The 72,089-nt window shown below is 43.2% G+C and overlaps 2 protein-coding genes and 1 pseudogene across 2 annotated transcripts in view; 2 read left to right on the top strand and 1 right to left on the bottom strand.

Annotated features, from left to right (window-relative positions):
• Window positions 1-16,052, top strand: part of RBP1 (retinol binding protein 1) — a 24,576-nt gene extending 8,524 nt beyond the window's left edge. The window contains 2 exon segments of the mRNA XM_012451089.3: window positions 14,975-15,076; window positions 15,810-16,052. Of these exon segments, the coding sequence (XP_012306512.1) occupies window positions 14,975-15,076; window positions 15,810-15,863 (156 nt within the window). The 3' untranslated portion in view covers window positions 15,864-16,052.
• A 19,977-nt stretch (window positions 16,053-36,029) lies between these two features.
• Window positions 36,030-36,870, bottom strand: LOC105716532 (heterogeneous nuclear ribonucleoproteins C1/C2-like; annotated as a pseudogene).
• A 9,213-nt stretch (window positions 36,871-46,083) lies between these two features.
• Window positions 46,084-67,925, top strand: RBP2 (retinol binding protein 2). The gene is made up of 4 exons (XM_012451249.2): window positions 46,084-46,213; window positions 58,593-58,771; window positions 65,999-66,100; window positions 67,666-67,925. Exons 1-4 carry the CDS (start codon window positions 46,141-46,143, stop codon window positions 67,714-67,716), a joined length of 405 nt encoding a protein of 134 aa, XP_012306672.1. The 5' UTR covers window positions 46,084-46,140; the 3' UTR covers window positions 67,717-67,925.
• Window positions 67,926-72,089: the final 4,164 nt, after the last annotated feature.

Raw genomic sequence — 72,089 nt, 5'->3', positions numbered from 1 at the left:
TGGTTCCACCATCCAGCTGTTCCCTTGGCAAGGGTACTTTATCCCTCTGAGCTTCAATGTCCTCGTTTGTAAAAGGAGCTAAGATGAATACCCACCTAATGGAGTTATGTGAGAATTAAATGTGGTAATGAATTATTTCTGTTTTCTATTGCTGTGCAACCAACTACTCTGAAACTTGGCACCCTAAAGCAATAATATTTATTTTGTTTACAAATCTGCAATTTGAACAGGGCTCAGAGGGGATGCCTTGTCCCTGCTGCTTGCCCTGCCAGTGAGGATGTAGAGGATCCACTTTCCAGATGGCTAACTTACACTCACACTCTGCTTGCTGCTTGCGCTTCCTCACAACATGGCTGCTAGTTTCCAAAAATGAGAGTCTCAAGAGAACAAAGCAAGGCATTTTTTATGAGTTGCCTAGTCTTTTGAAGTCACATAGCAGAAAGTCTGCCATACTCTGTTGGTCAAAGCAGTCTTACAGGACCAATCTTCCAGGGAGGGGACACAGACTCCATGTCTTAATAAGCATACAGCAAAGTTCTAGAAGAGCACATAGGGTGCCAGACACTTTAGCAAAGTTCAGTGTATTATATGCATGTGAGGCTGTTACCACAGCGCCTGGCACACAGTGCACACTCAGTGGGTGTTGGAACACTAGTCTTTGGCTAACCTTTAAGGCTCTGTCAGGACTGGGCTGTTTGTTTCTGACTAATCTGCAGGGGTGAGAGAGTGGGAGAGTAGTAGTCAGTGGTTCCTGGAGCCAGGCCTTTGTAATTGGGGCAAGAACTCCTCACCTCCCTAGGCCCAGGATGGGAGGCTGGAAGGGAAAAGGGGAGTCCTGTAGAAAGGTCTGTAAGTGCTGGCGTGGCCCAGGACTTCACCTTCAGCCCTGCACCCCATTCCAAGTCCCAAAGAGATGTATCTGAACAGTAGCTTGAAACCACTTTCTGAACTCAAGCTCAGTGTGAGAGCCTCCTTTGCTCTGGTCTACTATTCCTGGCTTAGAATCTCTGGCCCTCGCCATCAACCTTGGCCCACTGGTGCCATGAGACTAGAACCAGAAGACGTGAGTGGTCCAGAAGCCTTCTGGGCATCCAGGGGATGTTCACTGATGACTGCTGCTAGGGTCCCCTTTGTTGGAAGAGAAAAGGGGGTTGAGGGAGTTTATGCCTTTCCCTAGACAGCCCACCCTCAGGGTGAGTAGTCCTCTAGAAACCAGCTGTGGCAGCCCAGGTCCTTTGCAGACTTCTCACTTGGACTCAGGGGTTTATTTGTATTTTTGACTTAAAGATGATCAAAAACTCCCTTGAAGCCAAGGACTATGCACGATTCACCGTTGGTTTCTCCCTGGGAACCTTTGTAGCTCTGTCATATAATGTGAGCTGTCCTAGAGTACACACATGTACACACACAACACGCACGTACACTCACTGACCCTTGTCCTCCAGAGAAAAACCCCAGGTCTATATCATACTGTCTGAAATTCTGCTATTAGAGTGCATTTATTTTAGTTAAATATTCAGTGACTTCATTAGGTATTTCCTTTAATATGCAAACACCTTAGGATGCTAGCTACCTTTAATACAGGGGTTAATGAGTTCTTCCTTTTTTCCTTCCTTTTCCCACCCTTCCCTCTTCCTTCCCTCTTTCATTCTTTAACTGAGGGTCCAAGGATAGCATAGGAATACTCTGGGAAATAACAGTATAAACAAGATGGGTGTGAAGGTGGGGATGGCAGGAAACCCAGGCTCCACAACCTACCTTTGCCAGCTTTACAGTGGAATTGGCCCTGCACTTAGGAAATTTAAAAAAATAATCTTCTCACAATGTGCAGTAAATCAGAAAATCATCTTACTCTTTGACTGAGGGATCCCACTTGTGGGATTATATTTCAGGAAAATCATTCTGTTTGTACAAAGGTATCTGTTAGTCACTCTGTGATAATAATTCTCGACAACCCACATAAGCATAATTACTGTCTCAGGCCCTATTATGTGGCAGGGCCTGCCCTGTCACTTTATGTTTATTTAATCTCCTACAATCCTGGATAGGAGGTGCTACTCTCGCATTTTACAGACGGGGAGACAAAGGACCTGCCCAGGTTCACATTACTGGTTAATCATAGACCTGTGATCTGACTTCAGATGTCTCTGATTCCCTACTTTGTTTGGTTTATAGAATAGGCTGTCTCCTGCTGGTATTCCTAAATATCAAATAACTGTGGGTGTTTAGAAAGACTGTGGCTTTTTAATTCCATAGACCACTACGTAGCCATGTAAATGATTACTACGAAGATAAATGAAAAGTTTTTATAGGTGTTCAGTCACCAAGTTCCATGGATTCTGCTTCTTAACATCTTTCCTGTTTTACCTCATTCCCACTGCTCTGAACATCTCGTGCCGGTAATAATAATAACAATTAACATCTTTCGTGCTTACTGTGTGCCAGGCTCAGCAGTTTCCATGGATTATTTCATTTAATTACTGCAGTATCTTCACGTTGATCTCCGTTTTACCATGCTCAACACTTCAGCCCATCCCCCCCTTTATAAAAAAGGGAATCTGATCATGCTACTCCCCAACTCAAAATTCCCAAGGGCTCCCCAGTGCCGATAGGAAAAAGCCAGGCGGCACTCAGGCTCTTCAGGTCATGACCTTGCCTGTCTCTTCAGCCCTATTCCCTCCCTCACCTCTTATGCTTGCCCCATCCTGCCATTTGTCGGTGCCTTCACTTGCCATCCTCTTTGCATCCCTCTACTCACTTCCCTATGATGTTTCCTTGCCTCTTCCTCTGGGAGGAGAATTACCCACTGATCAAGACCCAACCCAGGCTTGACTACTGTTGATCCCGTCCTGATTCCCCATTCCACCACCATGCCCTTCATTTGCCTTGCAGCCTCTCCCTTTAGCTGCTGCTTTTAGGGCACCTGTGATGCTAGTTAATGTGTGTGAGAGTCTACACAGCAGCATCCACACCACCATGAGCTCAGTGAGCTCCAGTGCGTTTATTAAATGAACGTTAAGTGAACCTCAGAAATGCAAATGGTAGTCATTGACCGTATCACTGCAAGATGCAATTGCCATTTAATAATAGCTCGTGTTTGCTAGGTATTCCATGTGCCAAAAATTCTTCTAAGCCCTTTCCATGCGTTAATTCTTTTAATCCTCACAATAATTCTATTATGAAGATGCCAAAATTCTTCCTATATTATACATGAAGAAAATGACTCAGTCTGACTGAATTGTAACTGGTTCAGCTCCAGAGCTAGACCAGCTGGACCAGCCAGACTGTCATCTTTGGGATCTCATTTCTGCCCCTTACAAAGTGGGTGGCCTTATGCAGCTTACTTCACTTCTCTGTGCCTTTGCTTGTCTGTGAAATGGGGATAATTATGAAGTAAGGGATACATGCTTCTTGGTGAGGATTAGATAAACAGTGTATGGGAAAATCTACAGTGCGACTGCTCTGTCAATGTGAGCTTTTATTATTAATCCGCTCACACTGACCCATGACTTCCAGAAGACAAATTCTGGGGATAGTCACATGTATGAAGGGATACCTGGCAAACCAGAGAAGAGCTAGCAGGATGATGAGAGTGGAGGCTGGCCTGAAAAGGCACGTGCCTCTCCGCACCCACAGGGACCAGGTTGGGCTAGGCCAAGAGCAGAGGGGGACTATTGCTTACTGTGCCTTTTGTGTATTTTGCACTGAAATAGGTCCTTGAAACCCCTTATTTCATTTCTTTTTTTGAGACGGGAGTTTCACTCTTGTTGCCCAGGCTGGAGTGCAATGGCGCCATCTCGGCTCACTGCAACCTCTGCCTCCTGGGTTCAAGCGATTCTCCTACCACAGCCTCCCGAGTAGCTGGGATTACAGGCATGTGCCACCATGCCTGACCAATTTTTTGTATTTTTAGCAGAGACTGGGTTTCTCCATGTTGGTTATGCTGGTCTCAAACTCCCAACCTCAGGTGATCTGCCAGCCTTGGCCTCACAAAGTGCTGGGATTGCAGGTGTAAGCCACCGCCCCTGGCCTCCCTTGTTTCATTTCATCCTGATGGCTCTGCTCTGTGACAGGGCTTACTAGCCCCATTTTGCAGATGAGTAAGTGGAGGCTCAGAGAGGTAGAGTAAGCTGCTTTGGTCACCCAACAAGAAAGAAGTAGGGACAGACTGCAGTTCAGATCTACCTCTACCCAAGGCTATCACTGGGTCCCTCTTGAATGCCCAGCTTGGCAGACAGGCCACTGTCCCATGGCTGGGACAGACCAGGCCTGCGGCCAACCAGGTGATATTCAGGGGCCACAGTATTCATGCCAGCAAAATGTTCATGTGGGAACAGTAGGTAGACCATGGGCCCAGAGCTGGGCAGAGGGGATTTACACCATGTCTTACACTATTCCTAGTTGCATTCCTTTGAGTATAGAGCCTAAGCACTCTGAGCCTTAGACACTCAGGGTCAAATCACTCCAATAGCTAATCCCTTTCTATAAGGCTTATCTGTGAGGAATAAACAGCCACATTGCCTGGAGAAAGCAGGGTGTTCATTGCAAGAGTGCCACTAGAATGTTTTCTGCTATTCATCCATTCAACAAATGGTAATGCACATTTTCTCTGCCAGGGATTCTAACATGGGGGCTGGTATCCTGCAGTGAATATAAGGATCCCAGACCCCAAGTTGTTTATCAAGAGATCCTGACATGCTCACTCTTCCTTGGTTACCTGGTTACTGATCTAGCATCTCTTATCTTCTGGGACCCATTTATTTCTATTTGCCTTGAAATATGTATGTATATAAAATAGAGGCCAGTGATTCCCATGGAAGGGATGAGGCCTTCAGTGCCCCTCCTAAGCACTCTTTAACAGGATGTCCCCTTTCTTATTCTTATTCTCCCAACCTACCCCCCAGTCCCACTCCCCTGCCTGTGCTGGTGGAACTGATAACACACCAATTCCTTTTACTGGCCCCAGGTAGCAACTCCAGCACTGCCTGCAAATGAGCAGCATCTGGGTTTTCCATGGCACCAGGTTTGGCCAGCTGGAGCACGAAGACATGCAGCGAGGAAGAGCGGCTATGAGCAATCTCCCCAGTAAATTCTGTGTCAGAGGTACAGGGTCAGCCTTCATGCAAAGGGTCAACCAACAGAGTTAAGCTGGGCAAAACCTTTGCAACTGCCTGTGCTGTTCCCTTTGCCTTTGACTGAGACTCCCTTGTTCTTCTTCCTCTTTCCACTCTTTTTTTTTTTTTTGAGACAGAGTTTCACTCTTGTTGCCCAGGCTGGAATGCAATTGTGTGATCTTGGGTCACTGCAACCTCCGCCTCCTGGGTTCAAGTGATTCTCCTGCCTCAGCCTCCCAAATAACTGGGATACAGGCACAGGCACATGCCACCATGCCTGGCTAATTTTGTATTTTTAGTAGAAACGGGGTTTCACTATGTTGGTCAGGCTGGTCTCAAAACTCCTGACCTCAGGTGATCCTCCCGCTTTGACCTCCTAAAGTGCTGGGATTACAGGCAGGAGCCCCTGCACCCGGCCCCTCTTTCCACTCTTTACGCTAACTCCCGTGGTGTTTTCTGGTATCACTCCCAGCATTACTTCTAGCCTTACCTCTTCCAGGAAGCCTTCCCTGATGGGCCTCTTTCTCCGCCATAGAGGCTATCAAAGTGCCTTTTGAATTCCGTAAACTCCAGCACCTGTCTACCAGCACTTACCATTCTGCTGGCATTTTCTGTCTTCTTACCTTCTTCTCAGATGGTCTGTGAGCCCTCAAGAACAGGCCACTCGCCTTACCGCCCTCTCTCCAGCACCTACAGCTGGTGCGTAAGAGGCTTGACACCTGTGTTGGCCTCGATCACTCCAGTGGTTTAAATTGACTCTAGGAAGCTTCTGAATTGTTTAAGGAAAAATAACGCGTCAAGATTATTAGTCTTAACATTTTCTCATTTTGTTTGTCTTAAGAATTGTGTTATCATCTGCTGTTAGCTTTCTCATAGTATTCAAATTGCATTCTTTCATGCTCACAAAGGCCTTGTTGTGGCTATACTATTTATAGTGCTTGTTTTGAACATCTATTATGTCTCTAATTATTTATTCACATTTTAAGGCCTTGTTAATTTAGTTTTAATCTGCTGTTAGAGTGAAACTGGCTTTTTCTCTTGAATGTGCTGACTTTAGATAATTCTCTGGTCCCGTTAATGTACTAGAGAAGAGGAGCCACTACCCACCCACTCACTAGCCTGGCCTTAGGAGCAGCTCATGGACTTTTTAGCTAGAGAGAACTGGGTTCAAGTATGGCTCAAGCCCTAACCCCTAGGTGATGGGCTGTTACTTATAGAAGCCTAATTTTTATCAGCTCTAAAGCTTGAAGATTGGCCAGACGCGGTGGCTCATGCCTGTAATCTCAGCACTTTGGTAGACCGAGGAGGGTGGATCATGAGGTCAGAACTTCAAGACCAGCCTGGCCAAGACGGTGAAACCCTGTCTCTACTAAAAATATACAAATTAGCCAGGCACAGTGGTACGAGCCTGTAATCCCAGCTACTTGGGAGGCTGAGGCAGGAGAATTGCTTGAACCCGAGAGGCAGAGGTTGGAGTGAGCCAAGATCTTGCCTTGGCACTCCAGCCTGGGTGACAGAGTGAGACTCTTTCTCAAAAAAAAAAAAAGCCCGAAGATTTAGTGAAACATTGTGGAAAGCTCCCAGCAGAGTACCTGGTACCTGGCAGGTTCTCTGTTATCTCCCTTACCTTTCCCACCTGATCACTTAATTAACACAAGCACCAGATGCTGAAAACCTTCTAATTGTCCCAGGAACACACATACCCTCAAAGGGAGAAGCACACTTTTAAATCAAGCTCCAGGATTTGCATCTTTTAGCAATTTACATTATGCAGAGAAAGTATCTACTCACTGTCTGGTTTTTAAATTTTACCCCAAATCTAAAGAGCATGGGTTTTGGAGTCAGACCGGGGTCAGTCCTGGCTCTGGCCTTTGCAGGCAGTATCACCACCGGCGAGGCTTCATCTCTTATAACGTGATTGGAACCACAGAGACAACAGAATTCAGTCCCAGCCCTCCAGAGGTGGACTCACAAACAGAGGGACTACTAGGGCTGGGTAGAGGGCTATGAGTGATTCCTCATCCCCTGCTCTTGAGAGTGGTGTTTTGGCATGGGAGTGTTGATGAATGTCACAAGTTTCTTGATACCAAATAGAGTTCCCACCATTTGCAGGCAATACCAGGTCACTGCCAAGAGATGGTTCCATTTAGTAGGAATTGTCTGGCATTCCCAGTATAAGTCACCTGAGTGGAGGAAGTGGGCCGTGAAACATCCCTGGGACACTCACTCAGGCTGCCTGTGGGAGCTGGGCTTTTTGTGTCACTGTGTCATGCAGCAGTGACAGCTAGGGTTTCTAAGTGGTAGAGGAGCTGGAAAATGGCTTCCGACATAACAGCCCCTTGTCACAGTGGTACAAAGCTGTCCTCATTCATCTGTCGGCACATGTCTCTTTGAGTAAACTGCTGACAGGGCCAAAGTGATAGGGATTATTATTAGTTTTTGTTTTTTGGTTTTTGGGGGCTTTTTTTGTCTGTTTTTTGTTTTTGAGACAGATTTTCAATCTTGTTGCCCAGGCTGGAGTGCAATGGTGTGAGCTTGGCTCGCTGCAACCTCTGCCTCCCGAGTTCAAGTTACTCTCCTACCTCAGCCTCCGAGTAGCTGGGATTACAGGCATACATCACCACGCCCGGCTAATTTTGTATTTTTAGTAGAGACGGGTTTTCTCCATGTTGGACAGGCTGGTCTCAAACTCCCGACCTCAAGTCATCCGCCCACCTCAACCTCCCGAAGTGCTGGGATTACGGGCGTGAGCGACCGACCCCGTATTATTAGTTTTTAATAGAAAAGTTAGATTGGCTTCACTTTCCAACAAGCTTCCCTTGTTCCAGCCCATTTGCAGACTTTCGGGTGGTCGTGGGATGAAAATTTCTGGTGAGGAGGTGGGCTGAAGATGGCCATCCTTCCTCCTTGCTCTTGGATTGTCTGGGCGTCATTTCTAAGGTGGTCTCAGAGCCCATGGTGGAGGTTGGGGAGAGCAGCACTGTGTAACCCCTTTGGTCTGTACCCATGTTCACCCCACGCCCACAGCCACTTGCCTTTTCTGTGGGACTTGAAAAGCATCAGGAATATCTTCCTACCTGAAATTCTTCCATTAGACCCTGATTTATTGGATTAATCTAGGAAATCAGATTGAATGACCATTTAATGACTGTTCCAGATCTGGCTGAATCCTTGTCCCAGAATGTTCCCTGCTCCTGATCTAGCAAAGATGGCCGACTGCTGACTTCAGAGAGAGGTCGTGGAATAAGTTATTGAGTCCTGGGGAAAGTTGTTATCATAAGCTCCATTTTGTGTCACTAGAAAGTGAGTTACCATTGTTTATTAGGCATTCGCCTTCCAACATTCTTTATTTCCTTTTCCCTGCCATTTGTTTTTAAGTGATAGTCCCCCTCCTTGGCTCCACACCTCCTTTTTCTGTTCTTATGACAAATTGGATTCTCTTTGAAATAACTAGTTTATTTCCACAAGATAAAAAACTTAAAATGAAAAATCCAGTCCCATCAAAAGTGAACACGGGGAGAGTGGGAGAACTAAATCACATTGCTGAGCCATCCCAGCTGTCAGTGGGGAGTCTTCAAACAGATCTTATGCTTAAACAAAGCCCAGTTAACATATAAAGGAAGCAGCCATCAGTAGAGCCCAGCAGGCAGCCCCTGCAAGGTCTCCGGAGTATCCCGGAAAGAGAAGGAGCTTCCAAAACTTTAGCCATAACGAATAGCATGTCTATCACTGCTTCACAAATCTCCAACTCTTAAAAAAAAAAAAAAGGCTTTGTTATTGTTCAACGTTGACAAGCAAATCCATCTTTAAGCTCTGGGCATCATGGTTACTATTAGCTGGGCGTGGTGGCGTGTGCCTGTAATCCCAGCTACTTGGGAGGCTGAGGCAGGAGAATTGCTTGAACCCAGGAGGTGGAGGTTGCAGTGAGCCGAGATCATGCCATTGCACTCTAGCCTGGGCTAGAATGAGTGCAGTTCCACAGGGCCCTCGTGCCTCCTATATATGCCAGCCCTTTGCATTTTCTGTATATTTTCTTGAATCCTCAGACCAACCTAGTAAAGTAGGTGCTTTGTTTATCTAATACCATGTAACAGACCATCCCAAAACTTAATAGTTTAAGATAACAACCATATATTCTCATGATTCTTTGGGTTAATTGGGCAGCTGAGCTGCCAGTGGCTGTGTTTAGCTGAAAGCTTAGTTGGGCTGCCTCAGCTCTTCTCCAAGTGGCTTCTCTCCCATCCTCCAGGGCTTCTCCAGGTGGCCTTTCTCTTTGGCAGAGTATCCTGGACTGCCTTAAAGCATAGTAGCTGGGTTTCAAGAGGGGCAGGTTCCAAGAGGACTGGCCCCCAGCATACAAATGTTTACAAAGGCACTGCTTCCCTCACGCCGGCTCGTGTCCCACTGGCCAGAGCGAGTCACGGAGCCAAACCAAGCTGATGTAGGAGGAGACTTCACAGGGGTTTAAATATCATATGACTTGTTGGGAGTTACCAGTGGAGGAGTCTACCACAGTAGGTATCGTTTAGCCTTCTTTTGCAGCTGAGAGCACTGAGGCTCAGAGAGGTTAATCTAGTTGCCCAAAGTCATCCAACATAGTCAGGAACAGAAGACCCAGGTCTATCTAATACCATGTTTTTTTTTTTTTTGAGATGGAGTCTCGATCTCTCGCCCAGGATGAAGTGCAGTGGGATGATTTTGGCTCACTGCAACCTCCATCTCCCTGGTTCAAGCAATTCTCCTGCCTCGGCCTCCCTTTGCTACCAATACTGGGTCAACCTGATGTAGGTTGAGGTGGTATAGTAGGAGGTGTGCAGGGACCAGGAGCCCAGTACAAATGGCAAGTGAGCTTCCAGGATTCTTTAACCCAGAGGACAGCCTGGCCAATTCCCTGGCCCACCTGCCCTCCTGGATGGTTCTACCCAGCAGCACAGGCAGCAAAGACAGGCCCTGAAAATATGCTCCAGGCCACAGTCTGGGTTTTTCAGTCTGATATTCTGACCCCATCTCCACACCACCCCCAACGACCTTGTTCCTCCTCTCCTTAACTCCAGGATAGTCTTCTACAGCACTGGCTTGTCATTTCTCCCTCATCACCTCCTGCCCCTTGCATCCTTATTCTTTACTCTGCCTAGAATGCCCCTCCCATTTCTAGAAACTTCTCTGAGGCCATGACAGCCTGGGCACTTCTCTGTGGGGACCTCTCTATAGGCAGAAACCTTTAAGACCCCTTTCCGACTCCTGGCACCCATACCCCCACAATGGTTGGAGTGAACTGAAGGGTGTTCCTCCAGGAGTCTGTTCAGAGTCTTAGCACAATGTCCATGTGTTTTTCTGCAGCCCCCAACTATTTTAGTAGCCATCTGCCGGGAAACAGTGGACACCTGTCATGGGTGTCCTAGACTGGGAAACAAGTGGACACCAAGTCATGCAAACCCCATGTTCCAGCCCAGATTCTTTCTATCATTTACTAGGTGACCAGAGAAAGTCATGGAACCTCTGTGAGGTCAGCCACCCCTCTATGTCCAATACAGACAATCTCTGCTCTGTCCAGCTCACCCAGTGTCAGAGTCAACAGAAGCTTGGGGCTAAGAAAGGCTTCCTTGGTGACTAATGTAGTGTTCATGTGATACGGATCCTTCTCTTTAAGAGGCCTGGTTTGGAGGGCTCTCAGAAAGCCTTCTCTACACCCCAACGGGCTTCTGCTCTCTCTATCCCTCAATCTGTCATGATGCCTGAAATTCTGCCATCTGTCATTCTTTTGGGCTAAGGTATTATTATTGTTTATATCCAGATGGCCCCTGATAAAAGATGCCAGCGATCTGGAAATGGTGACACAGTAGCCCCAGGAGCAAAAGCCTGCTCTACCATTAATGAGCATCTCTTTCATGGTCATTCCCTGACCCTGGTGTTGCAAGGTAAATAGTTGTGAGCTTTCTGGAGATAAAGTTGGCAATACTCATCAAAAGCTTTACAAATATTCACACTCTTTGATGCAACAATTCCTTCTCTGGAAATTTCTTCTTTTTTTGAGACAGAGTTTTGCTCTTGTTGCCCTGGCTGGTGTGCAATGACGCAATCTCTGCTCTCCGCAACCTTCGCCTCCTAGGTTCAAGTGATTCTCCTGCCTCAGTCTCCTGAGTAGCTGGGATTACAGGCATGTGCCACCACGCCCAGCTAATTTTGTATTTTTAGTAGAGATGGGTTTTCTCCATGTTGGTTAGGCTGGTCTCTATATTCTGACTTAGGTGATCCACCCACCTCAGCCTCCCAAAGTGCTGGGATTACAGGTGTGAGCCACCGTGCCCAGCCGGAAATTTCTTCTAAGGGAACACTGTGTTCAAAACTATGTATACAAGGAAGTCTTATTTATAGTAGCACAGAATTATAAATAAATAACGTAAATGTCCAAAATAGGTAACTGGCTAAATAATAGTATGTGTGTACACTCAAATACTACCAGGGAGTGTTTCATGGGCCTGTGACCAAGGCACAGGGCCCCAGGCTCAGAAGGCCCCTCACTTGCTTTAATGCTCTGCTATCACTGGCTTAAAATTCTTAATGATTTTGAGCAAAGGACCGCTCATTTTCATTTTGTGTGGGCCACACACACACTATGTAGCTACTTCCTAGAATATTATGTAGCAATTAAAATAATGCTTATGGGGAATATTTATTGAAATGGGAAATTGCTTCAATTAAATGAAGAAATGAGGATCTGGAACCATAAATGATGCAATTCTAATTTTGTATAAAATAGAAACATGTAGATAGATAATTAGAAAAAGAGTGAATGGAAATTTACCATACCTTATAACATATACAATGTTAGAGCAATTATCTCTCTCTCTCTCTTTTTTTTTTTTTTAGATGAAATTTTGCTCTTGTTGCCCAGGCTAGAGTGCAATGGCATGATCTCGGCTCAGAGCAACCTCCACCTTCTGGGTTCAAGCAATTCTGCTTCAGCCTCCCAAGTAGCTGGGATTACAGGCATGTGCCACCACACCCAGCTAATTTTGTATTTTCAGCAGAGATGGGGTTTTACCATGTTGGTCAGGCTGGTCTCGAACTCCTGACCTCAGGTGATCCGTCCACCTCAGCCTGTCAAAGTTCTGGGATTACAGGTTTGAGCCACCGCACCTGGCCTAGAGCAATTATCTCTAAGGAAGCAAAACTACATGTATTTTTTTAATTACTATTTTCTTCTTTTGATTTTTTTTAAATTTTCCAATACAAAGAGTATGACTATACTTCCTAATATTTCCAGAAGAGGCAAAAATGCACATCATAACTGAAAACAAGCAACTGTCTCTCGTGCCTCTTAGTGAATCCAGAGCCCTTCATATGCACAGTAGCCTTCTGGATAAACACATGAAGAGAAGATCAGTTGATGAGGAAACCAATTATTATAAGCTTCTCGAAGCTGAAGACTGATTTCTGGGTCCCCACTTCCCTCTACAGGCCTGGCACAGATGAAGCATGGATAAAGTGAATGGGCACCCTGTCTTATTTATGGCGTGAAGTCATGAGTAGCCTTTACCCATGACCTGTCTCACCACATATTATATTAACCACACTATGGTCTATGGTTTTGTTTTGTTTTGTTTTGTTTTTTGAGACAAGACAGAGTCTCACTCTATTGTGCAGGCTGGAGTGCAGTGGTGCAATCTCAGCTCACTGCAACCTTCACCTCCTGGGTTCAAGTGATTCTCCTGCCTCAGCCTCCTGAATAGCTGGGATTACAGGCGAATGCCTCCACACCCAGCTAATTTTTTTTTTTTTTTTTTTTTTCAGTACAGATGGGGTTTTACCACATTAGTCAGGCTGTTCTCAAACTTCTGACCTCAGGTGATACACCACCTTGGACTCCCAACTTGCTGGACTTACAGGCATGAGCCACTTAGCCTGGCCCTACCACTCTATATTTTGATTGACTTGGAAGCTAGACCTTCTCTCTGGCCTGGGACTAGACTGCACCCAGAGTGAATTTCTGGATCAGGGAGAGGAGCTGCCCCTCAAACCCTTTTGTGCCCCCTTTCTCTCTGGAGCAGAGGCCAGACTTATTCCTATGCAAAGCTGGGGGAGCACACACGGCTCCACCTGCTTCCCTGGTGTGGGTGTTGCATTGCAGGCTTCACCCCAACAGCAGAGGGCAGTAGTGGTCAGCAGGCCCAGAAGGAGGCCTGGGGCGGGAGGTCCTCCCGTAGGGAGTGGCCCCACTAACTCCACACCTAGCTCCCATAAGTCTCCTCTCCCAAATCCTTTATCAGGCTGTTGCTGACTGTCCTGACTCAGCTGAATATGGCAAGGGACACAAGAATTAGCTCTCTACATCCAAGGCCTGAGTTAATGTCCACATGTGATAGATGAGACCACAGGGGCCCTGAGAAGGGATGAATTTGCTGAGAGCCACACAGTGAGCAACGGGCAAACAGAGATCTGAGCACTACTGTGGGGAGGCTGGGCTTATAACATGGAGCTGCCCCTTGTGAGACAGCTATTCAAAAGGAGGTGGGTAGCCCCAAATATGAGTGATGCCCCCTGCATTTTCTGTGTAACCATGCCTGGGACATGTGTCTCAGTCTAGGGCACACTCCTGGCTATGCTGAGGTGACAGGACCACCTTGCCTCTGAACTCCAACACTTTTTTCAGCCCTGTGTTGCTGGATGGGCCTTTCCTGCTCCACTAAGACTGAAATCTCCCCAGGATACAAGGTGGGCCTCCTCCTCCTGCCTGTCTTCCCTTCAGCATGCCCAGCACCCAGCAGGGCTCACAGTGCTCAGGGAAGATGTGGGGGCCCGAAGGTGGAGTGTAGAGGGCACCACAGTGCTCATCTGTGCTCTGCTGAGCCCGGGCTGGGCTGTGGGATCTTCCTCCCCTTCCTCAGTTCCCTGGTGATCTGATGAGCTCCTGAGGGTACGTCCTGTTGTCCCACCTCGGGCCTTCACCCTGTGATGGTCCACTGGGAACACCTTTCTCCAGCGCCTCTTTTCCTCTCCGTCGGCTCCATTCTTCCTCCTTAGGACCCAGCCCTGGTACATCCCACCCACTGGACTCTCACCTGGGCTCCCACAGCCTCTGGCCTATAACCCTGGGGGCCCTGAACACTTGAAGAAGCAAAGTAGTCCATTGGGGAGGAGGCCTTCAGAGCCACACAGATCTGTGTTCAGACCTGGCTCTTCTATGCACAACATGGGTCAGCTTGGCAAGTCCCTTAACCTGATCTGTGAAAAGGAGATGCTAACACTTGCTCATGTGGACAAGCATGAGGCTTCAGAGACAGCACAGGGAGTGTGTGGCAGAGCAGGCAGGCAGCTAACAGCTGCCATTTGTACCTTCACTGGGTTATTTATATCTAAGATAATTCTCCCTGTGAGATGAAGAGTGCTTTGAGGGCAGGGGTGGGGTCTTTTTGGCATCCCAGGACTTAGCATAGGTTGAAACAATGACTGGATGAATAAAGTGTCTGGGGATGGTCAGGGTACTCTGAGAAGTCTGCTCCCCACCGTAAGATTCAGGAAAACATCCCTCACCCCCCATACCCAACTGTACTCAGAAGGCCCTCCTCCCCACCTTAGCCCCATTCTCCACGCTTGCAATGACAGCTCCACCCCAGTGACTTTTTCCCTCCTAATTACCCTTTTAAATAAAATTTATGAAGGTTTTCATAAATTTTAAAACTGATTTACACACTTTAATAAAAGCATGTGGTGGACAGGGAGTATTAGGCTGCAAATTTTCTGCAATGAAATTGACAGAAGCACATCCTGGATTATCAAGTTTGGGAGCTGCCCCCTCCCCCAGCCCCCAGGAGCTGCCTGCTTGCTTGGGATTGACAAATGTGCCTCTTGCTTGGCAGACAACGGTAAGCTGGGATGGAGACAAGCTCCAGTGCGTGCAGAAGGGCGAGAAGGAGGGGCGTGGCTGGACCCAGTGGATCGAGGGTGATGAGCTGCACCTGGTAGGTTCCTGGCCTGGGTCAGGCTGGGTCCTCAGAGGCCCTGGTCATTGTTGAGGTCCAGATGGACCTTGAAAGAAGGCATGATGGCTGGGCCTTGGTTCTGTTCTTAAGCTTCTCTTCCAAGGGCCTGGAGAACATGCTTGAGTGACTTTAAAATCCAAGCAATGTGTTGTTAAGGTCTAGGCTGACCCAGTTGTCTAATCAGAGGGAAGAGGTGAGTAGGTATATCCATTAAGCATCAGCAATGAGCTAAGCCCTTTTGCATTCTATAACTCTTTCTATTCTCTCAGAATAGGAATATGGCTCTTATTTTAGAGATGAGGACATGGAGGCTCTGAAAGGTTAGATTACATGCTCAAACTGCACATCTAGAAAGTGACAGAACCAACATTTGCTCCCAAATGATGTATATATTCACCATGCCAAATTGCGTAGACCATAGCCAAGAAGAATCTCTAAGATGTGATCTCAGTCTGGGTCAGCGGGAGGTGATTTGGGAGGGGAAGCGTCAGGGGCTCCTGTTGGACAGCTCTGAGCCACATCTGTTCCACTCAGCCAGCTCTGTCTATAGGGTGCTGCAGAGCACTCCACTGTACAATTTAACTGCCTTTCCAAACAATTGGTTACTTAAACCAGCTCTCGGAGAAAAATAACAGCCAACAAGTATTTTCAAAGTTCCTGCTGCAAGTGTGACTCTGCTCTGGCCAATGACCAACATCTGCTTTTGTTTCAGGAGATGAGAGTAGAGGGTGTGGTCTGCAAGCAAGTATTCAAGAAGGTGCAGTGAGGCCCAGGAAGACAATTTTGTCCCAAGGAATGAGCGGTGTGGATGTGTGGGCCAGGATCTCCCTCTTTGCACAGCATGAGGCAAATGTCCAGCCACCCCCAGGCATCTGTTAGCAGAGTCTGTCTCTTGCCTTTGTCTCTTTTCCTTTTCTTAAAACGAAGCCATGCCAGTAAAGTGATCTCTGTTCAAGACGTCTGTTTAGGGGAAGTTTCACTGCCCACTGTGCTCACTTTTTTTCCAGGGCTTCTGAGGCCAGCTTCTCCTGGTGCCACCCATGGGCAGAGTGGATAAATTCAGCCACGTCTTCATATTTGGTCCTGAAATTGCACCTGTGTTTCTCTCCAAGGGCACAGGCTTGGGTCTAGAATGGCAGGATGGGAGGGTAGCCTGACGTTCAATCATTTGTGTATCAAGTACCCATCACGTTATATATCTAATTGTGGTCCAAGTATAGTGAGTGCCACAAAAGCAGGAGAAGATACCTTCCACCCTAGAGATCCAACTAGCAGAGAATGTCTATGTAGCTGCACAGTACACACAGGAGAAGCTTCATCATATTTGTGAATGAAATGGAACTGAACAGGATTTTCAGCCCAAAGCTTAAAATTACTTAAACATAAGTAATCACCTATTGGATTTAATTTCAGAGATGTCATGAGAAATGTCACGACCCCCAGACCATCACCCCATCTATGGGCTGGTGTGAAGCCTTTCTTTTCACTGTCACAGATGAAGCATAACTTTCAATTCCCCCTGAAAGAGCAGAGCAGCCTCATGTTCACACTAAAGTGTAGGAGATTTCTATCTGCACCTTTGCATAAAGCAACACAAGGGAACAGAAGGAGGAGTGAGGATGTGAGAGATCATGAATAGGGAAAACAATTGGAAAAGGACACATGGAGGACCCCCTTGGTGCACCTGACAATCCACCTGGACTATGCCCTACTCCTTGACGAGAGTTAGGAGTCAGACCAGCTGAGTAAAAATCCCAACTTCACCACTTACAGAGCATACTGGGACTGATTTTAGTGGGCAGTGGGGAGCCACAGGAGGTTTTTGAGCAGGAGAGTGACATGATCATCCTCTGAGAAGACAATCTGGCAGCCATTCTCAGTTGTAAGGAAAAAAAATGAGGAATAGCAGTTAGGCAGTCAGGAATACCAGTCAGCACAGGACATTGACTTCATATGAGGAGAGGACATTCACTTCATATGAGAACAACACCACACTCCTCTGGACTTCACTTCTCTAGTCAGAAAACCACAAAAATAACCTGCCTCACATCTTGCACAGGTGGGTTGTGAAACTTGTAACCAGCAAAGCACTTGACCAGCAGTTCTCACACCTGGGTAAATGATTTAGAACCACTTGGAGAGCTTTCAAAATTCCGTATGCACAGGCCACTCCCTATAACCAATCACATCTAAATGTTTCAAAACACCAGGTATTACTATGTTGTTTGCTTGTTTTTTGAGACAACTTGCTCCGCTGCCCAAGCTGAAATGTAGTGTCATGATCTTGATTCACTGCAACCTCCATCTCCCAGGCTAAAGCAATCCTCCTGCCTTAGCCTCCCAAGTAGCTAGGACTACAGGTGTGCGCCACCATGCCCGACTAATTTTTGTATTTTTTGTGTAGGGTTTCGCCATGTTGCCCAGGTTGGTCTTGAACTCCTGGACTCAAGCCATCCTCCTGCCTTTGCCTCCCAGAATGCTGGGATTGTAGGTGTTAGCCTTTGCACCAGCCATTACTCTGCTTCTAAGCCTTCCCCAGGTGATTTTAGTATGCAACTGGAGTTGAAAATTATTGCCCTAGACCGGGGTTCTCAACTTGGGGGTCATCCAGTGTTCATTCCACCCCCAGCTCTAAGGATATTTAGCAATATCTGGGGATGTATTTTATTTTGCAACTTGGGTGCCGGGCACTATTAGTGTTTATTGGTTAGAAGCTAGGGCTGCTGCTAAACATCCTATTATATTATGCATGAGAAAGCCCCCACAACAAAGAATTTTTGCACCCAAAATATCAATAGTCATGGTGTTGAGAAACCCCGCCTCACGCAAATGTAGGAAATGCTTTTTTATTATATAGATCATTTCCCTAGCCTAGACCAAGGAAATGAAAACCCAAAATTTTATGATTCTGTAGACCCCTGCACCACTGTGGCCCTGGTCTCTGTCCCTGAGGTTGGAAAACTGAAAGGCAAAGATTCTTATAAAGACCATTCATTAATCACACACATATTTAATGAAGATCTACTATGTGCCAGGCACTGATCTAGTGCCATACTTCTTGGGCATGCAGAAATGTTTGAAACACCACGAATTCCCATCCCATCCCAGGTACTGTGACTTCCATCACACCTCCACTCCCAATGCATAAAAGTCTCACCCAACAGTTAAGTTCTGATGGAGGACTCAAAAGTATGGCCTTGTTAGCATAAGTGTACATGGAACGTAGGAGCTGTGGCCCCACCATCAGGAACATCTGGTCCCATGGGAAAATTCAGTCCCACTCTGATTCAACAGCTTGAATACTGGGACTGATCTTAGTGGGCAGTGGGGAGCCATAGGAGGTTTTTGAGCAGGAGAGTGACATGATCATCCTCTGAGCAGAATTAATCTGCCAGCCATTATCTCAGCTGCAAGAAAAAAAAATGAGGAATACCAGTAAGGCAGTTAGGAATATCAGTCAGCACAGGAATTTCACTTCATATGAGATTAATCTTCCCAAAGAAATACATGTAAAGTAAGAGAATGTTTCCTATTTTACATAAATCTATAACCACAGAAACAGACTTTTGGCTTTAATGCTGCTTTTCATTTTCTCAGCACTATCCAAAGTTTGCAGAGGGCTCGCTCCTAAGCCGGCAGCAGCATGCATCATGGGGGTTGTTCGGGCTTCTTGGTGGCATGCTAGCCCCTCTCACCTCTAGTTGAAAGCTACTGATGTTCACTCCATTTTCGGAACACTACTCCAAGTCCCACCACTTAACCAGCACTTGGATGCCATTGTTATAGGATATAAAAAAAGATTTTCAATTCTAACAGCACCTGATAACATAACTGGGCATTAATAAAGAAATCACTCTGTGAATTTCCAAAGCATGGCAACAATACTGTGATGCCCATGAGGACTGACAAAGGATGGAGATTTTGTATTTATCAGCTCATCTGGTACCTCTAGGCTGTGGAAGTGGAGTTAACCACATCTGACAATTCCCTGGGCCTGCCACCTTGAAAAGTACAGGATTTTTGACATTTTTGAACTGAAAGTTAAGATATTTCAAAACATACTCGGAGTCTTCATTTTTTATTTTTTTATTTTGAGACAGAGTCTCACTCTGTCACCCAGGATGGAGTGCAGTGGTGATCTTGGCTCACTGCAACCTCCACCTCCCAGGTTCAAGCGATTTTCCTGCCTCAGCCTCTCGAGTAGCTGGGATTACAGGTGCCCACCACCACATCCAGCTAATTTTTGCATTTTTTTTTTTTTTTTTTAGAGACAGGGTTTTGCCATGTTGGCCAGGCTGGTCTCAAATTCCTAGCCTCAAGTAATCTGCCTGTCTCAGCCTCCCAAAGTGTTGTGATTACAGGTGGGAGCCACCATGCCCAGCCTCTGAATCTTTATTAATATATGTACATTATATAACTTCAAGCTTTAAAAAAATAGGACTGTCATGTGAAGTAACTCTGGCAGGATACACTGAAGCCGAGCCCAGTGCAGTAGCAAGCTCTCAATGAGGAAAGGCAAAAGGCAAAGTGCTTGAGTGTCCAAGCTCTGGAGGCACAGGGCCTGGGTTCAAATCCCAGCTCTGCCACTTCCTAGTTCTGTGAAGTTAAGGCAAGTCGTGCAAACTCTCTGTGCCTCTGTCTATTCCTCTGTAAATTGAAGCTAACTACTCCTCATAGATGTTTTGTGAGGATTAAATGAATCTAATACATGTAAGCAACTTAGAGTAGATGTATTTTATTTGCAAAGAGATTTGAACAGTGTCTGGCATATAACAAGTCAATTTACACGTGGGGTTTTTTTTAAGGGACTGAGAGGCACCTCAGGGGTTGAATCCACATGACTTTTTGCCCACAAGGCATGGATAGAAACTGAAACTGAGGGAGAGCCAGGGAAGCATTTAACAGAACTTAGAGTGGGAGATTGGGGGGTAGCCTGTCTAGGACAGGAAGTCCCAAGACACCATTTCAGTAGCAAAGAGAGAGGCTAGAACAGGGCCTTTTTGATCTCCTGGGGATGCAAACCCAACTGCAGGTTCTCTACCACCCCTCTCTACACACACACAAGATACTAGTTGGGACACTGGAGCTTCTGATGCACAGACACAGTGACCCGAAATCACAGAGCTGGTGGGAGGACAGACTTCGGACCCTAAACTCCCAAGGCCCCTAAAATATTCCCTGGGCAAACTCCAAAACCTTTCCACAAGAAAAACATGACAAATTGAACCCCAAGGGCCTCTCTGGAAGCCCTAATGTAGAACTTCTGTCTCAATTAACCAGGGCATGACTATTGTTCCTTTCAGGAGCAAATTGGACAACTCAACACTGCAATTACGCCCTGTGTAACTTTCCTAGATGTTCCCTCTATCCATGCCAACACTGCCAGCAGCAATTTCCCATGCCACCTCACCACCCGCCTGCAGATCTGGGTCTCTCTTAACCCTGAGTCCCCAGGGGCTTCTCCTCCTCCTCAGCCTGGCCCCACATCCCACTCTGAGCTGAGTCAACACCTGCTGAGTCAATCCCACTCTGCAGCTGAGTCAGCACCTGCAGGACTGAGTCAACTTAAGTAGCAGAGACTTGCTAAACATCTACCTCACAGGAATGGGCTTTCCTCTCCGAGAAAATTGGGACAAGGATAAGGATGGTGACATTTCCTATCCCCTCCTCCAATTATTAAAATAAACCCTACCAGTCCTTCAGAGACAAGTTGGGGTCTTCCTCCCCCCAACCACCAACAGTCCACAAGATTCCCCTTCTTTGAGATCTGAGCCTCTCAAAGGTGATCCTGGCCACCTCTACATTCTGAAACAGGTGCCCCCAATAAAGAAATACTAGCTCAGAATTACAAAAGTTGAAGATTATTTTAAGTGATTGCATATAACAAATTAAATACAATGTTACATAATCAGGTGGTGCTAGTTCCAAGCATGGGGCTTACAAAATTTATTCTTAGTGTATCTGAGGCAGTCTGGTTCAATCATCATGCACAGTTTAAAGGCAGAGAACAACTTCATTCTGTCCCATCGCTGTCTCTCTTCAGCCTTTGTGTGTCATTTATTTGGAGATAATATCAAAGGTTGCAAAGTCTTTCATGAATGTGATGTCTGGGCCAAATAGTACCGCCCCCAACACTGTGTTCCCCATTGGAGGCCCTGTTTGAACTCCTAACATTTAACTCAGTCTTACCATCTTAGACACCCCTCGTAGGCATTGGTCCTGTTTGTGATTGCCCACTATCATGAAAAACTCTTCCGTGTTTAGGGAAGTTCCTTCCATCCAGTTAGGAACTCCATCTCTTCCCGTTATTAATAGCAGGATGAACTCACTTTTTCAGCTGATCTTGTAACCACATTCCAGCCATAAGGCTGAGGTTCCCCTAACTAGAGGTGCCCCAGTAAAGAGGTTTGGAAAGAGAGCCATGTGAGGAAGGTGGATTATGTGGATCTGATCCTTTGGAAATGGTGGCAGCAGAGGAGTGGCTTTGGGACGGCACCAGCAGTGGAGCTTCTGGTTCCTGCTGTCCAGGGTTATGGACATTATCTACACTGGCAGTGGACACCGAGTAGTACTGCAGTGTAGATTGTGTGTTGCTCCCTGATGCATAGCCTTTAGGCTTGATCCTAGAGATTTGTGGAATACCTCAAATTCTGTAATTCCTTTTTCACTTGAGCTAGAGTGGGTTCTGTTTGCAATAAAGCACACTGACTGCCACACCTTTTGGTGGGTATCTGCCCGTCTCATAGCTCTCTCCTCTTCCCTGAGACCAGCCCTCAGATCTATGGTGCCAGGCAGGAGAGGAAGCTGCTGCATGTCTGTTCTTTCCAGCCTGGCTCACAGTCAGAGCTGATTGGACCAGATTAGATGGACACTTGACTCATGGGAGTCACACAGATCTCCCCTGGAAATCTGCAAACAGGATTCAGAGATGCTGGTGAGCCTCTGCTGTTGTTCAAATTGAGGATCCAGAGCCTGAGTTTTGGTGGGCAGGAGGGGAAAGGAGTATTCTGTTGATCTGTGTATACAAAGGCAGAGAAGGCTGCTCTGCAGAGAGAAAAATAAAGCAAATATGCAGACAGAAGCCTGGAGTGGCAGCTGCCGTGTTCCTGGTGGCTTTTTAGATTGTGGACACAATAATCCTTTGTCAGGCCAAGTGACACTTCCCACTGGAAGACCCTAAGACTTATTCCTGAAGCTTCATATCACATTTCTCTTTCAGCCTTAAGCCAGTGGAATTTTATTACTTTAAACTATAAGAATATTTTCTAAAACAGCCACTCATTTGGAAATCATCACGTACCTCTTGAGATTTCCCAAGATGGTTGTCGTGTATTGCTATTGTTTTCTATAATGTTTATATAAATATAATATATACTTATACTTGTTACTGTATGAGTCTTATACATGTAATAGAGTTGTTTTATACATAATTATGTTAGTTTATGGGGTGGGGAGGCTACACTTAGCATATCTGTGCCATACATACCCTCTCACCTTCCTGAAGTAACTATATCAATTTTTCTTTTCTTTTCTTTTCTTTTTTTTTGAGATTGAGTCTTGCTCTGTCACCCAGGCTGGAGTGCAGTGGCACGATCTCAGCTCACTGCAATCTCTGCTTCCCAGGTTCAAGCGATTCTCCTGCCTCAAGCTCTGAAGTAGCTGGCACTAGAGGCACCTGCCACCACACCCGGCTAATTTTTGTATTTTTAGTAGAGACGGGGTTTTACCATATTGGCCAGGTCGGTCTTGAACTCCTGGCCTCTTGATCTGCCCGCCTTGGCCTCCCAAAGTGCTGGGATTACAGACATAAGACATGGAGCCTGGTCCAATTTTTTAAATTATTACAAACCCATGATCACTTATAAACATGGTTAGCTCTGAAGAGTGGCACTTAGAGGGCCAGGAGGAAAACCACGACACTTGACTTTCACTTTTCATTTTATATCATGTTAAATGATTTAAGTCATTTCAGAATGAGAATATATCCTTTTTATAATTAAGAAAAGTTAATACCTCCTGATGAATTCATAAATCAAGGCAGTGATATCACAAAATACAGAGGCAACCAGGAGGTGCTTCTGCCTCCTATACCACCTATGGCCTGGTCTGCCAAGAGATCAACTCTGAACCTGATCAAGTCTTTGGCTCTAGCTACAAATTTACAGAAAATGCAGGAATAGAGGGACAAATTAAAGGACATGATAGGGATGCAATCAGTAAAATGCAGACTGAGAGAAATCCTATAGAACAAATAGCTTGGTTTCTTCATGAAAAAGAAATTGCAAGGGACAAAAAGAAAGGAACCCACAGACTAAGAGAGACTCAGGAGACATATCAATCCATTGTACTACATGGCCTGTATTTGAAGGCTAATTCTAACAAATAAACTGTAAAAATGAGGGACATTTGTAAACTGATTGGATCGTTGATATTACCAAAAATACTGTACTGCTAAATTTTTAGGTGTGACAATGGCATCATGGTCATGTATGTTAAAAGTTCTCATCTTTTAGAAATACATGCTGAAATATTGCTGGGTGAAAGAGCATAATGTCTGGGATTTGTTTCAAGATAATTGAGGAGGAGAATAATAGCAGGAATGGCATTGAGATGAGACTTGCCACGAGTTGATAGATTTTGAAGCTGGGTGATGGGTATATGGAATTCATTCAACTATCTTGGCTGCTTATATAGATGTCTGAAGTATTTCACGATTAAAAACTTTTTAAAAAGCAAATTCAAATAAAAAGCATTTGAAATAAATAAATAAGCCTGAACAAAATCAAACTCCATCTGGCTTCACCATGAATCCCCTTGCAGAGCTGCTTGGCAGGGTTAACCAGGCACTTTCCACTGTAGATCAAAGCACGGAAAGCAATCCCTTCTCCTGGGAGGGAAGATAGAGGGTGAAGCTGCTTGTGTGTGGAAGCCGAGAAGCTGCAGTGCACTCTGGTCATCTGGTCTCCCTCGGCTCACAGATGCTCTGGTTTCCAGGGCTGCACTGGGAAACGTGGTGCCAGCACCATGGCCACCATACATCTCCACTCCATCTCAGCTAGCTTTGCTCTACCGCCCACCTGCAGCCAGCTTTCTCTGGCATAAACCATCCACATGGACCTCTGTAGCCAAGGCACCATTCAGAGCTATGTGGGAATGATGGATCATCCAGAGCCAGATTCAGGTTCAGATGCTCCAATAGTCCAGGAGTGGTAGCAGAAGGCCATAGCAAGCGGTGGAATGGAGAGGAGGGGTGTTTGCAAGCAGCAATGCTAAGGGAGAATCCAAAGGACTTGAACAATCACATGGAGAGAGAGACGGGAAAGGAGAAGAATTCAGAAAAAAAAATTCCCATCAAAAGTTCCAGGCAGTTTATTTCCTTTATGTCCCTCAGTCTTCACCATGAGTGTAGTGGACCACTGCCAATTTGCTTGTTGCACCTCTGTTCCTGAAGCCTACATGGAGGATAGCAGCGGGCAAGAGATGAAGAGGTGCTTCCTTATTTAAGCCGCAGGAGCCAGTCCTTCCTGAAGCCAGTCCTAACCCTGTACTTTTTATTTGTAAGTCAATAAGCAACGCCAACCCTCGACTAGTATGATTTGGGGTTCTATTATTTGCAACGAAAACAGTCCTAACATAACAGTCTTGTGAGACAAATATTACTATCCCCATATTCTTGATAAATAAATTGAATCTCTGATAAGTTAGTAAAATTGGTTAAAAGTATGCACTTATATATATCAAAAGAAGGTATTCTTTCTTCCTGACCCCTTTTTTTTCTTTCCTTATTCATCTTTTATTTGAACTACAGAATAAGAGAGTTTTGTGAGCATTGAGGTTATACAACGAGAGGCGGTTTCAATGTTAACCAGAGAGTTTTCCTGTAGACACTTAAGTTTGTTTTTTGCTTTTGTTTTGTTTTGTTTTTTGAGACAGAGTTTCATTCTTGTTGCCCAGGCTGGAGTGCAATGGCATGATCTCAGCTCACTGTAACCTCTGTCTCCTGGGTTCAAGCAATTCTCCTGCCTCAGCCTCCCAAGTAGCTGAGATTATAGGCATGTGCCACCACGCCCAGCTAATTTTTTTTTTTTTTTTTTTTTAGTAGAAATGGGGTTTCACCATGTTGGTCAGGCTGGTCTCAAACTCTTGACCTCAGGTGATCCATCTGCCTCAGCCTCCCAAAGTGCTGGGATTACAGGTGTGAGCCACCATGCCTGCCTACACTTAAGTTTTAAAACTAGAAGGACCTAAAGCCCCCTCCAGTGCTACCTAAGACTTCTAAGATCTAATCTGGCACCCACCACCCCAGTACCACAAACACACCACTCTAACAGATCCTGGACCCTGGGTATGGGAGCTGGGAAGTGAGGGGAGCAGAGCAGGAATAAGACTAAGTAGATGAAGACAGTGGAGAAGGAGGATAGAGACCTGGTGGAGAAAGTTGCTGAGGTGGTTTCAAAATATTTCTTTAGCAAATCCTTTGACACAACTTCTTTAAAAGGTGCAAACTAATTTCCTTCCACTTGAATGTGGACTGGCAGCAGAAGTAATGGTGTGTGACTTCCAAAAGGTCACAAAAGATATAGTTTCCTCTTTGCTGTCTCTTCTGGACCACCTGATCTGAAGGTCATGAGGACATTCGAGCAGCCCTGTGGAAAGGCACATGTGAAGAGCAACTGAAACTTTTCACCCACCACCTGTGAGCCACGGTTAAGATTCTCCAGGCCAGCTAAGCTACTCTTAAATTCTGCACCCGGACCAGGCGCGGTGGCTCACGCCTGTAATCTCAGCACTTTGGGAGGCCGAGGCGGGTGGATCATGAGGTCAAGAGATCGAGACCATCTTGGTCAACATGGTGAAACCCCGTCTCTACCAAAAATACAAAAAATTAGCTGGGCATAGTGGCGCGTGCCTGTAATCCCAGCTACTCGGGAGGCTGAGGCAGGAGAATTGCCTAAACCCAGGAGGCGGAGGTTGCGGTGAGCCGAGATCGCGCCATTGCACTCCAGCCTGGGTAACAAGAGCGAAACTCCATCTCAAAAAAAAAAAAAAAAATTCTGCACCCAGAGGACTGTGACAATATAAATGTTTGTGTTATTTCAAACTACTAAGTCTTGGGGTCATTTGTTACACAGAAATTGATAACTAATAAAGAAACTCTCTATACATAATCAGGTTGGCCTCTGGAACCAGGAAGGACTGCTGTGTTCTGTCCTCTGAACCCCATGTGTCTGCCATTCCAGCTCACGGCAGACTTTCTTTCCACTCTGCAGGATTTTATAGGCAGAACTAAGAGGCAGGACTGGGATTGGCACCTGGGTCTTTGTGATGCCAAAGACTCTTCCTTTCTCATGAGGCCACATTGCACAGTCTGGGTGCCAAGAAGCTACAAAAAGGGGACACACTAGCAGGTGGGGGAAAGAGCTAACAAACCTCAACTTGTTCTGAATCCTGAAGAGTCCCAGAACTGAAGGACAGAATAAGATAAGGGTTCTCCTGTCAACTTAATTACTTAATTAACTCAGTGGAGATGCGATTAAGGTAGAGATTGAGATGAGATCATGCTGGATTACGGTGGGCCCTAAATCCAATGACACTCTCCTTATAAGACATAGAAAGAGACACACACAGAACAAGGTGATGTGAAAATGAAGGTAAAAATTGGAGTGATGTGTTTACAAGACAGAGAATGTCAATGATTGCTGGCAGCCACAAGAAGACAGGAGAGGGGCATTGAACAGATTCTCCCCTCGAACCTGCAGAAGGAGCCAACCCTGGCAACATCTGGTTTCTCTTAACTTCTGGCCTCCTGAACTGGGAGAATAAATTTCTGTTGTTATAAGCCACAAAACAAAAACACCAAAACAAACAAGAACAAGAACAACTACAATAGAAATAACCCCAATGAAATAAAATAAATAAACGGGAGCAATATCAGATAAATTTCAAAATGGCCTTGAGGGATTGAGATGTCTCTCTGAAGTCTTTCATTCCTCTGTAATAGTGTGTTGACCACTGGTTCAGTGCTGAAATCATGACTGGCATTCACTCAGGAAATGTCACATCAGGCCAAGGGACCAAATGAATATCCCAGAGGGCCAGTGCTCCAGGAGCTTGCTGGCATCTAGAGAGCAGGGTGAGATGCAAGAATCTAGAAAGACCCCCTGCATGGGGGCTAAATATTTGCAAAGATCAGAGGGGAAATTTCTAGAAAGCACAGATACGTAACCCCAGGCGTAGCACTGTAGGCTAGTACATTGTGTGGGGGTATTAGAGGGTAGAAACATCTTTTTCCTTCTAAAAGAAGAACCCGAAGGGAGCAAGGCTTTAATCCAAAAAAGTGCTTTTAGACCCTCTCTGATGTCTCAGACACTGTGACAAGTGTCAGGGGAGAGAGTTTCCGGGAACTTCCAGTGCCCACAGTAGCACCTTAATTCCTGTCATATAGCATCTGTCCTGCTCATTGTGGTGTTTAAAGCCCCCTTAAGTCCCTTGTCTGAAGACCTGAACACTCCCTTTCTATTTGAGCCAGGCTTGTCTCCTGAAGTGAATGTGATGACTCCTGCACATTATTTTCCTTCCCATTTTCTCCTGAACAATGCCTGATCCTTCCCTTTCTAGCAATTCTTAGGAACTTGCTCAAAAAGGGCTTCCTCCAAGAAGCCCTCTTTGAGTCACTCTTTTCTAACTAAGTTTACTCAATTTCAGTTGGTTTAGTTCTGCTGAGATCTTGGCAGACAGGGGCCAAGTCAGGTTGCATGTCCAGGAATTCTTTCTTACTGATCCATTTGATGACCACAGGGCCTCCATTAGACTTTCTCTAGCCAGGTAGGACCTAGTCTCATGCTGCTCACCTCTCCCTCTGTGCTCCTCCCTGAGTTCTCTAAGTTACTTGGTACAAAACTGTGTAATAAGTTAATTAATGGCCTGAACTTCACATACTGTGTTTATCAGCCCAACCTTGGCCATGCTTACATTTATGGCCCTTCTATGAAGACCTCCAGACCATGTTAAGAAATCTTCCTGCCACGCAGCCACAGGTGGGGACCTTTGGCCCACAGAAGAGGCCACGTCTGAGAGGGTGCTGTTCTTCAGGTGAGGTGGGCATTGATTGTATCACCTAATCTGGGGTATGAAGATAATGCTTGGAGATGTCTTCAGAGAGTCTGCTATTTTGCACTTTGAGACTCTCATTATTTTATAGCCCCTGAATAATAAACCCTCAAGATTGCTGTAATCAGCCACAGATTTTTTCCCCCCAATCCCTATCTATTCTTCAAGACTCTGCTAAAAGCCCTACCTAAGCAAGATGCCTTTCCCTTAGCCCTAGATAACCCCTCTGGCTAACATTATGTTGTTAATAAATTTTATTCGTTTTGTGTTCTATTTACTCCCTTAAAAACCTTTGAATTAAACTGTAAATCCAAACTTAAATGGCAAAATGGTTAGAAATTGGTGATAATATTAAAACTACATGGGAAAAAATATTTGCAAATTACATATTTGACAAAGAACTCATTTCTAAAACAATATGAAACTCTCTAAACTCTCCAGTTTTTTAAAAAAGCAAAAAATTCAGTAAGAAAATGGACAAAAGATTTAAGTGGACATTCCACCAGTGAAGAAACAAAGATAGTAAATAAACACATTAAAAGATGTTTAACACCATTAGACATTAAGAAAATGCATATTAAAACCACAGTGACATGCCACTAAAAATACTTGTTAGAATGGCTAAAATTAAAAATACTGGTAATACTAACTGCTAGCTGATACTAGTGCAAAAATAGACATATAAATAGACATATAAACCAATGGAACAGAATACAGAACCCTGAAATAAAGCTACACACCTACAACCAACTGATCTTTGACAAAGTCAGCAAAAATAAACAATGAGGAAAGGATACGCTATTCAATTAATGGTGCTGGGAAAACTGGCTAACCATGTGTGGAAGAATGAACTGGATCCATTATCTCTAACCATATACAAAAATTAACACAAGATGGATTAAAGATTTAAATGTAAACCCTCAAACTATAAAAATATGAGAATAAAACATAGAAATACACTCTGGACATTGGCCCAGGCAAAGAATTTATAACTAAATTTTCCAAAACAAATGCAACAAAAACAAAAATTGACAATTGGGACCTAATTAAACTAAAGAGCTTCTGCACAGCAAAACAGTCAACAGAGTAAACATGCAACCTATAGAATGGGAAAAAATATTTGCAAACCATGCATCTCACAAAGAATCTATAGAAAACTTGAACAAATCAATAAGAAAAAAATCTAATAATCCCATTAAAAAGTAGGCAAAGGATAGGAACAGATACTTCTCAAAAGAAGACATACAAGTAACAAATATATGAAAAAATGCTCAACTACACTAATCATCAGAGACACAAGTTAAAACCACAATGAGACACCATCCCACACCAGTCATAATAGGTATTATTAAAAAGTCAAAAAATAACAGATGTTGATAAGGTTGTGGAGAAAAGAGAATACTGATAACACTGTTGATGTAAACTAATTTAGACCCTGTGGAAAACAGTTTGGAGATGTCTCCAAGAACTAAAATTGGAATTACTATCTGACCCAGCAATCCCATTCTGGGTATATACCCAAAAGAAAATAAATTATTCCACTTGCACATCTTGTAAAAATATGCTAACACTAAAGCAGAGAGAATGAAAGAACAAAGACAAAAAGGAATAAAGTTATTCATACACACACACACACACACACACGAAGCCTTGAAAGGAAAAATATGCAATGGTATTATTTGTCCTTTGAAGATTTAATTAAAAATTGCCTTTGAAACCATCTGGGCATGGTGTTTATGTGAGAAAGGATATTTCCTTGATAACTTTCTTGATTTCATCTATGGTATCTGCTAATAAGGCATCTGAGGCATTCTGCTAAAAAGACACTGGCACTCGTATGTTTATTGTAGCACTGTTCACAATAGCAAAGACATGAAATCAACCTAGATGCCCATCAGTGGTGGATTGGTTAAAGGAAATGTGATACATATATGCCATGAAATACTATGCAGCCAATAGAGAGGAATGATATAATGTCCTCTGCAGCAGCATGGATGCAGCTAGAGGCCATTATTCTAAGTGAATTAATGCAGAAACAAAAAACCAAATACTGCATGTTTTCACTTACAAGTGGGAGGTAAGCATTGGGTACACATGGACACAAAAATGAAAACGATAAACACTGGGAACTCCAGAAGTGGGGAGAAAGGGAGAGAGAGTAGTGTTGAAAAGCTCCTCTTGGAACTATGTTCACTGTTTGGGTGATGGGACCAACAGAAGCCCAAACTCAATATCACAGTATATATCCATGTAACAAACCTGCACATTTACCCCCAAAACTAAAATTTCAATAAATCAATATATGCAAAAACATGGAAAATGAAAATAAAAACATACATTTTCATTATTGAAAATGTGATCATGTAAATAAAGTTACAACGAAAATAATTATTTTAGTGAGGTTTTTAAAACATACTAAATGCTAGCAAAGATGCAGAGGTAATGGCTTACTCATACATTGCTGGTGAAAATACAAAATAGAAGCACAACTCTAGAAATGAGTCATCAGTTACTCAAAAAATTAAACATACACTTACCATACAATTCAGCTATCACACTCCTGGATACTCTCCCCAGAGAAATAAAATGTTATGTTCACACAAAAACCTGTGCATGAATATTGATAGCCATTTTATTTGTGACAGCCAAAAACTAAAGCCAATCCAAATGCCCCCCAGTAGGCAAAAGATTTAAAAAATAACTGTATTATACCCATCAGTGGAATATTACTCAGTGATAAAAAGGAACAAACTATTGATTCTTAACAAGAATTTGGATGGATCTTAGGGCATAAGGAAAAGTGAAAAAAGCCAATCTCAAAAGTTATATGCTATATAATTCCATTTCTATGACATTATCTAAATGACATTATAAAATTATAGATGGAGAACACATCAGTGGTTGCCAGGGGTTAGGGAAGGGAAGGAAGGATATGACTATAAGGGACAGTAAAGGGACAGCACAAAAGCATTCTTTCGTGGGGACAGAACATTTCTGTGTCATAATTATAGTGGTGGCTATACGAATCTATACATGAGACTAAATATCATAAAATTGTACCCAAAGGCATACAAAAATGAAGACATGCAAAAAAACTGGCAAAATAGGAGTGAGATCTGTAATCTAGTTAATGGTATTAATTACACCAATCAGTTTTCTGGTTTTGATCAGGCCTGGGAGGCAGAGGTTGTAGTGAGCCGAGATCATACTACTGCACCCCAGGCTGGGTGACAGAGTGAGACCTTGTCTCAAAAAAAAATAGAGAAATAAAGAATTTAAAAATTAGAAAAAGAATAAGAAAATAAGCCTAAGGACAATAAGAGAAAGAAATTGCTAAAGCAACAAGCAGAAATTAATGACATTGAAAACAAAAATAAATCTAAGAGTTGGATATTTAAAAATAAAGATACTACTGGCTAATAAACTAAGAAAAAATAAGAAATAAGAAATACACAAAATTAAAATTAGAATGGGGAAATAGCCACTGATACAGAAAACAAAAGTAAATACAGTTATGTCCTCAAGAAATGGAAAATTTTCAAAGAAAATAAGAAAGACCAAAACTGGTCCTAGAATAGGCAAAAAATCTAAAGAGACCAATTGCTTTACATGAAATTAAGAAACAAGGAAATATCCTTCCTCACAAAAGCACCATGCCCAGCTGGTTTCATAGGCAATTTTTAATTAAATTTTCAAGAGACAAATAATACCATTGCATTTTTTTCTTTCAGTGTTTCTTGTGTGTGTGTGTATGTATGTGTGTGTGTGTGTGTGTGAATAACTTTATTCCTTTTTGTCTTTGTTCTTTCATTCTCTCTGCTTTAGTATTAGTATATTTTTACAAGATGTGCACTGTTTCATGGTACTATATTTTAACTTATGTAAATGAGATTGTGTTATATATCTCATTGTGTTTCCTACATTTTTTTGCTCCATTCATTTGAGAGGGGAGTTCATTCATGTTGCTCTGTATACATCTAATTAATTGCTTCTAATAGTTTTATAATAGTTCATGATGTACATCTACCACATTTTATCTCTTCACCTTGCCAGTAAGAGATACGCAGGTTCCTACAATGTCCTTATACAAGCCACTCATGGATCTATGTAAGAATTGCCTACAGATGCATACTCCAGAAATGGAAGGGTCTAGAGAATGCATAGACAATGTGTTTGAATAGGGCCAGACTGTGTTTGAGGTGGCTGTACCATCTACTTGTCCTCAAGCTCCCATATCCCTCTGTCCCGTGTATCCCCGTCACACTCTGCATTACTCAGTTTCTACCTTTGGCTGGTTTAACAGCCATAAAGTCACACCTCATTATTGTCTAATTCACATTTCCCTGACTCTGAATAAGTTTGCATATCACTTCATATATTTTAGAGTTTTACCTTCTGTGCTTTTACTAGATATTATTAATATTCAATTGTTGGTTTGGCATATTGCAACTGTTTTCTCTCATTGTTATAAATTAGCCTTGTCAGTAGTGTTCTTCATTGAACAGAAATCCTTAATTTTCTTTTAGAATGTTAGAAAATTCTTTGCTATTATTTTTGGAATGTTAGAAAGTTTTCTATTTTTTCCAGAAATTCTTGATTTGTTTGTAATAAATGTAATTTTTTGCCTGATAGTTTGTGCTTCTGAAGTTTTGTTTAAGAAGTCTTTCTTTCTTAAGCACAGAAATAGTCTCCTACATCTTCTTAAACTGTTATAGTTTTATCATTCACAGTTAGGTCTTTAATTCACATAGACTGCCCCTTTCTATGGGGTGTTGTCAAGATATCTGGTCTTATTTTTCTCTGTATAATGAACCAGTTTGCTCACTCTGTCCCTCTCCCATTGAATCGTCATGGCATTTTCACTGTACACTAAGTTCCCACATACACAGTGGTCTGTCTCTGAGCTTTCTGTTCTGCTCCATTGGTATACTTACCTGAACTTGTGTCAATATCATTGCGTATTTATTGTTTTGGCTTTGTAGTATATCTTAATATCTGGTAAGATAAATCCCCACCCTTCACTGTTCTTTATAAAGACTTAGCCATACATGGATCTTTACATCTCCACATAAATTTTAGAGTGAATTTATCACATTCCCAAAAGCATCTACATGGACTTTCATTTGGGAGTACATTGAGTTTATAGATGAATTTGTGGGCAATATAAATCTTTTCAATGTTAAATTATCCAATCCAAGAGCACAAACAGCCTCCCCTTTTATTCAATCGTCTTCTGTGTCCTTTAATAGCAGTTGTAAGATTTTTCCTTAGAGATCTTATGTGCTTCTGTTAATAGTATGTTTGTGTGATCTTTTTGCTTCTGTTAATTCCTAGACTCTTTGTATATTTCTTGCCCTTGTAAATAATTTCTTCCTGTTATTATATTTTCCAGTAAGTTATGGCTTGCATAGGGCAATACTATTGATTTTTGTAGATTGCTCTTCTATCTAGCAAACTTTCTGAATTCTCTTATCAGTTCTAATACACTGGGTGTTGATTGTGATTTTTTCCTAGGTAAATGATTATGTAACCTCAAATAATGACACTTTTAAGTCTTTATTTCCAACCCTAACCACCTCTTGTGTAAAACAATCTAGGACATAGAGGAAAAAAAAGAAATGCTTCCAAATTCATTTTACAAACCAGTTCAGTATTTATACCCCAAACAGACAAGATAGTCTAAAATTTTAAAATGATGTATTAACCTTACTCATAAATATACATGTAAATATTCTAAATAAATATAATCAAATATAGTCAGGAAGCAGTTAAAGAAATACACCATAAACAATGATATTAATTCCTAGAATGTAAGGAAGATTCAATGTGATTTATCATGTTAATATGTTAAAGGAGAAAATCATATAATGCTGAAAATCTATTATTAATACTAAGTTAAAAATAAATGCTCAGTAAAATAGATATGGATGGCTGACTTCTTAACAAGATACGTTACACTAAAAAGTAACAAATCAGTCTTATCGTAAAAACACTATTAAAAGTATTTCCACTAAAATCAAGAATAAAACAGGACGGGCGCAGTGGCTCACACCTGTAATCTCAGCACTTAGGAGGCCGAGGCAGGTGGATCATCTGAGGTCAGGAGTTCAAGACCACCTTGTCTCTACTAAAAATACAAAAATTAGCTAGGTGTGGTGACATGCACCTGTAATCCTAGCTACTTGGGAGGCTGAGGCAGGAGAATCGCTTGAACTCAGGAGGTGGAGTTTGCAGTGAGCCGAGATCACACCAACGCACTCCAGCCTGGGTGAAAGAGCAAAACTCTGTCTCAAAAAAAAGAATAAGACAAAAGACAAACATGTTCACTATCATCAGTATTATTAACTACTTTTTTGGAAGGTTTAGCCATTGAATTTAGACAATCAACAACAATAAAAAAGTATAAAAATCTGAAATAATAAGAAGAAACAATCAATATCTGTAGATGACACAAATGCATACATAAATATGTAATCTCATGAGGCCATCTGTTCAACTAAAAAGGGTTCTGGAAATCCTCACTCAATACACTGATATGATCTGAAAGTTGCTAAAGTGTTTCCAACTCAGATACCTCTAAGAATCAGTGCTTTGAAGGGTCAGTATTTGAAGTACCTTTTTCCATAAGGCTCTGAGCCTGTGCTTCTTTGTTAAAGACACCAACCCCAGCCTGTAGTTAGTAGGAGAAACTTCAATAAGCATAACAGTAAAACAAAAACCACTGATAAGTGACAGAGCTATAGTTTTTGACTAATTTTCAAGTGTAAAAGGACTGACGAGAATGCATAATAAAAATAATGCAAGAATAATGCAACTGACAAGGAAAGTTGGTTGGTTGGTTGGAGGCATGCAAAGCAAAGACAAGAAGGTCATTCACTCAAAAAAATGTAAACAAATATCTCCTAGGGTAATCATTGAATCTACTTTTTAAGAAGTCAGTGAATGTCATATCCACTTTATAAAACTAAATGAGTATATTTTATAGAGGAAAAACTCTTGAGATACAACATATAATAATCCTTAGATATAGCATGTAAATAACATACCAAGAATATCAAGAAAAGAGATTCAGTGAGTCTGGAGTAGGGGTTAGACTTCTCCATTTTTTTTTCCTCCAAATTCCTGGTTTAATAAAGACTTCCTTATTTTGAGGAAAAAAGGTCCCAAACATCAAGGTGTTCACAAAAATAACCACAGTATCAACTTTAGAAAAAACATCTTAAGACTATAACATTATTTTTGCAGAGGATGCATTTGACATGCCAACTCTCATTCACAAAAATACATTGTTACATTTGTGTTGAACTGCCCCACACAGCACACTAATGTTGGGGTGTGACACACATACTTCTAACTCAAAGCTGCTTTCAGGAGCTACTCGACTAAATGAGATTGCCTTTGCATTAGGAAAGCAACTGCTGAGCTTATGTATGAATGAATAGAACTGTACTCCCTGCATAACAAGAGATTATTTTGGAGACAGTTAATAAAATCCATACATGCTTTTTATTGTTAAGTCATAAAGAGGTATCAAAATAAAAGCAAAAATTACAGGGTAAGACTTAACAAAACTATGAGCGTCAAAGGAAGTGAAAATGGGATTACGTGCAGGGAAATATGAATTAATGAACATGGGGAGGACAAGGATGGGGAGAGTAGTGAGCATGTGCTGAAGATACTAGGGGAGAGGATCTGGTGAAAAATTTGATCTTAGACAAGCACCTAGATAAAGAAATAATGGGATAAGGTTTCTAAACCCCACTATGTGCTTAAGCGTCATCCTCTTCTTCCTCAGCCTCCTTTTCATCATCCTTGATCAACTCTAGCTGGTCATCCCCCCATCTTCATTATCATCATTATCCAGTAGGCCCCCTCCTCAGCAGAGTCATCTGCACCCCCCTCAGACTCCATCTTCACATTAGCCTCATCTCTCTTCACGGAGCTGCTGCTCTGCTCTTCTGATTTATCATTCTTCATCTCTACTGCTTATTTGCTCTGTTCCTTTCCAGGTTTTTCCAGGTTTTCCAGGAGATAATCCACTTCTTGTTTTATCTGGGTCAATTCCTTCTTAATGACCTGAAGGTCAACTCCTTTCAACTTTCCAGACTCAGAAGATCCCCGCTGTCCACTCTTAGAATCGAAGCCGCTTTTGCCCCTTTTCACAAGGTGTTTCCTGATACTCGTTGATGTTTCAAAGGCACTACGCCCGAGCAGTAGGGGGAGGGGAGGAGGAGGTACACATGCTGGGTAACTACACATCCTATCATAATAATCCCATTGAAAGTCATCGTCCAAGTCAAAGGAAGAACTGAGTAGAGGGGGCGGAGAAGGGTGTTCTGTTACTGACCTGTACGTCTCTGTTGCAGATCGTTTCACACCTGCTTTTCCTCAGTTCACTTTTGACTCTGCAGCCAGGTTAATATCTAAAACCTGGCCGCAATCTTCCTGCCATCCTCTCCCACTACAGCATCTGGGACATTTCTCTCATTAACATACTGAATGAAGGCAAAGCCCTTATGAGCAGAGCAGCCCACGATTTTGCCATACTTCGAAAAGATTGCCTCCACATCAGATTTCTCGATCACCAGAGTGTTGAGATTCCCAATGAACACACGGGAGTTCATGGAGCGAGGATCTGTCTTATTGGTAAGGTTGCTGGCCATTGTGTTTGATGAGAACGTTTCTCACAAAGCCGAAAACAGGAGCCGGGAGGGAGAAGAGATTGGATTCTGAGTCTCCTCCTACTCACGGGTTCTAGGTGGAGAAGCCGACTGCTGCTGGAGGTCAGCAATGCGGCTACAACCGCTCAGTTTTTGTCTCTTCACAAAATGCAGACTTCTCTATTTCTACAAAACTTTGTGAGTGTATCTGATGTGCACTGAGAACCCACTAGCCTAGAAATTATTCGATTCAAGCTTTTTAAAAAAAAAAAAATGAGAAAAGGCTGTGGCCAATTAACATTTTAAACAACAATTGAAATATGCTGTTGCTCAATATCATCAGGTAAAACTACTCAGACTCAGATAAATATAGGAAAATTCAACAGAACTATTTTATAAGACTTTTGATCAGTATTTTCCTTAAAATTGAAACATATACAGAAAGTAAAGCATTGATGAATACCTCATAAGGCATAAAGTTTCTAAAATATTTATATTAATAGCATCTGACCTATGCAAATTTAATATAGGAAACACAGGACAGCTCTTCTGATGTGACAACTCTTCCATGGAATCTACAAAAGCTAATCATTTTCAGTATCTCTTTTTATAAGGTAAAATAACAAATCTTTGTGATTTTCTAGGAACCCTCTGGGAAATCTCAAAAACTGTTGTAGGTATAAAAGATGTCTTGCAAGTTTTATTTTATTTTCTTCTATATTTCAGATCTGATTTTCAGAAGGCAAAAATCAAAAAAGCTGTCAAAGACTTGGACACTTGATTAAGATAGGTTCACGAGTGCCTGAGAAACAGTACTTGGTTTCCTATTAAAGTGACAATAAGACATTTAAAAATAAATATACAAGGTAACATGGTTGTAAAGAACCCTACATGAAAGAAAAAAGCTTACTTTCATAAATAAGGGACATTTTTCCTTAATTTTTTCCTCTTCCTCTTCCTCTTCCTCCTTCTTCTCCTCCCCTGCACCTGTTCCTCCTCGGCCTCCTCCTCTTTTTGTTTTCTTCTCCTTTTCCTTTTCCTACTTTTTCATAGATAAGAGCATAAAGTTAACATACAGAATGTACAGTTATTCAAGTGAGTCACAGAATCTTTGCTTTCTAGGCAGATTACACAGAGAGTAAATAGGGCAACCAACTATTCTGGTTTCTCTAGGACTGTTTTGGTTTTAGTGCTGAAAGTTTTATATCCAGGAAACCCTGTGGTTCCAGGCAGATCAGGAAGGTTGGTTACCATAGAGAGAATAACCATTCACATTGTAGGTAAAGACAATCAGTAAATCAAGAAACCAAGTACATCAAGATTGAGTGAATTTTGCAAAAGTTTTAACACATTTAGTAGCTTAAATATCAAGCTTTCACTTTCAAGTTTTAACTTTTATTATGCTCTTTCATACTCTGGTGACACTTTTATTCTACTGCAGATATGAGGGGGTCCACAAGTTTAAAATTAATTTTATTATAATCTGAAGCGCTTATTTATGATCACATGCTATACATTCATCATTGCCATCTTTAAATAAATGAATAAATAGGTATTTTAAATATTTCTCAGTTTTGATTTTTAATATAGTAAATACAAATAGCTGTAATCACATATACAAAAGCTCTTTGAGGTCCTAAGTAAGTGTGAAGTAATCCGAAGAACAAAAATTCCAAGAACGTCTGCTTCTGGAAAAATAAAAGCATATTCTCAGTTGCATTTTTCTGTCACTATTGTTCCCAGGTGCAGTTACTCATATTAATTATAACTTTTAACTGAAGTAATTAACTTCTATTTCACAGAAAAGACAAGAAAGTGGATAATTAACATATTTCTGTCATCTCAAAGCATTTAAGCAGATTAACAAAATTCATAATGTAACATTTTGTAGTCACATGCATCCCGATGTGGCAAAAGTGAGCACATCTAATAACATGACCCATTGTTATAGTTTCTCTAATATACAAAAATAAGTAAAATTATTCTTAATAATATGTGTGTTAGTGTTCTATCCTACTTAGAAAGCAACTAGATATCTATTGATTACATATTAATTAATTTAATATCAATTTAAGGCTTAAATTACCTAGAGATCTTGGAAATTATCTTCAAGATGACATAACTATAGAACACAATTACTGTTGAAATAAAACGTGTGTCAGGTGATGGCATAGCTTAAGAAAAGAATCCAGAAAAAAAAAAAAAACTGTGTCAGAATAAGGATTCACTTCACTTGGACATAAATACATAAAACATTACATAAAAATAATGTTAGCTTATTTGTTCTATTAAAAAATGTTAAGAAAAACATACCCAGGTAAAATAAGCTGTTTGCTTGTATTACACTTAATAGTGATAAATCAGAAAAGACAAAGTTGTTGTTATTAAACTCACATTGGTAAACTAGTCATTTGCCAAATATTTGCTTTAGTTATGTGAATTTGGATTTTTAAAAGGTTTCTGAGTTAGTTTCAGGAAGAACCAATTTTAGCACATTTTTATAGCACATTAAAGTATTAGAAATTTAATTAGCTTATGTTTTAGGGATTTTATATAGGCATTTATTTATTCTATTAATCAATCAGAACAAACAGCCTTTAATTTAAAAGACTTTATAATCTTATTTATTTACCCCCTCCAGAAATAGGAAAATATACACACACATTGAGAGGTAAATGCTTTTCCAAATTACAGACAGAGAGCTTATAGCTTCAATTCTACAATTTTAGCCACAGGTCAAGTAACACAAGAGACACAGAAATTTAAAAACAAAAAGCAAATTAAAAAACCCTCACGATTCCAGATATCAAAGAGATATTCTCCTTCCTAGTAGGCACGCAATTTCTAATTGATTTGTTTCAAAATAGACAAACATTTAAGCAAACAGAAAACAAATTAAAAAGACTAACAAACCAGATTCTCTATCATGTTGCCTCTAGCTTTGTTCTTTTTGCTTAGAATTTTCTTGGCTATATGGGCTCATTTTTGGTTCCATATGAAATTTAAAGTAGCTTTTTCCAATTCTGTGAAGAAAGTCAGTGGTAGCGTGATGGGGGTAGCATCGAATCTGTAAATCACTTTGGGCAGTACAGCCATTTTCATGATACTGGTTGTTCCTATCCAAGAGCATGGAATGTTTTTCCATTTGTTTGTGTCCTCTCTTGTTTCCTTGAGCAGTGGTTTGTAGTTCTCCTTGAAGAGGTCCTTCACATCCCTTGTATGTTGTATTTCTAGGTATTTTATTCTCTTGCATTAATTGTGAATAGGAGTTCACTCACGATTTGGCTCTCTGCTTGTCTATTATTGGTGTATAGGAATGCTTGTGATTTGTGCCCATTGATTTTGTATCCTGAGACTTTGCTGAAGTTGCTTATCAGTTAAGGAGATGTGGGGCTGAGATGATGGGATTTTCTAAATATACAGTCATGTCATCTGCAAACAGAGATAATTTGACTTCCTCTCTTCCTAATTGAATACGCTTTATTTCTTTCTCTTGCCTGAGTGTCCTGGCCAGAACTTCCGTACTATGTCAAGTAGGAGTGGTGAGAGAGGACATCCTTGTCTTGTGCCACTTTTCAAAGGGAATGCTTCCAGCTTTTGCTCATTCAATATGATATGGGCTGGGGGTTTGTCATAAATTGCTCTTATTATTTTGAGATACATTCCATCAATACTTAGTTTATTGAGAGTTTTTAGCATGAAGGGGTGTTGAATTTTGTCAAAGGCCTTGTCTGCATCTATTGAGCTAGTAATGTGGTTTTTGTCATTGGCTCTGTTAATGTGATGGATTACATTTATTGATTTGCATATGTTGAACCAGCCTTGCATCCCAGGGATGAAGCTGACCTGATCATGGTGGATAAGATTTTTGACGTGCTGCTGGATTCGGTTTCCAGTATTTTATTGGGGATTTTTGTATCAGTGTTCATCAGGAATACTGGCCTAAAATTTTCTTTCTTCATTGTGTCTCTGCCAGATTTTGGTATCAGAATGATGCTGGCCTCATAAAATGAGTTAGGGAGGAGTCTCTCTTTTTCTATTGCTTGGAATAATTTCAGAAGGAATGGTACCAGCTCCTCTTTGTACCTCTGGTAGAATTTGGTTGTGAATCTGTCTGGTCCTGGGCTTTTTATGGTTGGTAGGCTATTAATTACTGCCTCAATTTCAGAACTTGTTATTGGTCTATTCAGGGATCAAGTTCTTCCTGGTTTAGTCCTGGGAGGGTGTATGCTTCCAGGGATTTATCTATTTCTTCTAGACTTTCTGGTTTATTTGCACAAAGGTGTTTATAGTATTCTCTGATGGTAGTTTGTATTTCTGTGGGATACAAAATATAGTTTGTAGTATTCTCTGATGGTAATTTGTATTTCTATTCATTCACAGGATGAATCTCCAAGGTTTCTTATCTGTCTACTCCTTCCTCCATTCATTTTACATTTGTGGTAAAGTTCTTTCTTTCTCATCCCTTACCTTTTTCCATTGGCCTTTTGACAACAGTTGGGCCATTTTTCACTCTGTCTTCCTAACTCCAGTATATTTATATTTACTGAAAGATCTATTTTGTTGATCTTTTCAAAAAACCAGCTCCTGGATTCACTGATTTTTTTGAAGGGTTTGTCCTATCTCTCCTTCAGTTCTGCTCTGATCTTAGTTATTGCTTGTCTTCTGCTAGCTTTTGCATTTGTTTGCTCTTGTTTCTCTAGTTCTTTTAATTGTGATGTTAGGGTGTCAATTTTAGATCTTTCCCGCTTTCTCCTGTGGGTATTTAATGCTATAAATTTCCCTCTATACACTGCTTTAGCTGTGTCCCAGAGATTCTGGTATGTTGTATCTTTGCTCTCATTGGTTTCAAAGAACTTATTTATTTCTGCCTTAATTTCATTATTTATCCAGTAGTCATTCAGGAGCAGGTTGTTCAGTTTCCATGTAGTTATACAGTTTTGAATGAGTTTCTTAATCCTGAGTTCTAATTTGATTGCACTGTGCTCTGAGAGACTGTTTGTTATGATTTCTGTTCTTTTGCATTTGCTGAGGAGTGTTTTACTTCCAATTATGTGGTCAATTTTAGAATAAGTGTGATGTGGTGCTGAGAAGAATGTATATTCTGTTGAGTTGGAGTGGAGAGTTCTGTAGATGTCTTTTAGGTCTGCTTGGTCCAGGGCTGGGTTCAAGTCCTGAATATCCTTGTTAATTTTCTGTCTCATTGATCTGTCTAATATTGACAGTGAGGTGTTAAAGTCTCCCACTATTATTGTGTAGGAGTCTAAGTAGGTCTCTAAGAACTTGCTTTATGAATCTGGGTGCTCCTGTACTGGGTGCATATATATTTAGGATAGTAAGCTCTTTTTGTTGCATTGATCCCTTTATCATTACATGATGCTCTTCGTCTTTTTTGATCTTTGTTGGTTTAAAGTCTATTTTATCAGAGACTAGGATTGAAAACCCTCCTTTTTTTTCAATCTATTTGCTTGGTAAATATTCTTCCATCCCTTTATTTTGAGCCTATGTGTCTTTCCACATGAGATGAATTTCCTGAATACAGCACACTGATGGGTCTTGACTCTTTATTAAATTTGTCAGTCTGTGCCTTCTAATTGGGGCATTTAACCCATTAACATTTAAGGTTAATATTGTTATGTGTGAATTTGATCCTGTCGTTATGATCCTAGATGCTTATTTTGCCCATTAGTTGATGCACTTTCATCATAGCATCAATGGTCTTACAATTTGGTATGTTTTTGCAGTGGCTGGTACTAGTTGTTCCTTTCCATGTTTAGTACTTCCTTCAAGAGCTCTTGTAAGGCAGGCCTGGTGGTGACAAAATCTCTCAGCATTTGTTTGTCTGTAAAGGATTTTATTTATCCTTCACTTATAAAGCTTAGTTTGGCTGGTTATGAAATTCTGGATTGAAAATTATTTTCTTTAAGAATGTTGAATATTGGCCTCCACTCTCTTCTGGCTTGTAGGGTTTCTGCTGAGAGATCTGCTGTAAGTTTGATGGGCTTCCCTTTGTGGGTAACCTGATCTTTCTCTCTGGCTGTCCTTTACATATTTTCTTTCATTTCAACCTTGGTGAATCTGACAGTTATGTGTCTTGGGGTTGCTCATCTCAAGGAGTATCTTTGTGGTATTCTCTGTATTTCCTGAATTTGGATGTTGGCCTGTCTTGCTCGGTTGGGGAAGTTCTCCTGTATAATATCCTGAAAAGTGTTTTCCACCTTGGTTCCATTCTCCCCATCATTTTCAGGGACCCTAATCAAACATAGGTTTGGTCTTTTCCCACAGTCCCATATTTCTTGGAGGCTTTGTTTGTTTCTTTCCATTCTTTTTTCTCTAATCTTGTCTTCGTGCTTTATTTCATTAAGTTGATCTTCAATCTCTGATATCCTTTCTTCTGCTTGATCAATTAAGCTACTGATACTTGTATATGCTTCACAAAGTTCTCATGCTGTGTTTTTCAGCTCCATCAGGTCATTTATGTTCTTCTCTAAACTGGTTATTCTAGTTAGCAATTCCTCTAACCTTTTTTCTGGGCTGGAGTGCCCTATTTCTCACGGCACAGTCCCTCATGGCTTCCCTTGGCTAAGGGAAGGAGTTCCCCAACCTCTTGCACTTCCTGGGTGAGACACCCCACCCTGCTTTGACTCACTCTCCATGGGCTGCACCCACTGTCTAACCAGTCCCAGTAAGATGAGCCAGGTACCTCAGTTGGAAATGCAGAAATCACCCACCTTCTGCATCTATCTCGCTGGGAGCTGCAGACCAGAGCTGTTACTATTCAGTCATCTTGCCAGACACCCTACATTGTTCTTTTATAGGTAATCTGTATGGTTGTTTTTGTTCTCTCTGAGAAATTTTAGAATTGTATTTTTATTTTTATCTAAATTTGCACCACAGTGTGTTCTGTGTTACATATATTCTGGGTAATCTCCTTGACTGTTTCTTCTGTTTCACTAATTGTTTCTTAAACTGTGTTTAATCAACTGTTTATCACATCTATTACCTTTTTAATTTTAGTGATTATATTTTTAATATGTAGAACTACTCTTTTTACATTTTTAATGTTTTCAAAAACTTTTTTTTTATGTTTTTAGTGCTTTTTAATTTTCTTTATTCATTTTAAACATAATTATTCTATAGTCTGTATCTGATTTTATTAACTGAAACTCTTGGAAATCTGATTTCACTGTATGTTTCTTTAGATGATGCTCTTGGTGGATTACAAACAGCATCTGTTTGTGTGGGTTTGTCAGTGTGTGTTATAATTTTGTATTATGAGCTCATATTTGGCATGGCTTTATCACACAGAATTCTGGTTGGTCTGGTTTTGAAGGTGCGTTCCTCTATAGAGCTTTTACATTTACTAATTCCTGGCAGCCTAAGAGTATTAACAAGCATGGGACACTTATTATTTTAATATTTTAGCTAGCAGAAAGGATAAATTCAAACCCCAAACCAAGGTCAGAGCAGAATAGACTTTTTTTTTTAACCTATGTAGATCCCATGCCAAATAGATAAACTTTTTTCTTGTCTGTTGCTGCAGATTTTGACTAATTTACACCCTCAGTGAGGGAGTAGCCCTTCAAGTGCCTGGCTTTATACAGACATCTCAGTTTCAATTTTGCATCTTACACCAAGACCAGTGCCTCCTCCCTCAATGCCCATGAAAATGCAATCCTTTGGCTTAGTGCAATTAGCAACTCCTTTCTTGCTCCCAACCCCTTCCCCTACCAGGCCAGCTTTTCATTACACATTTTTATAGTGGAGGCCTTTGGGGTACTCAGTTGCAGGCAAGAGGGCTTGTGGAGGCCCTAAAATTCAAGGCTAGGAGGGAATATCTACTTCTCCAGCCTAGGAGGCTGACTGCTCAGCCTACAGCAGCTTCTGGCTGGACTTCTCAGGATGAATCTCCAAGGTTTCTTATCTGTCTCCTCCTTCCTCCATTCATTCTACATTTGTGGTAAAGTTATTTCTTTCTCATCCTTTACGTTTCCCCATTGGCCTTTTGACAACAGCTGGGCCATTTTTCACTCTGTCTTCCTAACACCACTATATTTACTGAAAGGTAAATGTGCTGTTTTATATCCTTCATACCACACACAGAGACATTTACTTAGATTTCATAGCACAAAGATACATATATGAGAGCTGCACTGTCATCATCAAAATAGGTCTCATTTTAGAACTCATGGTATATCTCTCTCAGCCCACACCCCCATTCCTCACAGTCCCTTCTCAGATGCCACATCTTGGAATAGAGTGTCAGAGCAATAAACTAACCTATTTCCATCAGGATAGCCCATTTGGAGAACAGTCCTGAACCAAGGGTCTTTGTCCAGCTTTGCCCCGACTTTGATCCAGGTGATCCTCAGCTTGCTCCTTGGGTCTTAAAACAACATCCTGCTGCCCCTCTGCCTCCATCTGACCTCCCTCCAGGCCCAGCTTGCTTTTAGTAGAATCATGTTCCCAGAACACACTTTTCTCATGTCTCACCCTGCTGTTTGGACGCCCACAGAGCACTTCCCAGGAAGCAAGAGAGAGTTAGGCTCTCAAGTCAGGCTCCAGCCTTCTTTCAAAGCTGGCCTAGCATACTGTAGAAGAAACGGATTTGGAGCCCAACAGGTCTGAGTTTGAATCCTGGCTCAACCACTTACAAGTTATGATTAGACATGTGATATAACCTCCATGATCCTTTCTCATCTGTAAAATAAGGATGGTAAAACATAACTCACAGAGCTCTTGTAAGCTGAAACAAGATGAAATATGCAAGCTACCTGGAACAGAGCAAAGTAGAGCTCCACAGGTGTGAATTCTGTCTTTGCAGTTTCACCAGCCTTGCTGCAATTGCTGGATTCATGGCTGACAGACTCCAGGCTTGAGGTCTGGGTGTTGGTGACCCATAGTGCATGCAGGGTAGACCCCGGTTGTTTGTTTTCCTCCAGTGCTGGATGGAATGTTCTGTGTGGGACAAGGGGCCCTGGAGGGACTCAACCAGCCAAAAACTGAGCTGTTCTAGGGCCCTGCTCATGATGCAGGACACTGGGACACCCATGCCTGGCCACACCAGGACTTTGTTCCTGGGTTGCCCATAGTCTTGCTGAACTTTGCAAGGGAAAGTTCTTTTGAGTTGTGCTTCTGCCCTTTGAACCTGTTATCTTCAGAGTCATAAACCTGGTCCACTAGGCTATAAAAGCAGCTCATTCCAACACATTCTCCCTGCAGCCTGCTCCTTGCCATCCTTCACACACCTTCACTGAACTAGAGGCCACCACCATGACAAGGGACCAGAATGGAACCTGGGAGATGGAGAGTAATGAAAACTTTGAAGGCTTCATGAAGGCCCTGGGTAAGGAGGAGACGGGATGGGGAGGGAAGCTGTTGTTGGGAGTACTGCGGTCTGGCCCTCCAGACAGTGCTGCTATGGAGACCTGTGTGCAAATCCTCATGCCTCATGTACAGCTGTGCAACATTAGGCAGATCATAAAAATTTTCTGAGGCTCAGTTTTCTAATTTGGAAACTGGGAATAATGATAAATGAGATTATGTCTAGGATGCCTTGGCACAGTGCCTGGCCCACAGAAAACATACACTGAATGTGTATGGTAGGAGGACACACCCACAGAGAGTGAAGCCAATTTGAGAGGGTAACGCAGTCGCTCCCCTGGCTCGTGACCGCCATCTCTTTGATAACCACTCGGACCTGTATTATCCACCAATGACCCCTGTGTTGCTCTTTTATCGGTCTTGTAATAGAGAAGCAGAAAAGAAATAGCTAGCACATCTCTCAGCCTAGGGAAAATCAAGCTCATGGAAGGCCACAGAGGCTTTTGTCAGATAGCACAAACAACCCACTGCTTATTTGACTTCAGAACTGGGTTCCAGGCCAAGGGCTACCAATCGGTGTGTCCTGAGTTCACCACAGGGCGGGGTCCCTGCAGAGCTGGCAGAAAACACACAGCCCTGCCCAGCCTACGGGTTCTACCTGAAACCAGAGTGAGTGGGTCCACAGAGGGGAGCTCGTTGCTGGGTGGCTCCTGTGCTCCAGGTGCTGAGAAAGGGGCTCTGGTTGCCCATCCTTATTCCCTCCCTCAGCAGCCTCTTTATCTCCTCTTCTAGCTTCAAAGTTCTCCATATATGGAGTTACTTTGCTGGAACTTCCTCCATACATAGAATGAGAAAAATGACAGTGGATGGAGTTAGAGGCCCAATAGTAACTTGGATATGATGGTGGGAGGTCTCTCCAAGAGTGGAAATCATGAGTTTTTCTTTGTGATAAACTTCTAGTTTGAAAATGTCCACCATCTCAACGAACAAGGAGAGCTGTGATAAGTTCCATAAGCTAAGCGCTTTCTTCACGTTCTTTAGACGGGTTTCCAACACTGAATAGCTTTCTTTTTCATTTGGTTAGCAGGATTTTTACCTCAATATGCTTGTGGGAAGGAAGAAAGAGGCAAAAATCCTCCTACCAGAGCCCCATCCTCAACTCTGTTGCACCTGTGTTTTTCAGTACCAGGAGTGGCCAGCAGAAATGGCATTCTCATTCTACACATGAGTAAATGGATTGGAGAGTAGCTCAGAACCAGAATTCTGAACAAGATTATACAGATGAGGACATCAAAGCAGAAGGGTCAGCATAGCTGGGACTAGAGCTCAGGGCTTGCTCTGGGACCTTGAACCAGTGTTTTAACCTTTTAGAACCTCAGTTTCCTCATCTGCCAATTAGGGATAACAGCCCAGCCTTGTCTGTCCCTCCAGGTGATATTGGATGTAGTTGTGGTTTTGAGCAATTGAAAGTATTTAACAACGGTTATTTGGAAGTTTCGAGGTTTCGGCAGTATGCTGAATAAGCCAGAGTCAAGTAATATAATTAGAAATGTTGTGTCTTTTGCCAGTTATACTTAAATAATAAAAAATCCTGTGATGACTTAGATTTAAAATCTAGGCTCTGTTTAGTTTATGGCTCTGCAGAGTGGTGCCCCAAAGCCCAACTCTCTAGGCTTAAGGTGGGAGGCAAGCATTCTCACTACCCTCTTTCTCCTCCTGGGGGTTGGGAGGATACAGAGTACACCATCAGCTCTCTCCAAGAAATCTTCCCTCTAACAACAGCCTTCCTCTGGACTCTTTTCAGACCAACTTACACCTTTAATGTGAGTTAGGGGCTCACAAGTTGTGAATGTGGTATTTGGATATCTTCATCATTGACGTTTCAGATTGAACTCCCTAATTCTCCTTGGTATCAAATATTTATTGTCTCTTAAAGCTTTAGCCAAAACTTCCAATTTAACATCACATTACATTGATTTCACTATGATGAGCAAATTGTTTGATCACTTTGTCCCATGACCTCTGCAGTATAAAGTGTTAGGCTGACACTCCACTGATTAATACCACAGTTGGTACTACTAGCTAAACCCAGAGTGTGGATCTGTCGGTGCCTGGTTTACCTAGCTGCTGACAGCCCAATGTCTCAGGACCCTAGGAACTTGCTCCTGCTCAAGCCTATGATGCCCTGTGCAGAAATGCCTCACCCAGAGTCACCTTATCACCATTGAGGTGGGACCCCTTGTCCTTTTCAATCTGCCATAGGAACATGGGTGGGGCAGCCATGGCAGTGATTGAAGACAGGTCTCAGGGGGCTCAGCTAGAAGCAGGTGAGCCGCCCCTTCAATCTAACCTGCTAAAAGCAGCCCAACAGATCTCAACAGTTTCCTCCATGCCCAGGCCACAAGGCAGAGTTGCTTTCCCAATGCTGAGATGTCAACGAAGCTTGCCTTCTTTACCCTTTTGAGCAGTGAGACCCTTGGCATTTGGGAAGAGCATGTGTAGACATCCCCAGATGTGTAACTCTAGTTAAGGATGATGTGTATTCCCTGTCTAAGAATTATTGATTTCTAATACTTTAACCCCCAGCACTAGAGAGTTCACTTTTTCTGTGGGTCTGTTTGTTTGTTCAGTAAGGAAAGAGCAACTCTATTGAGATGTGGGGTTGGGCCGTAAACTGGCTTTGTCACTAGGCCGGTGACTCACTCCACACACTGCAGAGTAACACATCATGGCAACCTTTGGATTTGCCACAGATTACATCATTAAGAGTTCAAAAGGTGAGTGAACCAAGGGTCAATGGTACTTCCTCTCCTGCCTTCTTAGGCACCTGGTATTTCTCGAGGCCCCAGATAATTTTGTGACAATGAAGAAACCAGCTGGTGAACACTTTTGCCCTGAGGAACTTGTCATGTCCTGAAGTAGGTCCTCCTTCAGGTCGGATCAGGGGATGAAGGAGTGGGTGGGGTGGTCTTCATTTTAAAGGGGAGACCAAGGAGGACAGATATAAGGAGGTCCCAGTAATGTGAAAGAATACTGGGAGAGAGTCCATTAACTTCCCAGGTGGGACTCATTCAGCTCCTTCACCAACACTTTAGAAGGTACTGTGGATGCCAGAGACTGTGCCATCTGAAGCAGAACCAGTCCTGGAATCTGTTCACAAGGAGTTAAGTTACAGTCATGCACAAATGCTATTCCTGTTTTTTATTACTGCACAATGAATCACCCCCAAAATGTAGTGGCTTGAAATAACCACAATCATTAAATTGTTATTTCTCATGGTTCTGGAGGCTGACTGGGTTCACCCTGATGGTTCTTGCTCAAAGGCTGTCATTTGGTTGCAATTGGACAGCAGCTGGGGCTGGAGCCATCTCAGGCTTCCTCACTCATATGCAAGTCTGGCAATTGGTGCTGGCTGGCAGCTGAGATCTTAACTGGGGCTTCAACATCTACATGTGATCTCCCCATGTGACCTGGGTTTTTTTCACAATATGCTGGCTGTGTCCAAAGAGAAGAGATAGAAGATGCATGGCCTTTTATGACCCACCTTCAGAAACTACCAGGTACCACTTCCACCATATTCTATTGGTGGAAGTGGTACAAGCCTGCCTAAATTCAAAAGAAAGTGACATAGACCCCACCTCTTAGTGGGATGAATGTCAAAGTTGTACTGTAAGAACAGCATGTAGGATCAAAAGTGTTGTCGCAGCCATTTAAGAAAATATAATCAGCCACAAATGGGCCAATTGAGATTCTATGCCCTGGGCTCAAAGGGGCTATAGTTTCAATAGAACAATAGTAACAATAAGTGTGTGCATGGTGGTGAGGGGAGTTGCAGTACATGGGGTCAGTGAAGGCTTCCTGAGTACTCCTTGGTGGGGTTTTGAAGGAAGAACAGGAGTTCTTCAAGCAGATATGGAGTCAAGCATAGCCCCATGGGCATGTGCACAGGCATGGGCCTGGGACACCAGAAGGAGTTGTATTACCAGAGGGTGAAGTGCAAGGAGGAGATAAAAGAAGAGTCTGGAAGAGCAACAGGATCTTTAAGTCAGTATGCCACACATTAACTTCACCTTGCAAGGGGAGGGCCTGGGAAGAAATTGTATGCAGAGGAGGAAGACACTATCTATGCTCACTCTGACAGCCTTGAAATGAATAGACAAGCAGACTGTCAGAGAACTGAAGAGGTTGTTACAACGGCCCTGGGAAGGTGTTGAGAGCAGTACCCAGAAAGGGTGAACAGGAAATAGACTGGATTTGGTGACTGGAGGAGGAAGAGTCAGCCTAGAAAATGAAAAAACCATCACATAACTTTAACCAGTGAAGATGGGGAAGCGTGTGTCCGAAAATTAGATAATGTTAAATTTATACCTCTTCTAGGAAATTTTTATTCCATAAGTTGTAATTATTTAAGGAAAACCCATCATTTCTTAATTCACAAAAGAAGGCAAGGATTATCTTCTATGAAGAACATCTTTTTCATTTACATGAACATGCGCAGACTTAGTGCAGTGGCTATCGCAAACAGTTCCAGCAGTTCTAGTGGGGCTCTGAAAGCTCCACGAGGAAGGGGGAGCCTGGAGAGGCTGAAGTCTGACAGCTCCTGTCTAAGTGGTCTCTGCCAGGAAATATTTCCCGACTATGTGCCATGTGCAAAATCTCATCCTAACCGTTTAAGAGCCGGGTGTCTAGCATGATGGGTAAGCACGTGCACAAATTATTCTCATACCATGATACGCATCACACTAGAGCTTTATATACATTTCTTCGTTTTAGTGAATTCAGTTTTCAACAAATGTATCGAGCCCCTATGACACATTGGGAAGTGCTCTAGGCACTGGTGATATAGTGAGAAGTGAGGAGGCGAGTTCCCTGCCAGCGTGGCGTTTACATGCTAGTGGGGAGACAAAGTCAAGTCGTTTAAGATTATTTTGGGTAGTGGTAAGTGCTGGGAGGAAAATAAGAAGAGTAATGGAGTGGAGTGTGATGGGTGGTCAGGGAAGGCTTGAGGGAGTGACAGTGGAGCCCAGGCTTGACTGCTGGCAAGTGTTGTTCTGGACACAGGGGACAGCAAGTACAAAGGCTTTGGGTGTGTTTAAGAACGTGAAGCCAGGTACGGTGGCTCACGCCAGTAATCCCAACATTTTGGGAGGCCAAGGTAAGAGGGTGATTTGATGCCAGGAGTTCACGATGAGCCTAGGGACCATAGTGAGACTCCTGTCTCTACAAAAATTAGAAAATAAAAAAATTAGCTGGGCATGGTAGCATGTGCCTGTGGTCCCAGTTTGTCAGGAGGCTGAGGTGGGAGAATCGCTTTGGCCCAAGGGTTTGAGAAAGCTGGTGCTGGGAGTTGGAAGTGCGCGGACTGGGGGGCTGGAGTACAGTGGGGGAGTGAGAGTGGAAAGGTAGGCAGAAGGCAGAGCACACACCTGCCATATCCTGGGAAGAAAAATTGATCCTGTTTGTATTCTTTAAGGATCACTATGGCCATAGCATGGAAAATGAATCATAGGAAGGCAAGATTGCAAGCAGAGGGACCGAGAGACCTGTTAGAAGGCTGCTGTGTTGTCCAGGCAGGAAATGACCATGGCTTAGGCTCGGGCCATGCCCGTGGAGCTGGAGAAAAGAGGGCAGATTCAGCATATATTCTGGAGCTAAAGTTCGCGGGGTTGGGTTTGCAGATGAATATGAAGTGAGAGGAAATGATAGAAATGAATTTGGGGCCGGGCGCGGTGGCTCAAGCCTGTAATCCCAGCACTTTGGGAGGCCGAGGCGGGTGGATCACGAGGTCAAGAGATCGAGACCATCGTGGTCAACATGGTGAAACCCCGTCTCTACTAATACAAAAAATTAGCTGGGCACGGTGGCGCGTGCCTGTAATCCCAGCTACTCAGGAGGCTGAGGCAGGAGAATTGCCTGAACCCAGGAGGCGGAGATTGCGGTGAGCCGAGATCGCGCCATTGCGCTCCAGCCTGGGTATCAAGAGCGAAACTCCGTCTCAAAAAAAAAAAAAAAAAAAAAAAAGAAATGAATTTGGATCCCAGGCTTAGGCCTGAATAACTGGGCAGATGACAATTCCATTGGCTGAAATGGGGAAGTCATGGGAGCAGTGAGTTTGGGTGGGTCGGGGCGAAGTACCAGACTGGGGTAGCAGGGGAGCATGCATTAAGAATTCTAGTTTGTATATTTGGGTTTCAGATATCTGTTACACTTTCAAGTAGAGCATTAAAATTGACACTTTGATATGGGATGTAGAGCTCAGGGTACAGTCAGAGATAAGTACAGAAGAAATGCTTTCCATTTTGTGGGGTGAGGAATCGGAAGCCAGAGAAGTGGAGAGGCTCGCTCAGCCACATGTGGTTGGGAAATGATGGAGCCTAAGACAGGAGCCTGGGCTATCTGCTTCTAACACCCACCGCCCTTTCCTCAGCACTACTCTTGGTGGGGGCATGAAACGTGGAGGCAGGGAAGAAAGAGCTTCGTTGTGAACACGTTTGTCCAGATGAAGCCCTCCAAAGTAAATAGGCAGGACCCTCAGAAACATTGCAAGAGAATCACTCACAGTCCCTGGGTGAAAATGAATAGGTAGGTAGGTAGATAGATAGATGATAGATAGATAGATAGATGGATGTCTGATGCTCCAATGACGAATTTGTTTCATAAAATCTGGATTCCTGATGGTGCTCACAAGTCAATGAAGTTATACACCTTGCCAAAGTCTCTACTTGAACCATGTGGTAACTGGTAGGACTTTCAAAGGGGATACACTGAGAGATGGAAAAAGCCTAGGCAATGATTGGTTTATCCCTTTGTAAAGGTCTCCCCTTGCATGTGTTGGCAGCACCTCCACCCTAATCTCCATCCCAGTAAGGATGCAGTAGACTAAGAATGGGGAGGAGAAACTGTGCAGAGGGAGCAGGAGCCTCCCCAGGGTCTCCAGCCTGCCCCCAGTGCATAGGAGGAAGTGAGAGGAGGAGGCAGGCAGGGATCTCATCTAATTCCCTTCTAAATGTATTCTCTTGAGGAAGAAGTGGCATGGAAAAAAGGAGAAAATTGTTCTTCCACTCTGCTTCTCACAATTGCCTAAGAGTGCCAACGATTTGAGAATTAAGGAGTCCAAGTTTGAAGCCCATCAAAGCCGCACTTTAAATGGTTCTCAGATTTCATATGATGAATACTTGTGCCTCTCTGCTCTTTAATTTACAAAGAGCACCTGCCCTTTTCGCCTGCAACTTTAGCTTTTTTCACAAGCACATTACGAAGCATTTTAATGTTGAGTTGCATACTCGTATTTCACCTTTATGGCTTGTATTGTTCAAAATGCAGTTATGAAAAGTATGCTTTAATAAAGTCACGTCAGTGTTGTTTTTTTTTCCTTCTGCAGCAGCTAAAAGCCATATATATTATTCAGAAATAGCTTGCCTTTGGACCTTTCCTTCTGAGATAGAAATTCATTTCACCTGGCTATAAATCAGACTCAGAGATACCTTTAATCCAGAAAAGCAGATAAAACATACTCGATAACCCTGTTGTTAAAATAACATACCAGGAAAATAATTTTCTCTGCAAAGTACAGAGAGGAAGTGTTTTTATAATCTCGTGTGTGTGTGTGTGTGTGTGTGTGTGTGTTCATTCTACAACTGCGGTTAAACCCATTTGATTAGAAATATCACGAGTCCACCAACAGAACATTTGGCTCCCTTCCCTGGGGCAGAGCAGAGGCGACATGATTTACTGGGTTGTGCAAACACCGAAGGGTGGCCAAGAGGCCAAGCCATTTTTCAATTCAGAAGAGAAGTGATGCTTGATTCCATTTGCATAGTCTTCTAATAAGATTCCCCCGGCACTGGTCAGAAAGATTGACTAGGGATGGTGTTTCCAGGACAAACCAGTTCTCTCAGCAATAGATGTTTTTAGCTGTGATCTACCTTTCTGTGCAACCAGGGACAAGCAATAATTTTTAGTTGGGGGGAGGGGGTAGTTGTAAATAGCAACAGAATGTGTAAAGAAATTGTCAGGAGTGCTGTCCTAACTGGGTGGCTCTGAACCCACCACTTAAATTCTCAGGGCCTCAGTTTCCATATCCATTGAGTGGAAACAGACTTGCTCTCAGAGGAACACTTCAGTTCTAAATTTCTCTGTTACTTTTAATTCTTCCTTAGTGGTTTTTCCTAGAGCCCTCCCCTGTCTTTCATCTGGTTAACAGATGACCTATGGTTTTTCTTTCCCATCTCCCAACTATTGTTCCAGAAGTATGGTTTAATATGGCTCAGACCTCAGAACAAAGGACTAGAGAAGGAGCTAAAGTTGGTTCTACCCATCACCAAACTACAGAGTGAGGAAACTGATCCACGCAGAGAAAAGTTTCACCAGGCTGGATAAAATGCCTGTGGGACAGACCAAGGCTATGAGAGTAAGGGAGTGTATCAGCCACCATTCCCACTTCTCCTGCAGAGTCCAAGCCCCTTAAAAAACATGAAGTGCAGACAGCTATGGCGATGCATAAATAGGACCCAAGAATTTCATTCTAGACTGAATGCTGACTTGGTCCCTACTCGATCCAAATAGACAAGGTCAAGAGTGGATGGCAATGTTCACTGAATACTGACAAGCTACTTGGTACTATGTAAAGCATTTTACCATTATTTTTACTGAACCCACACTATAAATAGTCTTCTGAAGTAAGCATTCTTTTCCTAATTTTCCCACAAAGGAAGAGTGATTTCTCCAAGGTCACATAGCTGGGAAGTAAGAGACAGGATTGTACCTGCATCTGCCCCTTACCCTTACTCATTTATACCATGGTTTGAAACTTTAGCATGCACAGAATCACTTGGAAGACTCGTTAGGACAAGCAGAGCCTGGCCCACAGAGCTCCAGGGTGGGCCCCAGTGTTGCATTTCTTTTATTTTTATTTATATGTATTTATTTAGAGGCAGGGTCTTGCTCTGTCATCCAAGCTGGAGTGCAGTGGCACAGAATCCACATTTCTAACAGGTTCTCAGGTGCTAATGCTGCAGCCAGCCCAGGATCCTCACTTTGATAATCATTGTCCTGGCCCTTGCTGCCTCCACTACCCAATCCATGGTATTTCTTGAGCACTTACTATGTGCCTAGCTCAAGTCCTGGTTCTTTGGTGTAGGGGGACATGGAGCAGGAGGATAGCATCGTCCTTGTCCTCATAGAGGTGAGACTGCTGGAAAGAATAACCAACTCCATGAAAAATGCAGGGGGAGATGCTGAGTCCTGTTGGCAGGTAGAGGAGAGCAATAAAACTCTTTGGCCTGGATGGCAGGTAAGGAAGGAGGCAAGAAAGAGTAGGAGGAGGCAAATCTGGGGCTGCGTCTTATGAGACTTGGAAAGCTGGGATAAGAGTGGCAGGGATTCAGAGAGCAACTGTTCAAGGGGTATATGGAAAAACACAAAGGACTCTAAGGAAATTGGCTGGTGAGATCAGGGGCTTCATAATGATTTTATGATTATGGCAGCCTCCATCTACAGAGTCATGACCACAGGCTGCCAGCCACTGGGCAAAGCTCCTCCCAAACACCATCACAATTGATCCTCACAACAAGGTAATGCAGTTAATAATAGCTCCACATATGGCCACTGCCCTCTGCTGCTTTAGATCTGAAACCAAGCATCCAGCAACAGAACTGAAGCTGGACACACAGATGTCCCTGATTGCTAGACTGTGTCTTTGGGGCAGAAGGAGAGAAATAGGGCTGGAGTGTGACATGCCAGCCTCTTGCCAGCTCCTCTGCCTGCCACAAGTATGTGCTTGTACTCACTAGAACAAGGAAGATGCTCTTCAGTGGTTTGTAGCAATTTTAAGGAAGGGCTCATTTTTTAAGTAAGAAATACTTGATCACTTGGTCCTACCTAAACAGGCCAGTAGTTACCTTGAAGAGAGAAAAATTAAACAGGTATTTTATGATTGCAAAGCCAAGGTGGCTGAGATAAATGTATCAGAAGAGTTTTGTGAGCCCTTTCCATAGTAAGTTGTGCGGGACACCTGGCTGACTGCATGTTCCTCCACAGAGGGGTTCCATGCCCACCTAAGACTTCGAAAAGCTGCATCCTGTGCCCTCCCTCCAACTTGGAGTTACAAAGCACCTTTCCTATGTTAAAGAATCTATGAAATTCTACAGGGCAGAAACCAGCATGTCTTGGTTTTAACTCCTCATCTCCCAAACTTATTTGCTCACCAAACATCCTACGGAGCTGCACCCCATGGCAAACACGATGGGGAAGTGGGGTCTCTGGGAATGCTGGTCAAGAAGACTAGAAGAATTCACAGTACCAAAGGCAGCCGAGAGACCATTTGTCTCGCCCGTATCCCATGCCTCGCGGGCTGTGTGGCTTAGACGTGCTCATATACAATTCCATAAGCCACAGAGCTGAAGCTGAACGAGATGTCAGATAAAGTACCTGGCTGGAGTGCCATTGCTCCAGCTCTGACTTATTATACACCTCTAGGCCTAGAAAACAATTGTCATTTGGTTGGGGACAGTATGCAAGAGCTCTGGAAAACAAACCGCCTCAAGCAGGGAGGGCTCATCCAGCTGAATCCCACAGCCCCTGTGTCTCCAGGGGAAATTTGAGTCAGAAGTTACTAGTATCTTGGGCAGCCACGGAAAGTGCACACATGGGGATGATCTCACTGGGCTACCCCAGAGCTTGGGGAACACAGCACTGGCCCTGGAGACAGACTATCCTGAGTTCAAGTACCATCTGAACTGCTTCCTCACCATATGATCCAGGGAAAGGGATATAACTTCTCTGAGGCAGTTTTTTTCACACTGGTAAAATGAAGATTGAAATAAAACTTACCTTGTGGGTTTGTTTGAAGAATAAAATGAGGAAGGTTTCCCAAGGGAGGGTACACTCTGAGGCACCATCCCTGGTTAGTTCCAAAGAGTGTCTTAATATTGCCACCCCAAATATTGCTAAGGGTCCACGCAGCGTGACTCACAGATTCACCTTACCTAAAATTCACCTCCCTATGTTTCCCCATAAAACTAGTTCCCTCGTTTACTTCCCTGGCTCTCGCCTTAATCATCCAAGCTCAAAACCACTGTTTCCTCCTTCCAACTCAATCTCTCTACACATCCATCCAATTACCAAGCCACTGTGATTGCTGTTTCAGCCACGTATGTTTAGACAAGTAAACTAGCCTCTCTAGGTCTTCGCTTCATTGTCTCTGACATGACAAGTAGGCGCTTAAACAGTAGTTTTCAAAATTTTTAAACCATGGAAGCTTTTCTCCAAATAGCCTCCTATGATGAAGTTCAAAATCTGAAATCACTGAGCTCTATCATCCAGAGATTCTAGGCCTGGGATAAAACCCAGAAACCTGCATTTTTTACATTGTCTCAGGTGATTCAGAGGGGAACTAGCTTTGGGACCCCCTGGTGAGTTCACAGACATGGAAGGTACTCAACAAATAGTAGAGAAGGAGAGGTCAGCCAGGTGCTGGCATTTGTGCAGCAGCTCATGCCAGCTTGAACTTACCTTTTCAACTTAGGAGACAGGCATGTAATTCTTTTACCTTCCAGGTAGCTAATATTACTTAAAATTATTCCATCAGGCTCAAATCTGACTTTTTTAAAATGGAAGCTTGTAACTATCCCTCCCTGCTGTGGACATTAACAAAAGTTTTATAAGTTTCATCTTTATCCATGATTACAACTAGTGGTTTCCAAAGTCTTTTTTCTTTTAAACCATGAGATTTTTCAGAGAACTCTTAGGAGGATGCCCAATGGGTCAGATAGAATACAGCTGCTGTGAGAGAGAGAGAGAGAGAGAGAGAGTGTTGGAGAGCTGCAGCTTAGGGGTGAGCCCTGCATGCTACATCTCCCTCCCAACAGGGATCCTGAGGAGGTGCTAGGAGACTCCTAGGTTTCCCCAGCAACTGACTGAGATACTCAACTTGGCCACAAGTAAGAAGCTTATTTCCCACTTAAGCAAAGACAGTGGCCTGTATACGATCTGTGTCTCTAGTCTTTTTTGGTTTTTTTTTTTTTGAGACAGAGTCTCACTCTGTCGCCAGGCGCCAGGCTGGAGTGCAGTGGCACAATCTCGGCTCACTGCAACCTCCGCCTCCTGGGTTCAAGCAATTCTCCTGCCTCAGCCTCCCGAGTACCTGGGACTACACGCACACGCCACCACATCCAGCTAATTTTTGTATTTTTAGTAGGGACGGGGTTTCGCCATGTTGGCCAGGGTGGTCTCGATCTCTTGACCTCATGATCCGCCCGCCTCGGCCTCCCAAAGTGCTGGGGTTACAGACTTGAGCCACCGCACCTGGCCTGTATCTCTAGTCTTGAATGTTTGGTCTTGTTAAAGAAATGAATGAGTCTGGCTGAGCACATCATAACCTCCACAACTCCCTTTGCCAACAGATATTGATTTTGCCACCCGCAAGATTGCAGTACATCTCACTCAGACAAAGGTTATTGATCAAAATGGTGATAACTTCAAGACAAAAACCACTAGCACGTTCCGTAACTACGATATGGATTTCACTGTCGGAGTAGAGTTTGACGAGTACACAAAGGGCCTGGACAACCGGCATGTTAAGGTACTAAACGGGGCTTTAGCACCTTCTCACTCACACATTCTGTATAGGGGCTGGCTATTAGGTATCATGAGGAAACAAAAATGATAGAAACAACCTGGGAAAAATCAGGAAAGGGAGATCAGGATGGCCTTAATGATGCTGGCAATGAACACTTACTGAAAGTTTAGTAGGAAGAGGCAGGCCAAGGACAGATTAAGAGCTCAACCTCTCCAGGATCTCGGGCCAGGGCCTGTGAGTCATACACAGCCATGGGCCTGGCAGGCAGAGGGAAGAGAGCAAGGTGAGTATCACAGGGAAGAACAGCACCTGTACCTGCTGGGGAGCAAGGGCACCTGGAAAGGGGGCAGTCCTGCCCAGCGCCAGCCAAGCGCTACCATGGAGTGAAGGCTGAAGGTGGCAGACTTTTTTAGGAGACATAGGTAAATCAGATGCTTTTATATAAAATATCATAATTTTTTATGATTCTGCTGAGAAAGGGCAAATATAAAATAAATAAAACATCTCAATTATAGATGAGTGCAACTGATTTCATTTTTTAAGAAAAGAATAATGCAAATTAAAAAAACATCGGTAAGCTAAGTGAAGTCAAGATTTATTCCACCCTAATAACTTGGGGAAGTCTCTGGCAAGTTTGTGGCTTCTGCCCTAGCATTGCCTTAACCGACAGGATAATCTAGGCAACCCTCCATGTACCAGAAGGCCAGACTTTCACTTTTTGAACTATTCAATATAGGTAGGACCCTAAAAGCAGGCAGAAAAGAACTCTGAGAGGGGAGTGGGGAATTATCTCAAACCCCAAAAACTTGAGTTTGCAGAAAAGGCAGGCCCTTGCCCACAGGAGCTGTTTGCAAATGAGGCAGAGGCACCAGGGAGAAGTGGAGAGTTGCTGGGGAAGGCAGGGGGAGCAGCAGCTCTCTCCCGCATTACAGTGTGGTATCTTTCCCAGTTAACCAGCCCTCCAGCTCATATTCATGCTCAGTGTGCCTGTTTTTGATTTTCCAAATCAAATTACACCTGGTCAATCCCCACCAAACAGGAATAGGATAAATCCAATCTCAGTCGTATTTGAGGATTCCACCCAACCTTCCCATCATAACAAATCCCAGGGATACACAGTCCAAAAGATTTGGAAAGGTTCCTGGCTTGTCATTTATCATGGTTGCAGTTGACTGTTCACTGTCTATGCCCATGCATTTTGTACAAGGTGGGCAGTTTGAATATTCAAAGCATCCTTTCCCTCTGTGCCAACTCAGCCACTGGAACCTCTATCCTATCTCCCAAACTGAGGGAGGATAGAGCTCAGTACTCCAACCCAAGGAATCCGTGTTGTCACCTTCCCACCCTGGCAAAGGGCCAGCCCCTCAGGTGCCACAACAAAGCAAGCAACACCCTCCGCCCTGCCCTTTCCCTCTCACCATGAGTCCTGACCACCCAAGACTCTCACATTGTGCTTCCAGGAGCTCCTTTGAAGTCAGAGGTCTCAACTCTCCCCAAAGCAATGGGCACGAGCTCTGACTCCTCTCCTGGGGTGGAGAGGAAAAGCTGTTATTATTATTTGGTGATGACTTAAAAGCCAAGACAGCTGGACACACTTTATTTCTCAGACAAGTTGTCCTGCAGAATTGATCATCGCAACCATCAAGTCAAGGCTGAATTATATTTAGTGTTCTTTGCTAAAGAAAAGTAGGGAAATATAAAGCATGACAGGAAGTTTTCCATCAGAGCACTCTTGGCATTAAAACTTAAGATTCTGGGCCCTGGAATGTCCACTTACGGAACCCCTCCTTGAGGGGATAATGGATCAACAAGCCTTTTTAGAACCTGTGAACCATGTGACTGAAAAGCCAATGCATTGGACACCAGAGTTGCTAGGAAAATTAGTCTCAGAATTTTTTGCATCACTCTGCTGTTCCAACCCAATCAGTGCAAAATGATTCATTTTCCCTCGCCTTTCCATTTTGGGTGTGGGCTCTTGAAAAGTAGGCCTGTCCTCTCTGACTTGATCTTTTGTCACCTTTAACGGTAGAGAACTTGCTCTTCCTAAAATAAATCACCCTTCCAGCCCTCAATGGATTCCACGTGTTAACACCACTCCTCCCCTTCTTCTGCCTCTTCATGTTCCATTTTCTCCCCTCTTCAGGATCAGCAATTAGCCCTGCAGAGAGACAGAATCCTCTTTCCCACAGCTTGCCTCCTCTTTGCCTCAGAAAGCCAGAGTGAATGCACGCACACACACACATACACACACACACACACACACACACACACACACACCCTTGGTAGCAGGTGAGAAGTTCCCAGGACAGTTTGCCCAGCCCCCAATAATGAGTCATTCCCATGAGAATCACCATGCAGAACAGATACCCAATAATTACCTACTTCCTGTAACTTCACTGGAACCCTTCAGCTGGAAGGGGATGCTAGAGGTAGGTGAATCTCTTTCTCTGATTGTTTGACTAAGTGATTCATTGATTGATTTTTGAGACAGAGTTTTGCTTTTGTTGCCCAGGCTGGAGTACAGTGGCTCAATCTTGGCTCACTGCAACCTCTGCCTCTGGGGTTCAAGCAATTCTCCTGCCTCAGCCTCCCGAGTAGCTGGGATTACAGGTGTATGCCACCACACCCGGCTAATTTTGTATGAATATATATATTTTTAGTAGAGATAGGGTTTCACCGTCTTGGTCAGGCTGGTCTCGAACTCCTGACCTCAAGTGATCCACTTGCCTTGGCCTCCCAAAGTGCTGGGATTTCAGGCATGAGCCACCACGCCTGGCCTCTCTGATTAACTTCTGTCACCCACACTTGGTGGCACGCCTGAGTGAACACCTACGCACGTGTGGGAGTGTGAGGATGCATGAGTATGAGCGTGCGTGTGGTACTCCTCATGCTGTTGTTTGCCAGGGCTCCATGTTTCAACTACCTGGTCACCCTACGAGCCCTCTGGAAATCTCCCCATTCAGCAGTGTGGAGGAGAGGCACATATTGTGCCCTGTAGTGCCCAGTTCTATGCCAGCCCAGAGCAGAAGCAATGAAACCACATTGATCACAGAGTCAATTCTCCTCTGAGGAGCCAGGGACCTCCTTCTTTCTTCCCGTGGATCCTATGTATTCCCAACTTCCTATCCTAGCTGATTTCTAAGAGAAGTTTAAGCCCCTTTCAAAACCACACAAGCTACCCCGAAGTAAAATTAAATCAAAATAAGTAATTGATATCCATGTAATGGAATGTGGATTATATGCAGCCATAATAAAGAATGAAGGACAGACTCATGCTACAACATGGATGAATCTGGAAAATGTGCTAAGTGAGAGAAGCCCCACACAAAAGGTCACATATTGTGTAATGTATATGAGATGTCCAGAATAGGCAAATTCTTAGAAAGTAGCTGCCCAGAGACAGAGGATAGAGGAAATGAATAGTGACTGCTAATACTTAGGGGTTCCTTTTGGGGAGTGAAGAAAATCACCTGATTCAGATATGGTGATGGTTACACAACCTTGTATACTAAAAGCTACTGAATTATATATTTTAAAAGGGTGAATTCTATATTTTGTGAATTATATCTTAATAATAAATAATCAGTAATTGAAATTGGGGCAGACAGTAAGGGCAGGGAAAAGCAGGGATAGACAATGGCAGTTAGAGCCAATAATGACATTCTGATGGCAGAAGAAGATAGGAGCCCCCAGAAGAGGGGTGGCAAGCAGGGAAGCCACCTTCCTCCAGGGGATGGCACCAGGGGCTGCCAGACCAGGGCCCTGCAGGTGAACCCAAGAACTCTTAAGTGAGGGCAAGTGCACTGAGGAGGGCTGAGCATGTGAATACTGTCCTTCGGTGCTCTTAAAGAGCTGTAATTTTCCTTAAAAAAAAAAAAAAAAAAACACATTTTGGAGAGTAATTCAAACTTACAGAAAAGTTATGAGAATATAACAAAGAACACCTGTATACTCTTTATCAAGAGTTACCACACTTCCCCCTTTACTTTATCATTTGCATATACTTTCTTTCTAATATACAATTATTTTCTGAACAATCAGATACCTTAGCCCTAAATAATTCAGTATGTATTTCCTAAGAATTAAGATATTCTCTTGTAAAACAGCAGTATAGTTATCAGGGTTCTATAAGTTTAACATTGATACGGCACCTGTATCTCATTTATCATAAAGGGCTGCTTTAAGTAATATTAGCTTTGGAAACTGTGATAGTGGAAAGCATAGCGGGGGCCCAGGTTTCTTCTTTAATTCTGTGTATAGCTATTGCCCTTGGAATGTACTCCTTCTTCATCCCCTAGTTGAGAATCAAGGGCTTTCCTTGCTTGTATCCATTTCCTCAACCTGAGGATCTTTTAAGCCAATTTACCTCTTTTTAAAATCTCTTCTGATGCAGGGATGAAGGGCACCAACTAAAAGCAAATTAAACTGAGAAATTCTAGTTCATTTAACCCTTTTCTTTCTGCTTCTTATTACTTTTATATAAGAGTAAGGCTATAATATTGTAAGCATTACCATAATTTATTGGCAACCAATTTACTTTGGGGTCAGAACAACTTTTAATCTTGCTGTCCAATATGAGTTATTAAAGCAAAATATTAGGACAGTCCCCATGCACTAACATTTTTCTCCTTCCTCCTCCTTTCCTTCCACAAAATTTGCTAAGCCTCTACGACATGCCAGGGCTAAGTAAGTAGCTAGTGACAATACGATGAATCAGATGCCCTCTCCTGCCTCAGGCACTGTAAGCTTCCTGGGGAAGGCAGACAAGTAAATGAGCAATGACCACATAGTGTCCATATTGATGGACGTGTGTGCACTCTGGTTGGACCATGGAAACTAAGGCAAGGAGGCAAATGGATTTACTTCAAGATTATGTTTCGACAAACAGAGATTCATTCAACAATGCTGGTCACTGTGCTGAGTCTGGTGTTGCAGAAATGAACAGCAGATACAGCCTCTTCTTCATGGAGTTTACTTCTACTGGGGGATACAGGCATCAATTCAACCAATATGTATTAGGTGTTTATCATGTGTGAGGCAAACTGGGAGTAAGAAGGGCAGAAGACACGGTCCTTGCCTAAATTGAAGACATGAGTCCTTTGTCATCTGTTTAGAGGAAAACTCAGAGTCCAAGGCTCATCACAGATGATTATTCCAGACTACATCTTCCTCCCAGAAGAGCAAGGAAGGCAACCTATGAATTGAGCTTCTCCAAGACCTTTAAAGATGTGAGGTTTCGGATGGCCCTGAAGGAGGAGGAGATCTTTTGTTTCTTTAGAAAACATGTAGAATTTTATTTTCAAATTAGCTTTGGGAATATGAATACATGCAGATGGTTTTAAAAAATCAAAAAGTAAAATTTTCTTTCTATCCTAGCCCCCAGCCACTCAGCTTTCTCCTCAGGGACAATCACTATTTAGGGTTTCTTTCACTTCCTTGCAGGAAGCATGTACAAACATATGCATGCATACACACTCCCCCCTCCCTACTTTCTGCACTTGGCTCTGCTCCTTGCTTTTTCGACTTAAACTATACACTATGGCTATATTCTTTCAATGACTGCATTGCAGGGATGAACCATGCCATATTTAACTAGCCACCCACTGACAGAATTTACGAAGCTTCTCGTCCTGTGCTGTAACAAACAATGCTGTGATGCACTGGGGAGTAAAATGAGGAGGAATAAAATTGCACATAAAGTATGCAATATGGTCAAGATCAAATATTATTCTAGAAATAGGTAGATTTAACAATCTGTAGAAAACAGATTTGTACAAAAAAAAAAAAAAATACAGGCCCAAATGTATGAGGACACTGGGGAAAAAAAAAACACAGGTCAGTTTATCACCAACTGGGTTTACTAGATATCAAGGAAAATAAACATCTGGTCCTTGACATAATATTGTTCAGAGAGGCATAATATAGTTTGCACAGACTTGGAAGAAAATCAGCTAGCATCCCCAAAGAAGAAAAGCACAGACACAGAACCTTTCAGATGGGAATGACGTAATCATCTTAGGAAGTGCATGGCTAATTTGGGCACAGAAGTGGTTGGCCCTGTAGGACCACCTAGGGGTAGTACAGATTATAACAAGTACTAAGAGGCATAAAAGTGGGGAACAGAGGGAGGAGAAATTTGAAGAGTAAATCATTTGTAAATATGTGCACAGGGGTTTGAGCACTCTTGGGATCCAGCAGGGCTATGGCTTCTCCAACCTGCCGGCCAGTGTAGCCTGGCTGTTCAGTACATGTTCTGCTGCTACCCCTGTGCTGTGAACCAGTTGGCATTGCTGCTAGGAGGAACCCATGGACCAGAGAAGATCCATCCATCTGGTTCTAGATAAGAAGCCTGGCACTGGAGCCATCTAGGCAACCCCTGATTATTTAGGGAGATCCCCTGCCTTTATTACCGTCCTACCATGGACAGTTCTCACAGTGTGATTCCTGAAGGAGAAATTCCCAGAAGTAGAATTTCTAGATCAAAAAGTGTATGCAATTTTGTATTTTGAAAGGTAATACAAAATTGCCCTCCAAAGAGATTTATATCCTCATCTGCCATGTATAAGACAGAGTGCCTGCTTCTCTACTCTCCCACCAACTCAGTGTATTATCAAACTCTTTGATCTTTGACCGTATCTGAAAAACAAAGTCTTTGTTTGCATTTATCTTATAACGTGTGAGGCTAAATATCTTTTCTTATGTCTAGAAGCCACCTGCTAGGGTTCTTTCCCCCTTGTAAGCTGTTGGTTCTTGTTCTTTGTTAATATGAACTATTATGATAATGATAATGACATTTTTCTTATTGATTTACAGGAGCCCTTTACATATAAGAAAATTAAATCTTTGCTGATATGTTATCATTTTTCCCCAGTTTATTATTTCTCTGTTGACTTTGTGGTATTTTCCCCTTCCAGAAATTTTACTTCGTTGTATAGTGAAATTTATCATCTTCTCCCCACTGATTTGAGATGCTATCTTTACCATAAGGAAAAATGGAAGAGTAGAATTCCTTAAAAGAAAACGGAGCAAGCCAAGATGAACTGGTTTGGCTAGAATGGAGGGTGTATGTGGAAAATGACATTGGAAAGATCTTGGCTCCCTGAGGCTGAGGGCTCTGCCCTTTGAGTAAGCAGGACCCTGAAGTGGCTGCAGGAATTGCAGCTGCAGATTTAGATTTGTTCAGTCCCTCAAGATCACATGTTTGATTTGCCCGGGAATCTGTCTTTACAGACACTGGTCACCTGGGAAGGTGATGCCCTTGTGTGTGTACAGAAGGGGGAGAAGGAGAACCGCGGCTGGAAGCAGTGGGTCGAGGGGGGCAAGCTGTACCTGGTAAGCACTGGGGTCTGCTCAGCTCCCTTCCATTGCTCTTACACGCACTACTGTGGTCACCTAGCCAGGCGCTTTGACAAGAAAAATGACCCTGCGTTCCTCCCCTGAGCTCCAGCCAAATGCATGTGGTCATATAGTCAGAAAGTCATTCCCATCTGGCTCAGGGGACTCCAGGAAGAAATCTATATGGCTGTTTCTGTGAACAGCTGCAATTCAAAAGAAAGTTCAAAATGCTGAGTTAGGAAGCCGAGATCCAAGGAGAAATACAAGGAACCTGTTAAAGACCAGCTGGGGAGAAATGTGAGCCACAGAATTTAGATGCCCTAGAGGAGGGTGGGACAGGGCCTTCTCAAAATGAGAGAAGCCTGGAAGGGAGAGGGAGTGGGGTAGGGACGAGAGGGGACCCGCTCTGCCTGGAACTGCTGCAGCCATTGACCTCTCTCCATGAGGTATGTCTTCCTGACCTCAAAATATTTTAAGTTAACTTAGCATTAAAACAGAGCAGTAGGAACAATAGCTGATATCCTTAAATAACTTATATCTGTTGAGACAGCTTAATTTTTCATTCTTCAACCTTCAAGGCACTTCATGGATTCAGCATTCAAATGGTGAAAAATTTTCACTCCTTCATCCTTTTTTGCTCATTTGTAAATGAATGGCTCATTCAATGAATGGCTCTTCATTCATTAATTCACTCACCTTTGGAGTCAGGCAGGTACCTGGCTCCAATGTCAGTATTCAGGTTGCCATGGTACACTTCACAGCCAGACTTGCTTCACCTGAGATCTTTATTTTGAAGGCAATGTCAGCTGATGATATGTGGGAGGCATTCATCATGTTTTCCATTGATGGCTTTCCCTACCTGCTCTGGTTTGGATGATGGATTTTTCTAATTGTAATACAATCCCCAGCGGTCCCTGTGGCTTAGACAATGGATTCATAGTCAACTGCGATGATTGTGGTGGTCCTTCCCACACTCATGTTTTTCCCTCCTCCTTCAAGGATCAGTGAGGGTCAAATAAGGCCTGGGGCTCCCTCTATCTGGATGAAAAGCAGCACCTTGTCAGCTGCACAGGCGAGCCTGGGAAAGCCCTTCTGCATCTCACACCCTGTGGGTACCTGTGCCACCGCCAGCAAATGTTCTAATCACCAGAGGACAGAAAGCCCACAGGCTGGAGGAGCAGCTCACCGGCCAGCATCTTTTCAGGCCCGTACCTTCCAAACAGTTCTCCACTCCAGGTCCTTTCCTTCCTCGTGGCTTCACTGCCTTTTATAAATTAGGCCACGTTACTTTAATCATAGGAGTAGGAGAAATCCTGCCCAAGAGGGTTATTTCTTTGCATTTTTCATTTTTATAGTTGTTCAAGCTCAATTCAAGTGTCAAAATCAAATTATTGCTACCTGCAGGGCATGCCCACTGATTGGGTCTGTGAGATGCCCTTTGCCCAAAATGCCTAAGTGTCCTCTTTATTCCGACCTCCCACCCCCAGACACCAAAGGGGCTGAGGGCTGGGCAAAAGAAAGACCTGACTTGTTAGCCCCTCACCCACTTTCTGACATTGCAGGAGCTGACCTGTGGCGACCAGGTGTGCCGTCAAGTGTTCAAAAAGAAGTGATGGCGACACGGGAGGCCTGCCAAGCACGAGCTCCCCACTGCCCACACAGCGTTCTCTCCTGGCTTTGAGAAGCAGCTGTGGGGACCTTCCCACTCTTGACAGAGCCCCATGAAGGCATCTGGATGGGTTTTAAACAGAACGCGTGTGTAACAGTGATAGGTATATTCTCCTCCTTTGAAACCTAGCATTAAATGGAAAAACAAAAATTACTCCCATACTTTGAAATCATTTATATCGATCTCTGTTTCTAGAGCTGTCAGTTTTACCCACAGGCAGAAGAGGTGGCTGTCTGTGTGGTTTTTTTACATGGCTTTGTTGTTGCTGTTTATTAATTTGTTTCAATTTATTTTATTTAGTTTCTTTTTTCTTAATGTGCTTGTTGATTTGTTGGGGAGGAGGACATTTTAGCTGGAAACATTCTATGGCCAATACAGCATCTGCTACTGATTCTTGAACATCCCTCGTTTGAGACTCATTACTTTGGATAGCACGTTATTTCTCCAAAGTTCTATTTCAGGATACATACATCTCCCAGTTTGCACCTTGCCCTGAGCAGGCTGGGCAGAGCTATTCCAACAGATCTGCAGTGCCAGTTGCTGTTGGCCCAAGCCAGCCCTCTCCATCAGCCCTGTGCTGTAGAGGGGGCCACTGACCACACATCTACTCAAACTCAATGTGGTTTCTCAACCACGGCCACATGCTAGGTGCCACAAGCTCTGGGGCCAGGAGGCCTGAGTTCAAGTCCTGCCATTTCACTTATTAGCTGGGTGACTATGGGCCTGTCATTTGGTCTCTCTGTCTTCATTTTCCTCTACTATAATATGGACAAGAGACAAAACTATCATCTCCGCTGGATCACTGTGAAAATTAAGCAATTTGGCTCACACCTGTAATCCCAGCACTTTCGGAGGCCGAGGTGGGCGGATCACGAGGTCAAGAGATCAAGACCATCCTGGCCAACATGGTGAAACCCCGTCTCTACTAAAAATACAAAAAAATTAGCTGGGCATGGTGGCGCACGCCTGTAGTCCCAGCTACTCAGGAGGCTGAGGCAGGAGAAATGCTTGAACCCGGGAGGCAGAGGTTGCAGTGAGCTAAGGTCACACCACTGCACTCCAGCCTGGCACCTGGTGACGGAGTGAGACTCTGTCTCAAAAAAAAAAAAAAGAAAATTAAGCAATTTAATACATGCAAAGTACTTGGAACGGGCCCTGGTACGTGGTAAGGATTCAGTCCGTATTAGCCCTGGTCCTTCTGCTGAGTTACTCTCTCCACAGTCTCAGGGGTCCTGATAAGCAAATGCTAAGTAGAGATAGGTCGATACTTCCACAACCTTCTGGTGCCTTCAGAACATTAGGTTCATTACTCTGAGCAGAATTGTATTTTGCTGCTGGGTACACAGATGGAATAGCACACCTGGAAGGACAGAGTGGTTAATGCGGACAGATTTGTGATGGATCATTCACAGGGTCCTAAGTTCATGGGGTCCTGCAGGTGAAAGGCTATCCCTCATCATTCTGTCCCACCATTAGGCAAGCATTCCCTTAGTAAAGCAGGTTTATCCCAACAGGGGTAGTGCATGGTGTTAGCAGACATTGGTATGATTTGAATGATCAGATCTTTTCATTGATCCTGAACATCCTAAATGGGATTAGGGGGATGGATAGAAAGGCTGCAATCCAGCCATGTGGCCCAGGGCCAGCCTTGGCTCAAGCCCTTTGATCAAGCCACCATGCCATGGGCCTGCTGGCAAGCTGTGCTCCCAAACAACCATGCCATGTTTCTGGAGAAAGAGAGCCAGGAAAGTGCCTGGCTGGAGCCTCATGTTGGCTGGGAAAACAGAGAAGGCGGAGTCCTCTCACATGCGTGGCCTTTTTGGTGAAGTTAGTGAGAGGCACTGGGGAGGAAGGGGAGTCACCTGAGGAGGTGCAGGCCCCCTCTCCTGGGGCAGACAGGGACCAAGTAGAGGGACCGATGAAGTGGGCCCTTTGTCCCCACCTTCCCGGAGCTTTCCCAAGAGCCCCTTCCCACTACTATCACTCCCTTAGGCTTACCTTTGCTCACCACAGGCTCAAATGACCTCTCTTCTGTCCCTCAAGAAACAGAATGAGGTTATGTCTGAAACTCACTGGGGACTGAGTCATTCAAAAGGGTTTCCTGCACAGGTAAGGGGTTAATATTCTGCACTGGTAAGGGCTTAGTATCTATTATTGATGTTTGATCCTGGGTTTTGCGAAGTGTATTCTAGGAGGTATTAGTCCCTAAGATTCCATGAAAGGGTTTATGATCAAATAAACGTTAGAAATTTGGAGAACTATATCTCCTTCCTAGAAATTCACAATGAGAATTAACATTTTTAAAGCTCTGAAAAGTCATGTAGCAAAGACGCCCAGCCTGAAACCATGGAATCCCCTTCACCCAGCAGAGTTTCACATCCACAAGGTGCTTTGGAGGCAATGAACTCATTCCCCACATGTGCAAACCACTTTTTAAATTATGCATAGCAACAATATAATTTAAATCTCTCATTTTCCAAATGTGATATTCTCAGTGTATTTTTTTCCACAAATGAAAAGTAACTGAATGAATTAGCTTACATATAGTATGAAAGACTCCTGGCGGCTATATTCATTTTACTGATAATTCTTTTTCAAAGAAGATGCATCTGAACTCAGAGTAGTAAAATTTTAGGTCCCATTGAAAAGCCTGGGCATCTATTTTGGGCCAGGGCCTTCTTTTCATTCCAGCACTCACTGTGGATAGGCTAAGTCAAGTTGCCTCTCTCATATTTCTGTTCCCTCAGTCTGTTTCAGAACCAAACCATGGCAGGAATGCTTCACTCCAGCACCAACAAGCCTAGTCAGGAATAGAGTAGAAGAGATTAACTCTTGAGACCCAACTGGGGCTTATACTGAGGATAGGGAAGGCCAGTGGGAAGCACTCTTGGAACCTCAGAGCCCCACCTTTAGGGAGTATCATGAGAGACATTGGGCTTAGCTGTTAACCAGTGGGGTATGTTCTTCAAAGTTAAAGAAAACCTGTCCTTGAAAGTTAAAAAAAAAAATCCAGGCTCACAAATGGGCAGCATTGCAGGGTGACTCAAGCTTGGACTTTGGCATCAGCCCTTGATTCAAACACAGATCTCGTCACTCTCCAGCTCTGTGACTATGCAGCAGTTACTGCCCCTCTCTGAGCCTCCACTTTCTCATCTGTAAAGTGAGGATTATAGAACCTGCTTCATAGTGAGTAGTAAGGATTGAATAAGACCCTGTGGTACATACAGTGCCTGAAACAACAATCAGTTGTCTCCCTATACACATATTCTCCTCTCCAGTCCCATATATTTATCCATATTCATACATATATGATGAGGTGATGATTTCCTTCATGAAAACTCTTTGCTTTCTAAGAGTTTTAATACTGAGATCACTTACTAGAGTCATTTCCAAATGTAAAGATCAAAGAGAAGGACTTATTAAAAACGCAGATTCCTACCCCCTCCCCTGCTCCTCTCATCTGGTTCTGAGGTCAGGGACAGGGCCCTGGACTCTGGACTGTTTCAAGCTCCCCAGGTGCATCCAATGCAGGTGCTTAGCAAGTACACTGGTAAACCCTGACTTGTTCATCCAAAGCACGATCATTTTAAATGTATTCACACACATGTGTACACCCACATTCTCAAGCAAAAGCCCAAGTCCACCTTCACAGGTGAGTAAAGTCAGTGGTCAAAGGTCATGTGAACCACTCACCCATCTTTCTGCCGATGAGGTATTAGGGCCCCCAACTGTGTCCAGCAAGTTCTCTAAGAGAAGCGATGTCACCCTCTCTAGTGAAGCTTCATAATGGGGAAGATGTTTAGGCCCTGGATAATAGGGGTGGGTGATGGGAACAGCATATAGTGGAGAAGGAACCAGCAGAAGCAAAGGCACAAGGCAGAAAAAGGCAAGGAGGGCTGGGGAGAGGTGGGGTGGGAGTTCTTGCCTATGGTGGAAGGAAGGAGGACCAGGATCTGGTTGGGGGTGGACTGTCAGGTATGTCATGAACATTTGTTTGGCCTCAGTCAGTGCACCATGGGAGCCAGAGCCTCTGAGGACAGTAATATATCTGGGATTCTGCGACTCAGAAAATGATACCCCAAAGTATGGCATTTTGGTGTGCTCAGTACTTTGAACAAAAGGACACTGGAAAGACCTCAGAAGCAGCCTCAGAACCATGGACTCTTGACTTTCTGCTTCCTATCTTTCACCCCTCATTCTCCCTCAAAGCAAGTCACAGAAACATAATTCCACTTCCCCTAAATGGGTCAGAAAAACTGAAACCCCCCTCCTCCAAAAAAAGCGATGAACCCTGGAAATATTACTCTGATCTCCTCC

This window comes from Aotus nancymaae, unplaced genomic scaffold (genome assembly GCF_030222135.1).
Source record: "Aotus nancymaae isolate 86718 unplaced genomic scaffold, 86718_ANA_hifiasm-v0.15.2.pri h1tg000019l, whole genome shotgun sequence".
In the NCBI taxonomy this organism is placed as follows: domain Eukaryota; kingdom Metazoa; phylum Chordata; class Mammalia; order Primates; family Aotidae; genus Aotus; species Aotus nancymaae.
Note: the sequence above shows the minus strand (reverse complement) of the source record. Positions and strands in the feature narration are given on the sequence as shown.

Coding starts and splice junctions, on each gene's coding strand:
- RBP2 (XM_012451249.2), top strand. CDS start 46,141: ATGACAAGGGACCAGAATGGAACCTGGGAGATGGAGAGTAATGAAAAC. Junction 46,214..58,592: donor AGGCTTCATGAAGGCCCTGG/GTAAGGAGGAGA, acceptor CTTTGCCAACAG/ATATTGATTTTGCCACCCGC. Junction 66,101..67,665: donor AGGGGGGCAAGCTGTACCTG/GTAAGCACTGGG, acceptor CTGACATTGCAG/GAGCTGACCTGTGGCGACCA.